At 35.3% G+C, this 72,089-nt stretch overlaps 1 pseudogene; it reads left to right on the top strand.

Moving 5' to 3' along the window:
- Nucleotides 1-50,642: 50,642 nt before the first annotated feature.
- LOC124244609 (annexin A11-like) lies at nucleotides 50,643-63,445 on the top strand (annotated as a pseudogene).
- The last annotated feature ends 8,644 nt before the right edge of the window (nucleotides 63,446-72,089 follow it).

Raw genomic sequence — 72,089 nt, 5'->3', positions numbered from 1 at the left:
CTGTTTGAAGAAATAATAGCTGAAAACATTCATGACCTAAGGAAGGAAACAGACATCCAGGTACAGGAAGCACAGAGAGCCCCAAACAAAATGAACCCAAAGGGACCCCCCCCAAGACACATTATAATTAACCTGTCGAGAATTAAAGATAAAGAGGGAATCCTAAAAGCTGCAAGAGTAAGGCAACAAGTTACATATAAAGGAAATCCTGCAAAGCAATCAGTAGACTTCTCAGCAAAAACTTTACAAGCTAGAAAGGAGTGGCACAATATATTTAAAGTTCTGAAGAGAAAAAACTTACAGCCAAGAATACTCTAGCTAGTAAGCACATCATTTAGAGTGGAAGGAGAGATACAGAGTTTTCCAGACAAGAGAAAACTGAAGGAGTTTATCACAAATAAACAAGTGTTACAAAAAATGCTACTGAGACTTACTTCAGTGTGAAAGGAAAGATCATGAATAGGAATCATAAAATTATCCAAAACAAAAAGAAACAAACAAAACAATAAAATCAGTGGTAAAGGCAAATATACAGAAAAGGTAGCAATCAATCACCTATGAAGCTAATATGAAGGTCAAAAGACAAAAGTACTAAAATGATTTACTTCCATGATAAGAGGATAGCAGATACACACACACACACAAAAGAGGTTAAATATGATTTGAAAAACATAAAATGGGGGAGGAAGAGAGTAAAAGGGAGAGGTTTTAGCAAGAAGTCAAACTTGGGACCATCAAATTAATATAGACTGCTATACATGTAGGTTATTATATATGAACCTCATGGTAATCACAAACCAGAAACCAATAATAAATACTCAAAAAAATTAAAAGAAGGGAACCCAAACATAATAGTAAAGAAAGCCATCAAACTACAAGGGAATAGAGCAAGAGAAGAAGAAAGGAAAGGTAAAGAACTACTAAAACACCCAGAAAAAAGGTAACAAAATGGCCATAAGTACATACTTATCAATAGCTAGTTTAAATTTCAAGGGACTAAATGTGCCACTCAAAAGGCATAGGATGGGGCCGGCCAGGTGGTGCAGCAGTTGAGTGCACACATTCTGTTTTGGCGACATGGGGTTCACCATTTCAGATCCCAGGTGCAGGCATGGCACCACTTGGCAAATCATGCTGTGGCAGGTGTCCCACATATAAAGTGGAGGAAGATGGGCATGGATGTTAGCTCAGGGCCAGTCTTCCTCAGCAAAAAGAGGAGGATTGGCAACAGATGTTAGCTCAGGGATAATTTTCCTCAGGAAAAAAAAAAGTCTTAAAAAAAGGCATAGCATGGGGGCCAGCCTGGTGGTGCAGTAGTTAAGTTCACATGTTCTGCTTTGGTAGCCCAGAGTTTGCCATTTCAGATGCCAGGTGTGGACCTATGCATTGCTTATCAAGCCATGCTGTGGCAGGTGTCCCACATATAAAGTAGAGCCAGATGTACACAGATGTTAGCTCAGGGCCAATCTTCCTCAGAAAAAAGAGGAGGATTGGCAGCAGATGTTAGCTTAGGGAAACTCTTCCTGAAATAATAAAAAAGAAAAAAAAGCATAGGATGACCAATTGGTTAAAAAAATAACACCTTTATATATGCTGCATACAAGAGACACACTTCAGAACTAAAGACGCTCACAAACTGAAAGTGAAGGGATGGAAAAAGATACTCCATGCAAATGGAAATGAAAAGAAAGCTGGGGTAGCAATACTTACATAAAACAAAATAGACTTTAAAACAACAATTGTAGCCTGAGATAAAGAAAGGTGCTACATAATGATAAATGGAACAATCCAACAAGAAGATACAACACTTGTAAATACCTAACCACCAACATAGGAGCATGTAAGTATATAAAGCAATTATTAATGTACATAAAAGGAGAAATAGACAGTTACACAATAATCGTGGGGGACTTTAACACTCCACTTACACCAATGGATAGATAATCCAAACAGAAAATTAATAAAGAAACATTGGCCTTAAATGACACATTAGACCAGATGGACTTAGTAGATATATACAGAACATTCCATTCAAAAACCACAGAATTCACATTGTTCTCAAATGCACATGGAATATGCCCCAGGATAGATCACATATTAAGCCACAAAACAAGGCTCAATCAATTTAAGAAGACTGAAATAATACCAAGCATCTTTTCTGACCACAAGGGTATGAAAACAGAAGTGAACTACAGGAAGAAAATTGGAAAAGCCACAAATATGTGGGGATTAAACAAAATGATACTGAACAATGATTGAGTCAATGAAGAAATCAAAGGAGAAATTAAAAAATACTTGCAGACAAATGAAAATGAAAATATGGCATTCCAAAATTTATGAGCTATAGCAACAGCAGTTCTAAAAGGGAAGTTTATAGCAATACAGACCAACCACAACAAACAAGGAGAATCTCAAATAAAGAATCTTACAGTGCACCTAAGGGAACTGGAATAAGAAGAAAAATCAAAGCTCAAAATCAGTAGAAGGAAGGAAACAATAAAAAAAGAGCAGAAATAAATGAAATAGAGAATACAAAAACAATAGGAAAAAATCAATGAAACTAAGAGCTGGTTCTTTGAAAAGATAAACAAAATTGACCAACTTTTAGCCAGATTCACCAAGAAAAAAGGAGAGAGGACTTGAATAATTAAAATCAGGAATGAAAGAGGAGAATTCACAATGGAAACCTCAGAAATACAAAAGATTATAAGAGAATACTATGATAAGCTATATGTGAAAAAATTGGATATTCTAGAAAAAAATGTATAAATTCTTAGAATCATACAACCTCCCAAAACTTAATCCAGAAGAAACAGAGAATTTGAATAGACCAATCACCAGTAAGGAGATCGAAACATTAATCAAAACCTCCCAAAACATCCAAGTCCTGGATCAGATAGCTTCCCTTGTGAATTCTACCATAAATTCAAAGAAGACTTAATATCTATTCTTCTCAAACTGTCCCAGAAAATTGAAGAGGAAGGGAAGCTTCCTAACTCAGTCTACAAGGCCAACATTACCCTGACACCAAAACCAGACAAGAACACAACAAAAAGAGAAAATTACAGGCCAACATCGATTCAAAAATCCTCAACAGAATACTTGCAAATCAAATACAACAATACATTAAAGAGATCAGACATCATGATCAAGTGGGATTTATTCCAGGGATGCAGGGATGGTTCAACATCTGCAAACCGATAACATGATACACTACATTAACAAAATGAAGAATAAAAATCACATGATAATCTCAATAGATGCAGAGAAAGTATGTGACAAGATACAGGATCCATTTATGATTAAAAACTCTGAATAAAATGGGTACAGAAGGAAGGAGCCTCAACATAACTTAGGCCATATATGACAAACCCATAGCTAATATCACTCTCAATGGAGGAAAACTGTAAGCTATCCCTCTAAGAACAGGAACTGACACTGAGCAAAGGTCTCGCTCTGCTCACCACGATCTGAGCCAACCAATCACTATGAGTTAGGAATCAAGAAAGGAAGTTTTAATTCAATTAGCTGAGATAATCCTGGAAGATGGCTGACTAATGTCTCAAAAAAACCATCTTCACAAATTACAGACTATTAAGGTAGTCATATAGGGAAAATGGGCAGTAGGGAGGGGGTTTAGAAATGTAGGGCTTCAGGCTTGATGGACTCCAGGTTGTTTCACTGCTCTTTTCTTCTTCAGCGATGATGAATATCTTGCAAGTGTGTTTCCTGCCTGTGGTCAGCCTGTTCCTGGAGAGGAACTCATAGAAAAAAGTTTTCATTTATCAAGCTATAGGGGAGTACATATGCAAGCAGAGGCCATAAATCAGGAGAGAATGTGAACTTTTTAGAGTACATGCAGAACAGCGAGTAGTCACAGAGGAGGGGCTGGGGTCACATAGTGTAACAAAATGGCCTCACTTATGTCAACTTACAGAACTAGACAAGGACGCCCGCTTTTGTCACTCTTATTTAACATAGTATTGGATGTCCTAGCCAGGGCAATTAGGCAAGAAAAAGAAATAAAAGAGATCCAAAGTGGAAAGGAAGAAGTGAAACTATTTGCAGATGACATGATTTTATATATAGAAAAGAAGCCACCAAAAATCTTTTAGAAATAATAAATGAACACGGTAAAGTTGCAGGATACAAAATCAACATATGAAAATCACTTGCACTTCTATATACTAACAATGAAGTGGCAGAAAGAGAAATTAAAAACACATTCCCATTTACAATTGCATCAAAAAGAATAAAATACTTAGGAATAAATTTAACCAAAGATGTGAAAGATCTATACACTGAAAACTATAAAACATTTTTGAAAGAAATTGAAGAAGACACAAAGAAATGGAAAGATATTCTGTGCTCTTGGATTGGAAGAATTAACATAATTAAAATGTCCGTACTTCCTAAAGCAATCTACAGATTCAATGCAATCCCTCTCAAAGTTCAATGACATTTTTCATAGAAATAGGACAAAGAATCCTAAAATTATATAGAAGAACAAAAGATCCTGAATAGCCAAAGTAATCCTGAGAAAAAAGAACAAAGCTGAAGTTGTCACACTCCCTGATTTCAAAATATACTACAAAGATACAGCAAACAAAACGGCATGGTACTGGTACAAAAATAGGCACATAGATCAATGGAACAGAATTGAGAGCCCAGAAATAAACCCACACATCTATGGATGGCTAATTTTTGACAAAGGGCCAAGAACATGCAATGGAGGAAGGAAAGTCTCTTCAGTAAATGTTGCTGGGAAAACTAGACAGCCACATGCAAAAGAATGAAAGTAGACATTATCTTACACCATACACAAAAATTAACTCAAAACGGATTAAAGACTTGAATGTAAGACTGAAACCATAAAACTTCTAGAAGAAAACATGGGCAGTATGCTCTTCGACATTGGTCTTAACAGCATATTTTCAAATACCATGTCTGACCAGGCAAGGGAAACAACAGAAACAATAAACAAATCGGACTATGTCAAACTAAAAAGCTGCTGCATAGCAAAGGAAACCATCAACAAAAGGAAGAGACAACCTAATATTTGGGGGAAATATTTGCAAACCATCTATCAGATAAGCGGTTAACATCCAAAATATATAAAGAACTCATACATCTCAACAACAAAAAACAAACAACCCAATTAAAAAATGGGCAAAGGATCTTAACAGGTATTTTTCCAAAGAAGATATACAGATGGCCACCAGGCACGTGAAAAGATGTTCAACATCAATCATTAACAGGGAAATGCAAATCAAAACTACAATGAGATATCACCTCATGCCCATCAGAATGACTACAATTAACAAGGCAAAAGGCAAAAAGTGTTCAAGAGGATGTGGAGAAAAGGGAACTCTCATACACTGCTGGTGGGAGTGCAAACTGGTATAGTCACTATGGAAAACAGTACGGAGATTTCTAAAAAATTAAGAATAGAACAACCATATGATCCAGCTATTCCACTGCTGGGTAGTTATCCAAAGAACATGAAAACATGAATGCTTAAACATATATGCACCCCTATGTTCATTGCAGCATTATGTACAATAGTCAAATCTTGGAAACAACCTAGGTGCCCATCAAGGGACAAATGGATAAAGAAGATGTTGTACATATACAGAATGGAATAGTCCTCAGCCATAAATAAAGATTAAATCTTTTCATTTGTGACAACGTAGATGGACTTTGAGGCTATTATGCTAAGTGAAATAAATCAGAGGGAGAAAGTCAAATATCTATGATCCCACTCACAAATAGAAGATAACAGCAACAACAAACACCCACACACAGACAGAGATTGGATTGGTGGTTACCAGAGGGAAAGCAGGGAAGGAGGAGGAAAAAAGGGGTGATTAGGCACATGTGTGTGGTGATGGATGGTGATTAGTCCTTTGTTGGTGAACATGATGTAATCTACACAGAAATGAAAAGATACTAGTGTACACCTGAAATTTACATAATGTTATAAACCACTGTTACCTCAATAAAAAAATCTAAAAAGTGAAAAAAGAAAGGACTGAAAAAAATTTAATGAAATAGGGAGATATTCAGTTTGCAATAGTGAATAGTCCGCATTTTCATTTCAGTATCACTCTACAGTCCTAAAATATAATACTAAAGAATATATATACACACACACAGCTACATACATTATACATATGAGTTAATAATAGTTTTCTATCAATTTCAAATGTTTACAACTTCCTTGTATTATCTCATAATGAATAGAAACATTTTTAAAAGGCAAAATTAAGAATTACACAATATAAAGCAAAATGTAAAATAGCCTGGAGGGAGTACTATGTGGCATTACAAAGTAAGATATGATCATTCCTATTCTATTTTTCTGCCTTTAAGATTTTAGGAGGACAAAAACCAATTCGCACTTGGTCAGCCACAGATCTAAGTAAAATAAAGTGATGAATAATACATTTATGGACTCTACTCTGGAAGCATACACTAAAATATGATAGGGTTTAGTATGTAACATTTTAAAATAAAAATTTCAGAAAATATTCTCTATGTTTTTGAATTAAGTGGTAAGTTAAAATTAAATGTTTCTGTAGCAATTAAAGTATTTTTCCTGTGATATAAGAAGCTGATGCTAGCACCTATAGACCTGAAAGCATTTGCGTTACGCTTTGTCGAGGATGCTCTTTGAGGGTTTCCACATTATAAGACATGTTCCCGCACTGCTGAAAAGGCTGCGTGGACCAGGTTCAGTTCCTCCTGAATAAAGTCACCCTAGCAGACTGCTTCATGACACATGAAATGCTCCATTCTAACATCACAGATATAAGGACAGGATGAGGGTGAGAAACAATGATTCTTTATCAGAGCAGACATTGGTTTGATTTATGTAGAGAAGTAAGAACTAGTGAAGAGGAAAAGTTTTTCTCCCTCTTACAGATTCAAAGAGGAAGCAATCGGTAAAAAATAATTTTTGCCTCTATAGGAATAAAATACGACATCATGCATTTCATAAAAGTAATAACCTATGAGTAATTAAATCTTCTAACAATGTTATTATCTAGATTCTTAATTGTATCTGTGAATGATATCTTTTGTACAGATGAGGTAAAACTTTGCTTCAGTAATGTGAGCATTTTATAATCAAGATCTAAATGACAGTGGTATTTGATGTAGTGATAATTGTGGGGAGATGTTGGAGTAATACTTCAAAAAGGAGATAAAACCTTACTCATGTTACACACCCTTTAGATGCAACCTTTGCCCAGATTCTATTTTAAAGGGCCAAAATTACTTTTTTTTTTTCACCCATAGTAGAAGTGTCTTTGTTTATAGGTCTAAAATCAATTACTCTTGGCACAGAGTAATTAAATGAACAAATTAGATGTTGACTCAAATTAGGACCGCACTTCCTTTGAAACATTCTTGCAGTAAACTTTGACTATCAACTCTCTATTGTTAGCATCTTTCTGCCTCTGTACTGCTTGTTGTCTAGAAAATAACACTTGCTAGAGGAGAAAAGAAATACTAAATATTTTAAATATTTTAATTATTCTTTACTCCTGGAAGCTGAGAGGTTTTTCTCCAAATTTGAATTCACAAAGGAATATACATGGTTGCCTGTGTCTGCTGATAACTCTTGCACTCAGGTTAATTTCATTTCAATGGTTTTGTTCATATCATACTGTAAATTGATTTAAATTTCTCTCTCACATAGCTCTGAATTACTTTGTTGTTCTCTGTCTTATTGTATAAGATATATTTTTGCCTAATATTTTTGCATTAGTTTATGCTTTTCTTAAATCCTTATCTGAATTGATAATGCAGGTGTGTTCCTCTAAGATTTTGAAATCTAATGCTGTCAAGTAGAAAGCCAAATCAAATCAAATCACAATAAAGAATAAGGCCAAGGCCATTTCCTTAGAGTAAATATGCATTGATGTACGACTAAAGGAATTACAGGGGTTTATTATGTTTTGCAATTTCACTATATTTAAATGCATGTGGATATATCTGTCACTTAAAGTAAATTTATCTTTCTCCTTCTTTCAAAGATAAATTATCTTTTCATCTAAAAGCAAAGATTAAAAAAGGCAAATTCATACAGCATGACACTCTTCCTTCACGCCATCAATTTACAATGTGACCCATACAAGCAATCCTTAGTTTAAAACTACTCTGTGCTGACCTGAGGGAACATTGTTCCCTGACCTCACCTGTGTGTGCATGTGTGCGTGCATGTATTTCAAATGTAGGAAACCGTGATCATAGATGTTCTGAAAATGTTATGTGAGCATAAGATTATTCCACTGCTCAATGCTGCAGTCCTTCGGTGCAAACCTCTTGAGCCCCTATCTATTTGTGACAATTCAATAGCCTTGGAACATTCTCTGGATTATTGCCCAGAATGAGCAAGATCTATTGTCTCCTATCCACTTCAATGTGTGAAATATTATCGCTCACATCTTCAAGTGTGTATCATTATTTCTTATCATTATATCACTCTAGTCCTTCTCAGCTTACCTATCCAATTTTTCTTCTTCTTCGACTTCACTTATTTCATCTTGGCCACGAAGTGTATAAAAACAGAATCTTATACATTATAGCAAATAAACAACTGAAATCAAAACATAGGAAAATAGAAGTCAGTGGAAGCATCTGAACACCAGGAGTCAAACAGAGTCTAGATCAGGCCAGTGAGAGAATCTTAAGCAGTAGGGGTTCAATAACCTCTTTCCAGAGCGCTAAAATTAACGTTAGTCAGTTCCAGGATATCACTATTTTGGGGTCTCACTGCACCCAATTTTAAACACTGGGCAGAAAGAAACCGCTGAGTTTCGATCAAGTGTTTAACTTCTTGATAGGCAGGAGTGTGTGGGTCACACAGCACATGTGTGGCCACAGGTTTGCTGCAAGACTCTGGGACTGACGTGAGCCAAACCCCTCAAGAAGTGTTTTTCTCTAATAGCATAGACAAATGATGACAGGTTGCAAATAGCTATCATTTAAGGGATTAGTGATATATTACTGATATGGTTAGAGGTAAATACTATGAAAGTAGCCAATATGACTATATAGAGAAAAAATATGTAGTTTACATATTCTAAATGAGGACCTTTAATGTATATCTCACGAGGGGCTGGCCCAGTGGCATAGCAGTTAAGTTTGCATGTTCCACTTCGGTGGCCCGGGGTTCGTCAGTTCAGACCCTGGGTGCAGACCTATGTACCATTTGTCAAACCATGTTGTGGCAGGTGTCAGACTTAAAAAGTAGAGGAAGCTGGGCACAGATATTAGCTCAGGGCCAGTCTTCCTCTGCAAAAAAGAGGAGGATTGGTGGCAGATCTTAGCTCATGGCTAATCTTCCTTAAAAAAATATATATATGTGTGTGTATATATATATATATATATATATATATATATCTCACGAAGTCCTTCCTCTTTGAGAAATTTTCTAATAGCATTAGAACCTCAGAGGTCTCTTGTTGCACCAACACTCTCTCCACCTTGATGTTCAACCTAGGGCAAAGTCTTGATTTAGTTTCCAGTGCTCCTTATTTAAAAATGCATTTGTTGTGACATTTCTCCTATTCTCTAATAAATAAACATTCTCTAGTTGGGACATAATAAATCATGTCTCCAACCCAGGTAAGAATTAATGCAACAGATTATAGTGTACAAATATTGAGGAAGCAGAAACTAAAAGGGATTTTTAGCACAACTGGAAGCTATCTTGTAGAATGTGTCTAATTTTGTTGGATCAAAATGACCTTGGAAGAGTTTAAATACTATCAATGCCTAGAGCAGGGGATTCATAGGTGGAGCTGAAACTAGAGCATGAATTTGAGAGGAAGAAAACCAAAGAAAGAGGAAGGGGAAAGTGGTGGTTTTTTTCTCAGCAACCGTTAGCAGGATCAAGCAACGTGGTGAGACAGGGTCTCCAGTTAGTGATAGATTTGGTACACGGTACTCATTCTCGACAAAAGACCTGAGAACTCAGCTTCTTATAAGACAAAATAGAATACTAACCTGGAGAAAGGCATATTTTAACCATATAGGACTGGCCCAGACGTGGTAGTCTATGGGAGTTTTTTGCTAGCTCACTCATGCCTCTGAATCCTTCACTGACTTCTGGAAGCCTAGGTTTCTTCCTGTTATACTCTGCAGTGATGTTGATTAAATGCCCAAAGGCAAGCTATGATTTTATCAAGATTGTCATGCACTTAGACGCTTACATTGCAACATAACGTGAGTGCGAGTGATATGCTGAGTTTTTATACATGTGTGTTGTCCTACATTAATATAATTTAGTTTTCTCAATGTATCGCTTATTTACAGATAAGGGTCAGGTTTTAAATATGCGTTATAATGCACTAGGAAAACTAAATCCATATTATGTCCTAATAAATGGACTAATTCTCATTGGAAGAAGGATTCCTACAATGATACCATGCTGTGTCCTTGTAAGTAAGACGTTATAATATTGCCAAAAGACATGGCATATTAAATTAATATATTTAATCAATGTAGATAATTCAAGTAAGAATAACTTTTCTCAGTGGAATTTTTAAAAATACACTACAAACTTTACCCACTAGGCTTTTACACTTAACCACTTGCTGAACCAGTCAATAAGCCCCATTCCCTCTGTAAATCATATTGATTGATGCCTCCAGTACAACAAATGCCTATAGCAGGTCAGCTCCCCTCTGGATGGCCATTAACTTCTACTTCCACCACTTGCATTTTACACTTCTGAAGAATGGAATATCTTTTTCTCAAAGCTCGTTATGCTACTTGCACTTAAAACTGTACCAATGTCACTTAAATGTTATGAAAGTTAAAATACATTTGAAATAGAAGTGACTTATTATTTTGATACAAACTATTTTGTAAGGCAATAAAAATAATGTAAGGGAAAAATACATGTGGGCCAGATAACTATGAAAGATTGGAGATGTAAAAAGAGAATAGATTTTTACATAGATTGTTTTGCAAGGGTTTTCAAATTCTCTTTGCAGAGTGCAAAAACTCAGAAATGATGAATGGTATATAATGGGTATGTTTTATGCAATAACGATAATACCACGTATTCGGACAATCTATATTTATAAAATGTCTTCCTCATAAAAAAAGTTTGTTCTGTTGTGTAATAAATTATGTAATACATATCTATAGATGTATGCCTGTGCACACACATGCTCACACGTACTCTGTGTGTGCATAGAAATTTACATATAATTTTTAGTATTTATTTTTGAACTTATTGCAAGAAACTAAACAAACAAATAAGAGTTTTACTCTAATTGATCCAAATACTTGATTCTATTTCACTGAGTCTTTGTACACATAAAAAGAGAAGGAAAAAACCCTATCTTTACCTACCAATTTCATTTTTAGGATGGCAAGTTTGCAGTTGTCAAGCTGATACCTCAGGTAAAAGATTTACTGGTGGTTTTTAAAGATTGAGAATTGAAATGTGTCCTCTGTTTTATATCTCTTATCACTAATATTATTCTGAAAAGTGAAACACAAAATTGTAGCTTAAAGAACAATAGTTCTTTATTCACTATGCCATGAAATATCGTACATTTTGAGGTAGTTTCTTTTTTTCTTCACTAGACATGGATACTCTATCACAATAAACATAAAAGCACTTAGAAAGAAGAATTCAGAATTTCTTGAGAATTCAGGGAAGACTGTGTTCTAACATCAGCCAGTTTTTAACAGAATAGTTTCCCTTTATTCACCCTTAATATAAATCGCCCCTGTGTTATACACAACTCTTTACTTTAATGATGTCAGAGCAAAAAATTGCACCAGACAACGTTAAACAGGCAAGGAAGAGTTAATTTGAGGTGAGAGAGGCCAGAACTGTCTGAACTCAGCTCCACTCAGATAAAGAGCAGGAGGATTTTAAGAGCTGAACTGAGAGGGACATCATGGACAATCTGTGGTTACTGATGGGTTTTATGCAAAGGAAAAGTAAACTTTCTCATGTCTTTAACATAGGAGTGAGGTGCCCACCAAAGTTAGGCTCCTGCATTCCCCCAAACACTGGAAAATAGGGTTGCTATCTTCTTTGACACCGGATGACTCTCAAATCCTTGAGAAAGATATCCTTGAGTTGTAAAACTGGCAAAAGGGTATTAAACAGATTTGCATACATCTCAAAGGGGCAGAGAAAGAATTTACAACAGCAAGTGCTTAAAAATAAAATGCTCTAAGAAAAGGGAGGTCAGAGCTAGAGTCAGGAAGCAGCCTGTCTAAAGTTTAGACAAGCTGAGTGGAACATTAAGACCACCTTGGTCATTGAAGACATACTTTCTCTTCATTGGGCATTACGGTATCCACCAGCCACACGTGGCTACTGAGCACTTGCGATGTGCCTATTATGACTGAGTTATTGAACACTTAATTGTATTTCAGTTTAGTTATGGTAAATTTAAATTTAATTAGCCACATGTGGCTAGTGACTACAGTACTGGGCAGCACCAATATAAATTAATGCATAATAAATCATGAATATCTTGAATAAAAATAAAATCTCAGTAAAAATTAAAAACAATTGACCATATATGAAGCATCTGCATTTCTGTTTAGGATTTTTTTTTTTTGCTTGAGGAAGATTAGCCCTGAGCTAATATCTATGCCAGTCTTCCTCTATTTTGTATGTGAGTTGTCACCACAGCATGACTGATGAGTGGTGTAGGTCCATGCCTAGGATGTGAATCCACAAACCCTGACCACCAGAGTACAGCATATCGCACTTAACCACAATGCCATGGGGCCGGCCCCTAGGGTATTTTAGGTACTCCTTTTGGTTACTGTTTTCTATTATTTTTGGTGTTTGTTATTATGTTCTTTCATTTATGATGAATCATCAAAAAAGTCACCAAGTAAACACTCACTGACTTACTCATTTTCAAACATATGAGCTCAATTATTATTTATTTGCCAAATATAGGAAAGGTATCACAGCATAATGGACTTTTTTGAGGGAGAAAAGTAAACTTCCAAATTTTGCATTTCTGCTTTGGTTACAATTTTGTTACATATTCAGTGCTTGAGATACACAACATTGTATTTCAAAACCAGAATCTCTCTTAACCTTTCTCTCAAATTGCCATCTGTTGTTTATCTCACCTTTTTTTCCTAATGACTGAAGTAGTTAAACGCCCAGGTCCACAATTAAATGATTTCCCACTGCTTATTCTGGTTTTGTTGCAGGAGATAGAAATTTTCAGCATAAATTTCTCAACATCCTCATTCCTTCTTTTCTTTCCTTTGTTTTTGAAAGGTGTACATCTTTTTCCCAAGGTCAACTTTTGTCCTCCTATCTCTTTCCCTAGGTGTCTCTCTAGTAGCTAAATTAGTCATCAATTCCTCTTCTCCTTGTAAAGTCAGTCCCTCTTCTACTGATTCCTTCTCCCGACCTGAGGCTAAAACCAAATTAAAATTTTTCCCAACCAGGAATTAAAGAACCCAGGAGCAGCCACAATGACAACAAACCCCCCCACACACACCCTTGGTGAAGTTATGATCACTTTCTCCAATTCTTAATATGTTGCAAGATATGTAAGACTGAAGACAGTCTATGCTCTCGGAATCTTCTTTTAACAATCTAGAAAAACAAACAAGTAAACAAAAACTAAGCCAATCTTACAGATATAGATGTAAAAATTATTTTAAAAAGAGAAGGAAGGTGAAAGAAAGAAAGAAACTATGAATCCAACATAATGTCAAAAGCTTAATACACTATACCCAAGTAGAATTTATAGCAAAAATGAGTGTTTCATCACTTGGTTATATGTTAATATAACACATATTTTCATTAACTCGAGGAAAATATGTGAGAGGTTGGATAGAACTCCAACTTAAAAGACAGTACAATTTAGGGAAGAAAAGCTCAAAGTAGAGAGTCAGCTAATCCAGGGTTAAGACCTGTCTTTGCCACATCCTTAATGTGTTACCTTGACCAATCCATGCAACTTCTTGGTGCCTATTTCCTTATCTGTAAAATTGAAATAACAATAAAAATTGGAATAATCTGCTTCATAAGGTTGTTTAGAGGATAAAAAATGCTAGTGTATTTAAAGCATTTTACTGAGTGTCCAGCACATGATAAACCCTCCATACATATTAGAAATTATTAATATTTATTATTATATTATATTGTATTGTATTATTTTTTTGCTTTCCACTTCATTATCAGTTTTCTCCAGGGTCCTTCATTACTTTTTCCTGCACTTCCCTTCTGGCCGACCTCATTCATTACCAAAAGATTGCTTTTCAGATTTGACTGACAAATCGTTACAACTCTGATCTCCATAAAGTTCCAGCCTCATCTGCTTCCCAGCTACCTATTATACATCACAACTAGCTAGTCCTTGGAAAGATCACTGCATCAAATCTAACATAACTACCACCACCCTCCTTCTCTCCACCTTCACCCTATGTCGGCTTCTTCCCTGGGCATTCTCTATATTGATTAAAGCAACACTGAGTCTCTGTCTCTCAAAAGGCTACTGTTAATATTGTATAAGTGGAATGGAGAAACAATCATCTTGGAAATTTTTGGCACATGGCAAGTGTTCATTCCATGATAATGACTGAAAGAGTAAAATAGGTCACCAATAAGATGTGCAGTTATTCATATGTGTTCTGTATCTGTCGCCTTTTCATTTAATTTCCTCTCCCACTATTTGAATTCGACTTTCATCTGTTCTTTTCCAGGCTATAGAATTTACCTCTGATTTTTCAGCTTCCCAATTAATCTTTCACTGCTTCAACATATCCAGTGAGCTTCATTTAATATAGCTTGTACTTTAAAATCTATTAGTAGGTTTGAGGCCCTTCACAATAATTACTTACCATGCTTCTGTGACTACGGGCCCACTAGGACCAATTCAAAGGATGCCATCTTATCAACAAAGTAATTGAGAGTTGTTTTCCAGGTTCTGTGAGTCCCTCTTTGTCCAATTCAGGCCACCAACCAATCAACTTGGCCTGCATAAGTGCCAGATAAGTGACGCTTTTGATGTCAACTCCACCCTCAGATCGTATTAACGCCACCGTTTTGTGAATATGCATCCAATGAAGAGCCATGAAGCTTGACTATGCTTGCACAGGTCATCAATTACCTCCCTTCTCCTTACCTCCAGTCATCCCTCTCCACACTTTCAAACCCCCTGCTCTTCATTCCATAAATTTTGCCCAAGCCCTGAGTCAGGGAGACAGATCTGAGAGCTTAGGCTTCTTGTATCCTTGCAGATTGATCTAGGAATAAAGCCTTTTCTTTTCGCAAAAGCCAGTGCCGTAGTAACTGGCTGTTTATGTACATCAGTCAGAAGAACCCCATCTTTGTGCAGTAACACATTTTCATTCTTGTAACTCTTCACTTTCAAGTACTCATGTTAGTTTCTGGCCACTCCCGTAACTGCTATATTTCCTAACAACCCAGGCTTTTTCTCATATTTTTGGGTTTATACACACTGATCTCCCTTGCTTGCATCACTTTCTCCCTTTCCCGTCTGGAAAAATACTGATTTAATCTTCTTTAAGACTCAACTAAACTATCTCCTCTATGAAAATCTGTCTCCTCCCCAAACCTTTGCATTATAATTACTTTCTCCCACTATACTTAGAAACCATAATTGCGATGTCTTATCAAATCATGTTATAAATATTTTCATGCTTTTATTCTTTTTCCTAGTAGAGTGTGAGCTTTCAACAATTAGGTATTTTTTTATTAATATCTCTACATCACATAATTAATAACTTGCCTCAGTTGACTTTACATACATAACAAATATTTTGAAATATGTGTATCATTCAGGAGAATACCTTACTGAAGTTTGTTACTTAGTTTTGGTAACATGTGGTCTCTGTTAGAAAGTGTCTTTTAAAAATGTACCTTACCGCCAATTGTTAAAATGAGATACAAATTGTAATAACTAAATATCAAGATATCTGTTTAATAATTAAAATTTAATTCAATATATAATGAGCTGTTTTGAATAGATTAATTTGAGATATGAAGTAATTTGTATTGGATTATTTCAACTTTTCAGACACATCTTTTTAAGCATTGAATTTTCACACTCGTTTCAAATCTTTCGAATAGGCCCTAGTATTTTAGAGGACAGCTCGCCATCTGGTGGAAATTTGAAGTCTCAACTAAAAGATCTAAGATGATTTTGTATAGCTTGCTTGTTTATGTTGTTGTTATGGACATGTTAATAAGCCTTCTGGTTGCACAGCAGAAAATATATTAAATTACTGAGTTGAAATCTAATGTAAAATAAAATCAAATAAGTTTTGAAATTAAACAAGTGAGTTTCTGCTTGCCCTAACCATCCATTTATATCACAATTAATTTAACATTGTGAATATTAAGAATGCTGTACAAACTCAACAAATGGAGAAACAATCAACTGGTGACTGTTTGACTTAAATTAAGCATTTTTAACCTGACTTGGAAAACAAGATTTACTTTTGCTGATATCATGCAGTTTAAAAAAACTCTAAATTTCTATTACTTTTGTTTTAGTAAGGCTCATACACCAACATTTCAAAACTGGTCATACTCATTTCTAAAGAGGTAAATTACTGAGAATAACTCTAGTGGTTGCTAGAGCTTCTTTCTCAGATTCTGGAGTGCTGATCCTATCCTTAGTATAATTTTTGATGTCACCTAGAAAGGCAGTGCATTTTCATCTAATGAGGGTGATGTTCTTGCTAGATACTTTTTATTTCCAAAAAATTAAAATTTAATATCAGCATAATGGAATGTTTGCCTAGACATGCTAGGCTTGACAGAGATGATTTATGGTTCTGAAAATATAACTAAATTGCACAGAACCTTTGAGGAACCTAAAAGCAGAATGTGTTAGGAGAATCAGGGCTACATTATGAAGTAGGAAAGCTCAGGAGTAGTTCCGGTTCAGTTATTAATTAACGGTGTGGTCTTAATAATAATAATAACAATGATCATCAGAATAATATAAATATTAATAAGACCTAATGCAAAGCAGTTTTCATATTATGTATTATTAAACTCTCACAGTAATCATATGATCCAGGTTCACTGGGTTGTATGAATGACAAAATAAGTTCAGAGATACAAAATAACTTTCCCAAGTTTAAGGAGCTGCCACATGCCACATGCCACATGCCACAGCTGGAAAATTCAGCCAGACTACCTGAGGTTCTGTTTGCCCATTGAAAAAATAATAATCTCTAAATTTTCCCCAAGATTTTACTTTCCTATGCACTTGAATCATAGTTACTAGGTTTGTTTTATTGCAGGACCAATTAATGTTTTAAAATTACTTTATGCATATTTGTTTTGTTAGGATTCTATCATACATAGACAGTGATTTTTTTTTTATGGTTAGCACTCCAAAAGCCCCCAGCTTTTTATGCATAATGATAATAGCCTTCTGCCACTGACCTGAATGTAAGCCTTATCTTAAAATTTGTGGTAAGGCTGTCTTTAATCTTCTTGAAAATTATATCAGTCATGTATCCACATCTACACATAATTTAGTTTTGCCTATTTTCCTTATTTAATCACACTGTCTATTTGATATCTTGTTTGCTTTAGTCAATAAGAAGTTTGTGAAAAATAACTGTTATTGTGTAGATATTCAGTTTATTTTCATGGCTTTTGGTAATTCATTGTATTGATTTGAAATAATTTAACTGTTTACCTTAATATTGATGGGTTAGGGTTTTTTTCTAACCTATTTCTTAGACCTGTTAGGAAGCAATGCAGTGGCATTTCTGTGCCATAGTTATGCACATTTTCAATATTGCTCTAAAATTTCAATGTAATTTTCAAAGTGCTTGTACAATTTTACTCTCCCACCCACAAAATAATTTTTTTTAAATTTTTTGACACTCTGGTGGTTGTTTTAATTTGCTTTTTTTCGTGTGAGGAAGATTGGCCCTGACCTCACATCTATTGCCAATCTTCCTCTTTTTGCTTGAGCAAGATTGTTGCTGAGCTAACATCTGTGCCAGTCTTCCTCCATTTTATGTGGGATGCTGCACAGTGTGGCTTGACAAGAGGTGCTGGGTCCTCACCTGGGATCCAAACCTGTGAAGCCCAGGCCGCCGAAGAGGAGCACATGAAGTTAACCACTACACTACTGGGCTGACCCCTAATTTGCTGAGTTTTGATACTACAAGGTTAAACCCTTTTCTATAGGATTATAAGCTATTTGTATATCCACTTTGATGCTCATTTTTCTATTTTGCTATCTATTTTTTATTATCCATTCATAGGGCTTCTAAATGTATTTGGAATAAAACTCCTTTCCAGATAAAGTAGGGTGCTCTGGGAAAATAAAACCTAATAGAGAGGCCAGGCAGCTGAGGGACAATGAAACAGAGGATGGAGATTGGAAAGATGGTAATTCATTGTAAGATGATCACCACGGCAGTGACAAAAATTTGGTATAACGCTCCAAAAAAAAAATGCTATTTCAAGAAGTAGCCGTAAAGGAATGGGTTGGAAACAGATTGTATTCTATTTCATTTCTGATTACCCCGTGGCGCATTTGTTTCTGAATTAATCTCTTCTTGTAATGCCTTGCTTAATGCAGAATACCTTGCTGGATGCTGAACTTAGTGAAGTATTGAATAAGAGATTAGCAAAGAAACAAACGTGCCACTGGATAATTGGAAATGCAATAGAGTGGGGCAAAAAGGTTTAGAGACTTAAGGGACCTTTCAACCACAAAAAAATGTTTAAATAATGTTAAGAAATACTTTCATAACTAGGGATGATTAAACTCTACCTTTCTACAAGGATCAAATCAAGGATGTTAACAATCATCTTATTGCTAATACCTTAGAATAAGTTATGGTCAATTAATTCATCCAGTTGGGAAAAAAGTGATTCAGGGAAGATATTAAAGGTGTACCATGTCCTCCAAAGTCTGGTAGACTCAAGATCTCTGCAAGTTGAGAAGGAAAGAGACATGCGAACAAAAGCAGCAGAGGAAGTAAAACTAAGATATTTGTCTAGAAAAGAACTATGAGTGTTTTTTGGCATGTAGACCCAAGTAGAATAGAATAAAATGCGTACCATATTTATAAGAAAGGTGAACTACTATTAAAACCAGGAGTCTGAATATAGTTTGTCTATGTATCTCCATATCTATAACAACACTTGAGCCTAAGGGTCTACCAGTAGGAAGTAGATGACTGAAACTTCTCAGCTCCTACAGAGGCCATACTGTCCACTTCAGATGTGACACAGTCAAAAGTGGAAAAATAAGACCCCATCAGAGTGTAGAAGTAAGGACCAGAGAAAACAGTGGACTTAGGAATCTCTCCCAGAGAGGTCTGGACCTCAAACAAAGAAAATACCCCAAACAGCACCATGGGATAGAGTAACTTTATAAATTCCCATTAGAATTACAGAGTTGCTATGGACCACAAACTCCCTTACTCTCCCATTTTTCCTCTTTCCAAATAGGAGCATTTATTTCCATTTTATTAACCTAACTCCTCCACTTCTTGTTGGTGTATAAGGAGATAATAACTTTCCTTTTTCCATGTATAGGTCTTTGGGTCCAAGCTGTGCTCCCATCACTGGATGAAACATTTAGATCATGTCCCTTGGGAAGGGGGGTGAGTGTATTTTGTTTGGGTTAGGAACAGTGAGCTGAATATCTGGTGAACAAACAGGTCAACTGTGATAAGCCTCGATATTGTTCACCAAATCTTTCCAGTTTTTTTCTTTGCAACAACACAGTACAATCACACATCCTTACTGATTTTTTGAAATTTTCTGCGGCAATGTAACTTCCTTTGGCTAATGGGATATGACCAGGAGTGATGTATGTCACTTAGGGACACAAAGAGCCAGTGTGTAATTTACCACATTCACTTCCCACTGCTATGGGATGCATGTGTCAAGATCAAGCCTCTGTTATCTTGTATCCCTGAGTGACACCATGAGCAGATTCATCTAACGATCTATGTAGGATACACAATGTATGTGAAATGTAAACTTTTTGTTTATTAAGAAAGTAAAATTTTGGAGTTGTGTATTACTTGCTCTGTTGTGATTGCTCCTATAACAATACAGTCATGTGCCACATAACAATGTTTTGGTCAAGAACGGAGCACGTATATAAAGGTGGTCCCATAAGATTATTACCATATACCCCAGGTGTGTAGTAGGCTATACCATCTATGTTTGTGTAAGTACTGTAGGGGAGGAAAACATTTTTCTCTATCCTTATAGGTGCTTCTGGTTGGTCTAATAATTAAATTGACATCAGATAGCTTAACAGGAGAAAAACAAAAGTTTAATAATGTGTATACATGGGAGAAACCCAGGAAAACTGAGTCACTCATCAAAATAGCTGAAGCCCTCACTTTAAATACTACCCTTAGCTAAAGACAAAAGAAGATGTTGGGGGTAATGGTTTGGGACTTTAACAGAGAGGAAGGCAATTCACAGGTAAGTGAAAAGGAGTAAATCTTTGGTAAACAAGTGTTTGGCCACACAGAAACAGAAGAACATAGAGGGGAGCCCAACAAATAGGCTTTTCTAGGTTCTTCCCTGTCTACCACCAAGTTCATGTTATGCTGAGGTGATAGCTCCCTTCCTGAGACAGATATTTTAATCTAAATTCTTTTAGGCCATTAAGGGGGAGGTAACAGGAAAACCTTTCTGAGTCCATGGTTTCTTGAAATAATAAGCCTAAAATAATCCACATGTTAAAGAGACACATTTGGGGATAGCAAATTTTATTCCCCTTCTGTACACTCTACGACGTTTGCACAATGATGAAATCGCTTAATGACACATTTCTCTCAGAGTGTATCCGTGTCATTAAGCAAGGCATGACTGTGTGTATTTATCAATTTCTACAACAATCTTGCTACTGTACCTAATCTTCTCCAAATAAAAGTATCTGTAAACACCAGGCCTCCTTTATCCTATTTCCCACTGCTATACATTGCTTCTGTATTTTTAGGTCTCTCTATTTTAAATACACTGTATGTTTTAAATAGTTAAGACTTGTTAAGATTTATCCGTATGTGTACCACTATTAGCATTCTTTATTCAGTAACTGCCTCAAAATTTTCATCTGGAATTTCTTTCCTCCTACTTGAAGTACAGGCTTTTTTTGAGTGACAGATTTTGATGTGGATGTGGTAGGTATGGCTTAAATTAGACATTCTTAATTTGAAAAGAAATTATGGCTACACAAATCTATCAAAATACCTTCACACGACTTCTATCGAATATCAAAAATAATGATTTGATTCTGTCATTTAAGAGAAAAGAAAATGTGTCAAAATCTTTTGTCTTGCCTCCAATAAACAAATAATTTGTTGGTTTACTTATTCTTTATAAAATTTGTTTTAGGAAAAGATTGACATTGGAAAGTTTACAGGAAAGATTTGAAAGGATTGAAGAGTAATTTTCACAAGGAATGTAAGACCACTTTGAATTAAGTAGGAAGATATCAAATGCATTCTGAAGGGTAGACCAATCATGTTAAGAATTTTTAATTTATGAATTAAAGATGGCTGATCTGGATCAAAGATTTAAAGTACTGTTTCTTTTGCCTTATTGTCAGTAAAAATGACCTGAAAGTTTTCCAGGAATAATTAATTACCATGTATTATGAGGAAGTAAATGAAGTTGCAGCTTAATGGTCTTTGTCCTCCAGTAGTCAGCTGTGCTGTGGGTCATCTACCTACTCAACATTAACAACAAGCTTACTGATAGTTACAAATGAACATGTTTATTTCTTGTGTATGTATTTTAAGTGAAAGGAATACAATCCAATGATCTGAGTGAAATCTGTAGCCAGTAGTTAACAGACACACACACGTACGTACAGAGAGTTACACCTGGAATGCAAATGAACTCTAAGGTCCACTTATTTCCCTAAGAATTTATTGTAAGGAAGATTATCCTAGTGGTTGAGGCAAGGTTTAGTGTATTAATGAGTTATTTTTTTATTTGTTCTTACTTTTTCTTCTTATTTTTTCTCTAGAAGTAACATTGTATCTTCATAATTTTTCAAATTTATCTGGTTTGTGTTCTTGGGATAAGCCCTGAGTCTTTTTTTCTAACATTATTTTTAAACTTTCCATTACGTTTTAAAGTCCATCAATTCCAGAGTGGAAATGACTTATTACACTTCCACTTAAAACTTGTAGGCCACGCCCAATTGACAGAGGTCAAGAGGTCTAGCCTTCAATATGAGCCAGAAAGAGGGGAGGACTGGATGTTGATAAGCAGCCCTCCAGACTCTCACAGTCGTACTAAGCTCTTAATTGGAGATTCTGAGATCAAGAGGGCACAGTCGATGCCCTCAAAACCTGATAAAGGAAACTGAAAAAAAAGAAGAAAATGATGGTGATTGATTTGTTACAGGTATTCTGAAATTACCAAGGAGATTGAGAGAGAACTGCTATAAACTTACATAAGAGAGTGTTCAAAGCACTCCCTGATTTAAGGAACATTAAATAACAATAGGTCCTAGATCAAGATTTTCATCCCCGGCCACGGCTGAAGTTGAAGTGAAATGAAGGTATCCATGGACTCTTTAATAAATATGAAGATGAATAAGAATAAAGGAGTTAATGAATTTGAGGTTTATACTGATGAAAATGGGAAATCAATTAAATTCAAAGTAGAAAATAGGCACGGTTTCTCTGAGGAAAAGATTGTTTCAATAGCACTGTGAAGATAAATTAGAGGAGATACAGCAGAAGGAAAAATATTGAAGAGATTGCTAGAATTATTCTGGTAAGAAATGATAACGACCTTAAATAAGCTGATGGTAGAATTAATTGAGAGAGAACTAATAGTCGAGAGCAACTTAGAAGGCAAAATGGACAAGATCAAAGTATTAGGAAGAGAAAAGTATATGATGGTGGGTGTTCATCTTTTTTTATTGTTGTTCTTCTAGTTGCCAGAAATTATTCCCAGGAATAAAGACTTAAGATCACTTTCCCTCATTTTCACCCTTCAGATGCAAACTTCCAGAAACAATTGCCTTCTTATGCTCTTCACTGTCTTTTTGCCCAATTCTCCCATGGCCTTCAATTTGACCTCTACTAGTTTATACCACTCCATAACATGTTTTGATAAACTCATCGAGGCTTAAATTGTTGGACACTTTCTAGCCTAACTCTACTTGAGCACTCATTAACATTCACCCAAGTTGCCACTTCTACCTTCTTCACATGCTCCTTTCCATTTCTTCATCTGTTTTCAGCTTTATTTGTTTTCATACTAATTTACTGGGCTTTAGGATTTCAGTTTGCTATGGGAACATTTCCATTATCAGTATTTTCATAAAACAAATACTGCAAGATTTTTTTCTTTCCTTATTCTACTCTATACCATCTCCCTAGTTAATCCAATCTAGTCTCATTATTTTTCAAGCACTCTATCCATAACTCATTGTACAATTAATTTCCAGTGTAGACTTTCCTTCTGATTCCCAGAATTAGCAAAAAAAATCTATGATGATATTTAAGATATATTTCAATTTGAAATTGAGCAAATTTGTATTCACATTTTATGTTGTTCAAATTCTCTGGTGTTCCTGAGCTCAGTAAATGGTATGACCGTCCACCTAATTTATCATGCCATTAGTTTGGCACCATAACCCTTACATTTCCCTCCAGTGGTGTATCTAATCATTCAACATTCTTGCCTATATGACATGTTAAATATTCCTCGAATCCATCCACTTCTCTTCATCAATACAGCTACTTCCTTCACCAAGACAACATCAGATCTTACCTGCCCAACTGTACTATCTTCCTAGATAGGCTTTCCACGTTTATTCTACCTCTAAACCAATTGAATTTCTACACAGATCCGTAGTGTTCTTCAAAGTTACCCAGATCATGTCGCTTCCAAACTTAAAGCCTTGTAGCAATTTCCTATATTTTTAGAGTCAGGTTCAAGATCATTAACCTGGTCTATAAGGCCCTAACTCACTCATGTCTACTTCAGTTTTTCTGTTCCATTCATAGGATTCTGGAAAAGACTGCTCTCACTCTGGCATATTTTTATTCCCTCAAATGCACTAGCTCTTTTCTTTCTATTTAGCGGCTTCACGAATGCCCTTCTTTTTGCCAGGGACACTGCACACTAATTCAGAGTCCAGTTCAAATACTACTTTCTCTGTTTCAACCAATATATCCTTAGTACATTTCCACAGCACTGTTTACTTCTGTTTTAGAGAAAATGTCAGAATTGTATTATCTAAATAATTTTATATATTGTCAATCTCCCTGATTAGACTGTAGGGTCATAAAAGTAGGAGTCATTTCTTACTTGTTTATGACACTAATACCTGGTAGAGTACTTTGCAAAAAGTTGACTTAAAACTCATACTTCATTGAGTGAATGAATTTGTGAATAATTAAAATCATGAATGTAAGGCAGATGGTGAGATGTGTTCAACTTTTAAATACTTAGTATTCACTCTAAGAATAGTATTAATAACATTAATGTTAATAATAACATGTAACATTCTTTGTACAGTCCTTAAGAATCAGGCAATCTTCAGATAACTTGACATTTTAAAATAATTGAATATAAGGACAACTTTCTAGCTCAATTCTCTGAATTTCATCACGTTTTCACCATTTTTGCTCAAATTATATCTTAATTTTCCTCTTACCTCTATGAGACATTACTTGTTATTTTTCTCAGTAAATGTCATCCAACACAAGTCCGTAAATATAATGTGTTAAAGCTCCCTTTTCTGTGTCACACAAAAATGTATGAGGGATATTTCTTTAGTTAATATCTGGATCCAAGTGGCTTTTATGAAGTCGTAATGCAGTGGATGCTCAATAAACTTTGGACAGGTGGAAATAATGAAAAGATATGCCTTATGAAAATGACTAGAATTCAATCAGTGTGGTTTAACATCCTCAGCAATTTGTATCTTTGAAAGTTTAAATAAGAATATCTAAAAAAACAGCATAACTCTGATTACAAAAACCAAACATATTATTTTAGTTACATGCATTATTCATTTGTGAGTAGTTTAGTTTGATATCAGAGATGAAAGGTTACTGAACAGAAGATGTGGCTCAGATTATTACAGTGAAAAATCTTGATATATATAACGATGTATGATGTGGGGAAGGCTTCTATTTTGAGGCATATGGGAATGATTTTACCAAACCTGAAAGCGAGAGTAAAGGGACATTTTGAAAAGATTGAAGAAATTACGCATAGTTGGGAAACTGTACATTCTGAGAAGATTCTGTGAAGAACTGAAAGCTGGAATGAAGACTTGGAACCTGCTCTCAGTGCCACATCTCAGGAAATCTCTGACAAATTTAATGATAACAATCCTGATTATGCAGCAAGCCAAAGTTTGGCATGACTAAAGAATGCTTTAATGAAGCTATGCTAGTGTGTCAAGTGTGAAGAAGTTCAATACTCCAGCTGCCTTTTGTATAATAGAATGTACAACATAATTCCAAATGCATTGTTCCCAGACTTAATTACATAATACTACTCAGATCAGAGAAACAGGTAACATTCTTGGAAATATGAGCTAGGTTATGACTCAGTAAATAGTTTAGATGATTATACTCTGTGTTGCATGAATGAAGTCATAAAAATTCAACTCTAAATGTAATTAGGATAAAAATCATTTTGTTAATGTACTCTAGTTGACTGCCTGATGAATTACATTTATTTTAGACGAAAATACATGCTAAGCATAGGAATGTGCTCTAACTGCAGAATGACTTCTTTTTTCTGACTAAAAGAACTCAGACATGAGCAATGAAAAAACTGCACAGTTATTGACATAAAGATGGACAGAATTACAGTACGTAGTCTTATGCTATGTACATTTGGAAGTGTTTTGAAGAATTAGCAAGTTGGTTGTTTTTTATGTTTCATGTTTCCCTAGATGATCTATTTCAGATTAGTGGAAGTCTAACCTTTAAAGATTCTTAAAAATATCCCATATTTGAATGAAAGTAAATTCCAAATGTTTATTTTATACCATATTCATAAGTAAATAATCTTTTCAATATGTGTACTTATCAATGTGGGAAAAGTAAAAACACATATGATTACTTAACTTATATATTTCCAATACGATTTATTTCATTAAATTGTTGTATATCTTGTATAGTGGACAATAAACAAATTTGCATGCACAGGTTGGCTTAAAAATGATCAAATTTAAAATAATAATGATTTTTGTTTTTAACATTCAGGCACCTGATTTAGATACAAACAACACTAACAAAATCTATTTGTGTCATGTAAGGTGGCTATAAAAAAGGTCATGCCATTTAGAGGATGGCCGTCAGTCTCTCCAATGCTCTGGATATTCAAATTGGGAAACTTAAAATTTTCTTGGGTTCAAATGAGATGTGTTTGTTTGCTATTGCTCCATAACAAATTGCCACAAATTTAGTGGCTTAAATAAGTGTTGTAGGTTAGACCTCTTGGCAGGCTCAGGTGGGTTCTCTGTTGGGGTCTCACAAGGCTGGAATCAGGGCTTTGGTCCGGTTAAGCTCTTATCATCATCATGTGCTGGGGAAGAACCAGCTTTCAAGCTCATTAGTTTCTTGTGGTTAAAAGACCAAGGCCCTCATTTGCACTGGTCATCTCTCTCAGCTCCTAGATAATTACTCTGTGGTTCGTGTGCACTATAAAAGAAAAATTTCACCTGATCAGTTAAATATGCATAGAAAATTTTTTTCAAGACAATGGCAGTAGGAGAAAGAGATAGTTCCAAAACAGGAGAGAGAGGAACTAAACTCTTCTTTAACAAAAGGCATAGCGTTTTAAACAGGTTAGTGAGCTAGTGGAAAAGTCCTGGATGACGTTTGGCAGTGTGATTAAGCCGTCTGTATTTGCAATTGCTGCTTTTTGAAGTTAGGCTCCTACCCTCCTGCAGAAACTGGGAGGTAGAGGCGCTCTCTTCCTTCCTGACTACAGTTTAAAGGGATGACTCCCAGGTCCTTGGGAAATACATTTCTGGGTGGTGGAAGATTTACGTCTCAAAAGGGGCATAGAAAGAATTTAAAATTACAAGTTTTCTAAAATAAGCATTCTAATAAAAGGGAGGTCAGGGGCCTATAGTTGGGAAGAAATGTGTCTAAAATTTAGTCAGGCTGAGGGAAACACTGTTGCTGCCATCTAGGTCAATGTGGTCCCCTTTATCTTCAAAGTCAACAGTGTTGCCTTGAATCATTCTCATGCTCTTTGACTCCTGCCACCATCTGGAGAATGCTCTCTGCTTATAAAGAGCTCATATGATTAGATCATGTCCACCCAGATGGTCTCTCTTTGCCACATAATGTGCCTTAATCACAGGCACGATATTCATCATATTCACAGGTTTCACCCGCAATCAAAGAGGTTGGGAATTATACAAAGGTGAAGGTCACTGAAAGTCATTCTTAGAATTCTGTCTACTAAATGAGGTGTGCAGTTTCTTCTTACATTATAATTTCTGGAAACCAAGTTTAATTACTATCCAGGGCTGCAGATTTTGAAGAAGAAAGTGAAAGAAGGGCTCCACTGTACACACTTCAGTTGTTTCTTTATGAGTAGAGAAATACAGGTGCCCAGCATGTGCACAGCAGTGGTAATTGTAAAGATGTCACAGCTAGTTTCTTTTTTTTCCCCCTTTTCATCTACCTATTTTCAGATCCACATGTTCTTCAAAAGAGTAGGTGAAGAATTGTTTATTTTTGCAATCCTGAGTTCTAAATTGTGCTACTCCAAGAGTAACTTCTTCAGCAACTTCTTCAGTAAGTAATGCAACACTTCTTTTTGATACCTGAAATTATCAAAGACCTCACCCCCATCTGCATAAGTTCACAGAGATCCTTTCTCTGGTAGTTTTGATAGTCTGTCTCTGATTTAGGAGGCAGTGAATTGAGCAGGATAAGCGTATGTGACTGAGCCTGTCCCTTTTAGAGTATGTGGCATCAAAACAAAAAGAATGCATATTCAGAATACATAATTTATTCAACTTATATATTGATAGGTTTCAGAATTTTCAGTGGTTTGCCAAATGAGTTGCCATTGAAAGCATCATTTGTTTTAAAGTCAAAGTGTCTGATATGCACATGAGCGCGTTTCTGAGTAATAGTGTAAGGAACACTTTGATCAGTATTCTTAGTTGTAAGTGAAACATCTGGCAGGGCTGTTACTGCAATGATGCACTTCGGGCAGAAGGCTGCAGTATTAGATCATACTGAATGTCTCCAGAGGTTGCATTTATCTCCACTGAATCAGCAACTAGCTGCACATTGGAGTATTCTTACTTATTTCAAACATCTCATTGTTGATTTTGCTTTTTTTTCCCTTAAATCAGAGATTCTTTTGAGACCAATATGTTCCAACATGAAAAGCAGTGAGAGCAATAGCTTAGGCAGTTCAGAGCAGAGGAGAACAAATAGAAAACGTTTTGTTCAAATTACATATTATCCCTATATCAGGAGTTGGTACGTGCTCGATGGTGCGATTAAACAATATTTCACATGTATCATTGCGAAAAATTAATTTTAGAAAAATTAATTACCTGAAAGGTTAACAGATTTATAAGAAAGGATAATAAACAAGCATTTTATATAGAGGATGTGGCATGTATTAATTAGTATAATCACTTTTGAATCGTACGCATACGTTTTCAAAGAAAAAAGTAGTTTTGAGTAGAAATTTCACAATTTGGTCTTGAAGTTGTCAGAATCATTTTATTAGGTTACACTATAGTTTTTTAAAAGATAAAGAGACTGATAATAATCTCATATTTATACAGCATTTTTCTCAACATTAGAAAAAAATCTTGCCTTTGTTCCCTCAACAAATCTGTGATCTTTACAATTTCAGAGAATCAGTGAATTACTCATTACAGACTTAGAACTTGAGTCTTCTTTCTTTCTTTTTTAATTTAATTAATTAATTAATTTATTTATTTATTTAGAGGAAGATTAGCCCTGAGTTAACATCTGCAGCCAATCCTTCTCTTTTTGCTGAGGAAGACTGGCCCTGAGCTAACATCTGTGCCCATCTTCCTCTACTTTTTTAATATGTGGGACGCCTACCATGGCATGGCCAACAAGCAGTTCATAAGCCCACACTCAAGTTCTGAACTGGCAAACCCCAGGCCACCAAAGTGGAGAGTGGGAACTTAACCCCAGCACCACCAGGTCGGTCCCCTCTCTCTTTCTTTTTTTTTCCGTTTTAATATGTTTCTCATTAAAATGTAAGCTGACAAATTTTAGCTAAAGAGATACTCCAGAAAAAAAGGTGTAAAATTGATTCAACATATTCTTAGGTTTTACATAACATAAATTTTAGATGATTTCATGTTTTATAAACTGCTCTAGGTAGAAGGTAAACTAATTTAGGTAGAAGGTATGATAATATCTATGTTAAATACTTTATCCCAGAAATCTAGTGTCACATATATTGCTATTTCAGATAACACTAGAGAGAAGTATGAGCCAGAGGAATTAGGGAGGAAGGAGTAGCTACAAGTGTGTATCAAGTGGAGATGCTTCTAGACTCTTAAAAAATGGTTTAACAATTAGTGTCGTGACCAAAGAAGGGACAGGTTGCACTGACCTCAGGATGCTTCCATTCTTCCACCCCAAGTGTTGCCTCTGGTTCTTGGTCCTGGAGCAATTCTATTCTCACACCCAGGTTCCCATTCTGTTGGGTGGGGTTGGTGATATATACCATGGTAGTGATTCTTTCTGGATCATGACTTACTGCACTGAGGTTTCCTACTTCACTTGCCGATTCAAGTAAAAACACGGTGGCCAAGCAAAGTTTTAAATTTTCATTTGAAAATTTGACCACAATCTCCCTCTCTTCCCTTTGCGTCGGTCAAGACTCAGTTTCAAGTGACAAAATGTTAAACTCAAACTGGCTTATGGAGAAACACAAACTCATGGGTTCGCAGAAAAAAAGGAAATCAAAGGAAAAGTCAAGCTTTAGTAAGGCTGCTTCCAAATGCTTGAAAACGATCAGCAGGAATCTCTTTTTCTCCAACTGTAATGTCACATTTTGTCCTGAGTTTGCTTCATTTTCAGGCAGTCCTTTTCCAATTGAGGCAAAAGTGTCCATCAGCAGGTTCAGTTTTTGTTCCGTCACTGATAGTAGAATGAGTATTTCTGTTTCTCAATACTTTCATTACAAATTTCAAGACTGTCTAATAGACCAGGTTAGGACATGGACCCATTTTGAATCAATCATTTTTGGAAGAAGGAGGAAAGGCTATGAGTATTTCAATTTGGATTACGTCTATCCAGAACAAAAGGATGCCTGATCTGAAATTTGTGGACATGGAGTGGGCAGAAATAGTTCCCCACAGGGAGCTTGGTGTATTTTTAATAAAATAACGGAAAATAGAAGCTGGCAGGCACATTAGGTGATGATCTCAATACTCCCTTGTTCCAGGGAGCACATCCTGTGTCCAAAAATTGAGGTGGCTCATCACTGCTGAGGATAATTGCTTTGTCTGCTCAGCATAGTTCCCTTTTTCTGTGAACCACACTGTGTGTTTACCGGGTGCAGGAATCACACTTATGGTCATAAAATAAGCCAGTTAAAACCATCCTTGGGAATTGTTTTGAGAATGAGGAGGTAAGCTGTTTGGGTTTCTTGGGTGAGAAACCTGGCATCTATCTGTGAGCATGTCAATGTATATGACATAGAGTTTCTGAAAGCTAACTAATATAGAAAAACAGAGATGAAAATTAGTAAGGAGTTCTAAAGTCATTTGAGACACTTTCTTCCAGTTTCTGCTGAAGCCCTTATTCTATAGAAATTTGATTATACACTCCTTTCTTTTTTTGTTGTCCTAATAAGTCTGTTGTATGCTTCTTAAATTGAAACTAAATGTGTTATAAAAAATGCCATGCTCTCCACAGATGCTGTTAAAAAAAGTTCCACTTCTCACATGGCTGTGGCATCTGAAATAGGGAATTATTTCTCAGAGTCCGATTACTTTTAAAACAGCCTAAAGCAATTGGGAACTTAACTCTTATTAGTTCAAACTATATCTTTCTTATTAAAGCAAAGTTTACTAACATATGAAATTAAAACATTCCTGAAGACAGCAGTTGCTGACAAGCCCACAGATGGTACCCTCACATGTCTGTCTCAGTGATCCACAGTAACTGTGGATAGCCAGTAACAATCTCCATATAAAAAAACGCATTTGGTGTAATTGATGATATTAGCGGTAGGCAATACTGGTAAGACAGAATTAAAGGATATAAATATTATATAGTCAATTCTCTCTTTTAGACTCCCTTAGATGTCTCCAGACCAACTACTTCTACCTTTATACTTTTGCTTTCTGTCCCTTGAAATTTGTCATTGTGTTAGTAATGCTGGAACAAACACCACCAATATCTTGTCAGAGCGCACAAAACATTTATTTCTCACAACATAAACTTCAGTGCAAGTTGTTAGAACTATGCATTTCTGCTCACGTAGCCCTTCTTTGACTGATGTCCCCATTCCATTGTTGATGTCCCCATTTTTGCCACACTGTTTTCAATTTAGCCATACAATGGGAAGAAATAATAAGGCATCATCTCTTAAAAAATTTAAAAGCCAAACCTGAAAAGGAGAGCATATCCCTTTCTAACATAGTTCAATGGCCAAAATTCAGATGCCTGGCCCCAAACTAACATTTTTAAATTAAGATTTTATTTTAAGAGTAGTTTCAGGCTCTCAGTAAAAGTGACAGAAAGGTGCAGATATTTCTATTAAACCCTCTCTCCAACACATGCACAGCCTTTCTCAGTATCAGCATCTATCAGCAGAGTGGTATGTTTGTTACAATTGATGAACCTGTGCTGACACATCATAATCATCCAAAGTCCATTGTTTACATTAGAGTTTATTCTTCATGTTGTACATTCCACAGATATGGACAAATATATAATGGCATGTATCAATCATTATGGAATCATTCAGAGGATATTCACTGCCCTAAAATTCCTCTGTGTTCTGCCTCTTCATCTCTTTCTCTCTTTCTCCTCCATGTGAAGACACAAGGAGAAAATGCCCATCTGCAAACCAGGAAGAGGGCCCTCACCAAGAACAAATCTGCAAGCACCTTGACCTTGGATTTCCCAGCCTCCAGAACAGTGAAAAATAATTGTTCATTATTTAAGCGCCCATTCTATGCTAACTTTTTATAGCATCCTGAGCTAAGATAGTATGTTTCTATAAGATGAAATTAAAAGGCAAAAGAAACCGAACAGACACTCTGGAAATAAAGAAGAAAGTCCTTCCTGATTCAAAAAATGTGTTACCAAGGATTTGGAACTGCTTTAAAACTTAACGATTTTAATTAAACCACCTGTTAAGGAACAAAGCAAAACAAATAAACAAACAAATGAAACACAAGCCAGACCAAGCAAAGCAAGACAAAGAAAATAGTACAGGAAATGTATTTCATGAGGCATAAAGCTAATAAGACAAAATGTTAACAATTGATGAATCTTGCTGAAAAGCATAAAAAATATTAATTGCACTATTTTTGAAACTTTTGTGAAGGTTTTTAGTTGGGGAAATTTATTTTAATTAACTAATTCATTAGAAGGAAAGCTGAAGTAGAAATGGACAAAAGACAATGTCAGAGAATGCTGCAATTCGAGATGACATGCTGAAGGCACTGCTCAGTGTTAGTGAGGACGTGTATGCCCTACTAATTTCTGAAGAGATTTGGGCTCATAATAAGCGGGTCACATAAAGGGCAGGAGTGAGAAACATCCGTGTAAACAGGGGCATTACTAGAGATGTACATACAAAAAATAAAAGATGCAATTCAGTCCATATTCTTGTTCCTCCAACCTTAGTCAGAGCACAGATAAAAAGTGCATTTCATTGAAAATACAATGTATTCTCCTTAAATAAAATGAGTTAGAAATTTGGGTGAAAATTAAGGCTTCTTTTGAGGAAGCGGATATATGGGGGAAAATGTTGTAACTTTGGTGTTATGTTTTCAGTCTGGCAACCAGCTTTCTATAAACCTGATTCACACAGAGTTTTCAAGAAGAATTTCTTACTCAGAGAAAGGTCTGGAAGTAAAGACCTAATAAGAAAGCCAACTAAGGGCCCGGCCCGTGGCCAAGTGGTTAAATTTGCATGCTCTGCTTCAGCACCCAGGGGGTCACCAGTTCAGATCCTGGGCACAGACCTACACATGGCTCATCAGGCTATACTGTGGTGGCGTCCCACATAGAAGAACTAGAATGACCCACAACTATGCACTGGGGCTTTGGGGAGGAAAAAAAAGAAAGCCAACTGATTCTTGAAACCATAAGGGCCAATCATAACTCATAGGCAACCAAAAGTCCAAGTGCACCAAATGGACAAGTACCATGACATATAGTTGAGCAAATGTCTACAAAATTCTGAGTCATAGAAATAGACCAAAAATGTTATAGACAGTCAGATTCCCTTCTATTGTAAAGTCTATTTAGATGGAAATGTTAAGCATTCAAGAATACAAAAAATGGAGACTGAGGGATCTCTGACTGGGAAAAAGGACTATTAGAAAATAAGGCTATCACCAAAACTATGAATTAAAATAAGGAAAAGTTGGAATCAGTGAAACTATTTTTTATTATTTTGTAATGGTGGATAGATGTTATTCTATATTTGTCAATACCCACAGCAAAGAGTGAACCCAAATGTGAACTTTTGTTAATAATAATAATGTATTAACATTGGCTCATTAATTGTAACAAACGTACCACACTAGTGCAAGATGTTAATGTTAAGAGAAACTGGGGCAGAGGGAGCAGGTGAGAGCACACATGAGTGCTCTCTGTATTTCCCACTCAATTTTTTTATAAACCCAAAACTTCTCAAAAAATAATTTCCACTAATTAAAAAAACAAAACAAAACAAACACAATATGAGGTATCAATACATGCTTATTATAATAACTAAAAAAAAGTTGACAATAACAAATGCTGACAAGAATGCGGAAAAACTGACTCTTATTTATTGCTAGGAGAAGTGAAAAATGGCATAGCCACTTTAAAAGAGTTTGACAATTTCTTACAAAGCTTAACAAAGTCCTAGCATAAGATCCAGCAATTGAGAAACCAGGTTTTGCCCAATGAATTGAAAACTATGTACACATAAAAACCTGTACACAAATAGAAGCTTTATTCATAATTACCAAAACTGGAAACAACCAAGACATTCTTCAATAAGGATATGGATAAACACACTATGTTAGAGCCATATATTAGAATATTTTTCAACGATAAAAAATTAATCCATTAAGCCATAAAAAGACATGGGGGAACCTTAAATGCATATTGGCAAGTGAAAGAAGCCATACTGAAAAGGACATACTGTATGATTCCAATTATGCATCATTCTGGAAAAGGCAAAACTGTAGAGATAATGAAAAGATTAGTGGTTGCCAGGAATTTGGGATTGTGGTAGGAGGTCCTAACAGGTGAGGCACAGGGGTTTTTGTTTCTGATGGTGAAATTATCCCTTATGATGTTATAATGGTGAATAGATGACATTACGCATTTTTCAAATCCCACAGAACTTTACAGCTTTTAAAGTTACAAAATAGAGCTTTACTGTATGTAAATTTTAAAATATATTTATGTGGTCAGGGGACCCCAGGATGGACTGCAGGTTTTGACATGAGCATATAAGTCTATTATAAATATATGAACCAATCACACTGAAGGTGCTGTAGGGAAAAGTTGCTGAACTTTAGAAACAATAAGAGTCTGCAAGAGTAAAAGCAAAAAGGAACTGCACAAAAGAACTGTCCTTTCACTGATAACATTGTCTCACACTAGAGCATGTGATCACAATCGACAGTGCTATACATGTACGCTGGAACTGAACAATTGGGAGAAAAAAAAAATTGACAGATTGTGGAAGCCAGGCTTCTCACTTTTGGAGTAGGGATTTCTAGATAAGCAAGAAAGGAAGCTAGAATGATTTACGTGGTAACAGATAAAGATGGAGACAGGAAGAAAGCAAGATTAGTGTAATATAAATATATATGTTTACCTACAGAAATATTTATTGATCTGTGTGTGTATGTATATGGTATACACATATATTTCTTTACTCTGCCAACTAAACGGGCTTAAAAGAAATGGCATTCTAGTAGCAGGGAGCACATTTAGTACCCAGATCTTCCTTTCTAATACCATTTCAGCAAAAGGAGCCAGACCTCTTTGGAAAAATGATTGATGCTTGGGCATGAGCAGGAAAGATGAACCTGAGCAACTTGTACTGACAGAAAACAAGAAAGTGCTAAAACACACACAGACACACACACACACATGTAAATTTAGGAAGTCATGTTAAGGGATTCTGCTGTAGATTGAATGTTGTGCTCCACAAAGACATGTTCAAGTTGTAACTCTCAGTATCTGTAAATATGACCTCATTTAGAAATAGGTTACTTGCAGATATAATCAAGTTAAGTTGAAGTCATACATGTAGAGTGGGCCCTGATCCAGTGCCTGGCGTCCTTATAATATGAAGGAAAGTTTGACACACAGGTATACACAGAGGGAAGACAGCCATGTGAAAAAAACAGAATTACAGGGGAGAATGAAATATGAGGACAGAGGTGGAAATTGGAGTGATGTATCTACAAACGCAGTAATGCCGAGGCTTGCTGACAACCAGCAGAAGCCAGGAGGGAAGCATGGGAGGGATTTTTCCCTCAGAGTCTCAAGTAGCAACCGACCTGCAGATACTTTGATTTCAGACTTCTAGCTTTCAGGACTGTGAGAGGGTAAATTCCTGCTGCTCTAAGCCACCAAGTGTGTGGTATTGATATGACAGTCCTGGGAAATGAATAAAGGTTTTGGTACCAGGAAGCGAGGTGCTGCTGTAACAAATACCTAAAAATGTCAAAGTGGCTTTGGAATTGGGTAATGTATAGAGACCGGAAGAATTTTGAAGCACTTGATAGAAAAAAACTTAGATTTCCTCTAAGAGACAGTTGGTTATTAATATAGATTTTCAGGGCAATTATGGTGAGTGTACAGATGAAACTGAGGAACATGGTAGAAAAAGCTTCTGTCATCTTATGTGTATAATCATGGACAAAAGATTCGTAGAAATATGAATGTTAAAGGTGCTTCTAGCGAGGTCTCAGGCACAAATGAGGAACATGTTACTGGACGCTGGAAGGAAGTAGCCCTTGTTATAAAGTAGTAGAGAAATTGACTGAATGATGTTCTACTGTTGGGTGGAAGGTAAAAATTGTAAGCAATGAACCTGTATATTTAGCTGAAAAGATTTCCAAACTGGTTGTTTCTTGCTGCTTACAGTAAAATGTGAGAGGAAAGAGAGAAAATGAGGAAAATATTGTTAAGCAAAAAGGAAACAACACTTGATGATTATCAAGTCTATCCAGGTAGCAACAAAAGATGAGAAAGCATGCTCTGGAAAGAACATTAAAGATGTGGCTGTAAAACGATTTGCTAAATTTACAAAAGAGATTAAGCATGTGATTTATGGATTGAATCAATATCTCAGCAAAAGCCTGAAATAAAGATGAAGTTATCTGGGAAGGATCTATGGGGAACCCTTTATGTCTAGCGGCTTGGATTCCCATGAATTGTACAGAAGACCAACAAGAGTTATGAGAATTTTATGCCAGCAAGAACACTGCCAGCAGAACTGATAGGGACGGAGATGGGATACAGCAAAGGAAAAATGACTTCAAAGACAAAGCCATGGAAACAGAGGCCAGGGAGAGCAGAACGGTGGGTCCAGAGGCTGAGCAGTCAAACGGGGCCAGCCTGTCCAGAGAGAGTAGGGCCACCAGTCTGGGGTCCCCAAGGGTGGAATATAGGGCCACAGAGAATTATTCTCAGGCCTTAGAATCTATCTAATTTGCCCTACTGAGTTTCAGACTTCTTTGGGACCAAGACCCCTATTAAGCTCCCAATTTCTCCTTTCTGGAATGAGATTGTCTACCCTCTACCTACCCTACCACACCATAAATTTTAAAAAATTTGAGTCATACAACATACGTCATCTCAGTACAATGGAACAAAGTTATAAATCAAAAACAGAAGGAAAATTGAAAAATTCATCAGTACATGAGAATTTAAATGACATTGCTAAATCATGGATCAAAGATGAAATCACAAGAGAAATAATAAATAACTTTTCTATAACTGCAAGTGAAAACAAAACATATCAAATCTTGTGGGATTTTGCTAAAGCTGTCCTCAGAAGAAAATTTAAAAGTGCAATAAGCCTATATAAAGAAAAGAAGAAAGATCTCAAATCAATAACCTAAACTTCCACCTCAAGAAATAAAAAAGAACATTAGAGCAAACTAAACATAAAACAAGCAAGACGAAGAAAATTACAAACACTAGAGATGAAATAAATGAAATATAGAATAGAAAAATAGAGACTATCAACAACCAAAAATTGTTTTCTTTTTAAAAAATCTACAGTATTGTCAAAACTTTAGCTACACTGCCAAGAAAAAAAGAGAGAATGCTCAAATTGCCAAAATTAGGACTGAAAGGGGATATAGAAATAACACGAATATTCCATCAACAGTACATCAACAAATTAGATAATACATAGAACGAACAAATTTCTAGGAACACAGCTAACAAAAGGAAATAGGAGCGCAGAGGAAATAGAAAATCTGAATAAATCTATAAGAAGCAAAAAAAGTTTCAATTAATAATTTAAAAACATTCTAGAAATGAAATGTATAAAGAAAAACCTAGATTATTTCACAAGTGAATTCTACCAAATATTAAAGAAAATCAGTACTAAACTTTCAAAAATCTTCCTAAAATGGAAGACATGGAAATACTTCCAAACAAATTTGTTGAGATCGATATTACCTTGGTGGCAAACCAGACAATGATATCACAAATAAACAGCACTATGAATTAATATCCTCTACGAACATAGATGAAAATCTTCATCAAACTCCTAGCAAACTGAAGCCAACAATATAGAAAATGGATTACACACCATGAACTAATGTGGTTTATCCTAAGAATGCAAGGTTGGTTTAACATTTGAAAATTAACCAATAGAATACAGTATTTTAATAGAAAAAAGAAAGCATAATACATGTTCATCTTAATAGATGCAGAACTTTTTTTGACAAAATCTAAAACATTTTCATTAAAAACTCAAAAACAAGCTAGGAACAGAATGAAACTTCTCAAACTAATGAAGGATATCTACCAAAAAAAAAAAAAAAACTAAACAAAAATAAAACAAAACTCACAACTAACTTAGCACTTCATGATGAAAGACTGCATTCTTCCCCACTAAGATCAGAAGCAAAGCAAAAATATCTACCTTGACAGTTCCATCCAAAATTTACTGGCATTTCTAGCCAAAGCAATTAGACATTCAAAATAAAGACATCCAGATTAAAAGGAAGAAGTAAAATGATTTCTATGAATTTTCAAATGGCATGTTCTTATACATAGAAAACAAAGAATTTGTTTAAAAACTATTGAAACTAATAAACAAGTTCAGTGAGATTAATATAAAATAATCAAACTTTAATACACTCCCAATTAAAAATTCAAATATGAAATTAAATAAAAGCATTCCATAAAATAGCACCAAAAGAATCAAATACTTAGGAATTCGCTTAACAAGTCATGCAAGACTTGTATAGTGAAAAACTTAAAATATTGTGGAAAGAAAGTAAAGAAAAACACGGGAAAACATCACATATTCATGAATCAGAAAACAATATTTAGACAGCAACACTTCTAAAATTGACATACAGATTCAAGACTAATCTTTATCAAAATCCTTATTGGATTTCTTGCAGAAGTTGTAAAAGTGATTCTAAATTTCATAAGGAAATGGAAGGAACTCAGAGTGGTCCAAACAATCTTGAAATAGAAAAACAAAGTTGGAGTACCCTTCCTGATTCCAAGATTTACTACAAAGCTACTGTAATGGAATATGTGGTATTGGCATATGGTAGATACATAGATCAATGAAATAGATTTGAGAGTCCAAAAATACTCTTACATATATGGTCAATTGATTCCAAACAAGAGTGCAGCATAATTCAATGAGAAAACAATAGTCTTTTCTACAAATATTACTGGAAAAAACTGGATGTCCAGATGCAAAATAATGAAGTTGGACACTTTCTACAAATCATACACAAAAATTCACTCAAGTGGGTGCCGGCCTGGTGGCGCAGCAGTTAAGTGCACACGTTCTGCTTTGGCGACCCGGGTTTGCCGGTTCGCATCCCAAGTGCGGACATGGAACTGCTTGGCAAGCCATGCTGTGCTAGGTGTCCCACATATACAGTTGAAGAAGATGGGCCTGGATGTTAGCTCAGAGCCAGCTTTCCTCAGCAAAAAGAGGATGATTGGCAGCAGTTAGCTCAGGGCTAATCTTCCTCAAAAAAAAAACTTAACTCAAGTGGATTATAGAAGTAAATATAATTACTATAACTATAACAGTTAGAAAAAAACATAGGAGTAAATCTTCATTATATCTGGTTAGGCTATATTTTCTTAGATATAACACCAAAAAAGCACAACTTACAAAATTCAAAACAAAGTGGCCTCCATGAAAGTTCAAAACTTTTGTGCTGCACACAATAGCATATCAGAAGAGAAAAGACACCACCCAGAACAGGAGAAATACATATTCAGTGACTTCTGGATTTATATATTCTGGAGTTTTATATTTATCAGAACATATAAATAATTATTAAACTCAATAACAAAAAGACAAGTGACCTCATTTGAAAAATGGGCAAAAGATCTCTACAGATATTTCTCCACTGAAGATATACAAATGGCCAATAAGCACATGCAAACACATTCAACATCACCAGTTATTAAGGAAATGCAAATCAAACTATGAGATATACTTCACATCCCTAGGATGACTATAATTCAAAAGACACAATTCTTTGGCAAGTTTACAAAGAATTTGAATGCTTATACTTTTCTGGTGGGAAAGCAATATGGTGTACTTTGGAAAACTGACATTTCCTGGAAATTTAAGCATAGTATTACCATATGAGCAAGTTTTTCCACTTCTAGTTGTATACCTAAGAGAAATGAAAACAAATATTCACGCAAAAAGTTGTACACAAATGTTCATAGCAGCATTATTCATTTTAGATGAAATATGTATACCAACTAATAAATGGATAAACATAATGTGGTTTATCCATACAATGGAATAATTGTCCAAATAATATGAATGAAATACTGATACATGCTAAAGACTACATATTGTATGATTCCATTCACATGAAATGTCTAGAACAGGCAAATCTGTAGAAACAGAAAAGGCCCCTGGGTCTGGGTGAGTGTGAGATAAATAGAAATGACTGCTGATGGATATAGAGTTTCTTTTGAGAGTGATGAAAATATTCTAAAATTAAATTGTGTTGAAGGCTGCACAACTCTGTGTATAGGCTGAAAAAAACGATTAAATTTTATACTTTAAATGGGGATATTTTATGGCATGTAAATTATATCTCACCAAATCTGATAAACAATTTAATTGAATTTGTATTGATTTTTTAAATTAAATTATTCTATCAATTTCCTTATAGTGTGTTCATCCTATCCTTTAGATTTGAGCTGCAGTCATCTTTCTACATGTTTACATATCAATCTCAGTTTGATTTTCATGCTTGTTAAAATCAGATCTGTCATGAAATAATCTACTGGAAAGTATTAGATAAGTTCTAGCAAGAACACTGGAAAACTGTGAAAATTTAGTGATTATGTCACCTATGCTTAGATTGTGTGAATACTGTAATTTAAAAATTCCTGATAAATCTTACTGAAGATCATATAGAGGAAAAACGTAGTCAGCAAATATTTCTCTTTTGAGAGAAATATTTTTGCATCTCTGTATCAGACATATACAACCGGATGAAAGATTTTGCTAACCACATTAGGCTGTACTAGTGCATTTTTGTTACACAATCACTCATTTATGCATCTGTGTTGTCAATACAGTAACCACAAACATCTGCAGCGGGGTAAGGGCGATATCATGAGCTTTGGAGAGAGACAGATCTGGATTGAAGCATAACCTTGACACTCACAAGACTGTGCAAGCTATCTAACCAATGAATCCTGGTGCCCTCATTTGCTAAATGGGCTAAAGAGTGCATACACTGAAGTATTATTGTGAGGATGAAATGAAATGGCAATTGCTTAGTAAATATCCCCATGCCAGATCTTTGGCATTTTTATGAACTTTGGACTCTATAAGCCTGGGTATGATTGTGAACGGATGTGTTTATATGAGTATAAAAAGTACCTACATATTTTTTACAGTATTTTCAATTTTATATCTCTTAATTCTTGAGATATCTACTACCTAAAATTTTACTACGTTTGGATTTTATTCTGAAGTCTGTTTAATTCTTGAAGTATAAATATTAGGGACTATATTTACATAGGTGGTCTTGGTTTTGTTACTCCTGCTTTTGACTATGTAGTACAGTAATTTTTCAGTTTACTCAAAGTATGAATGTTGGAGAATTTATCATGACTTTATCAAATACCGTGAGTTTATTTTTATCATAGCAATTTAGTTGAGGATAAAATAATTTACGTCTCTCTTAAGGGGTTAACTATTTGATGGCAATGGTGATTTTAAACTGAATAAAGTAAAGTGGTTTATTGACAAAGATTTCTAACATTACATTTGTCATGGTAATTAGTTAAATAGTCTTAGTTGATATCTGAAACTTCAAGAATTTTGTTAATATTCTAAAACTCATCCGTAATACACTTTCTCTGGTCAATAGATCCAAGGTTAAGAAACAAGAATTGTCTTCTCAATATGTATGGTCTCAGAACATTTCTATTTTTTCTTCTAATTAATTTACTTTGTTATTCTTAGAGCGGTTTTAGGTTTACAGAATAATTGAACCAAAGTACAGAGTTCTCGTATACTCCTCCCACCAACCACAGTTTCTTCTGTTATTAGCATATTAGCATTCTTTGAGAAGAAACCACAGTTTCTTGCACTATTAGCATAGTACATTTGTTATAATTGATGAATTTTGAAGTTTAAAAAATCCATTATCAATTGTTGATTAAGAATCATTTCACCCTGAATTTTCTAAAATCATATTTATTAGTCCAAAGTAAATCTTTTGAGAAGTGAAGCAAATCTATTTCCCGAGACAGTACCTCACACAGTGTTAAAGCAAACACACACAAAACAGTGACAGTGTATTTAATTCGCCTCAGAGGAACTGGTATTTCTGAATTTTGTGACAAAATCTAACACTTTGAAGGAAATTTGATCTTTCTGACAATTCCACTGAGTTATCATCTGAAATGCAGAAAGAATTGTGTCACTCTCAGGAAGTCAAGACAACTTATTATTAGGAGCTAAGAAAACATGATGTTGTTTTTATCCATGATATTCAACACAATGTGTCTTTGGCTCTAGAACGTTAAAAACATTCCATATTGACACTATTGTTCCATATTAAGTAGTCTAATTTTTTCAGTTGCACCTTTTACTTATTATCTGGATCTTTTCCATGATTGAGAGAAAGAAAAGAGAGACAGGGAGGGAAAGAGAGAGAGAGGGAGTGATGATTCACAATCATTTTAAAAAATGCCAAAGGTGTTACTTTTTGGGCATTTAGCATATACCAAAAATTTAACATTTTGTATATTTCAATTTTCTCCTTATGTTGTAAAATTTTTAAATAAAGGAGTGTTTATTTTTCATACAATTTTGAATAGCGTATCATTTGTCATTTCTAAAACGTAGAGTTTCTAAAACATACACATACTATTTATTAAACGTTGATTACCTTTTTTGTTTTATTAAAGAATGGCCCTGAGCTAACATCTGCTGCCAATCTCCCTGTTTCTTTTCCTTCATCTCCCCAAAACCCCCCAGTACATAGTTGTATATTCTAGCTATAGGTCTTTCTAGTTGTGCTATGTGGGACACCGCCTCAGCATGGCTTGATGAGTGGTGCTAGGTCCATGACCACCATCTGAACCAATGAAACTCTCGGCCACCAAAGTGGAGCACAAAAACTTAGCCACTCGGCCCTGGGGCTGGCCCCTGATTACCTTTTAATTGCATTAAAGTTCCCCAATTTTCTACCGATGTCCTAGAGACTAAGATAAGTTTTTTTTAAAGATTGGCACCTGAGCTAATAACTGTTGCCAATCTTCTTCTTTTTTTTTATGCTTTTTTTCCCCAAATCCCCTCAGTACATAGTTGTATATTTTAGTTGTGGCATGTGGGATGCCACCTCAGCATAGCCTGACGAGTGCTGCCATGTCTGCGCCCAGGATAGAAACCAGGGAAACTCTGGGCTGCCGAAGCACAGCATCCGAACTTAACCACTAGGCCACAGGGCTAGCCCTAAGATAACTTTTAGAAGTGGACATCCTGTGGAAAAGAAGGATTTTAAAGGTAAGTAATGGATAAAGAAGTTGTGGAAGATATATAAATGGGATACTACTCAGCCATAAAAAAGAGAAAATTGTGCAATTTGTGACAACATGGATGGACCTTGAGGTTATCATGCTAAGTGAAATAAGCCAGACAGAGAAAAGCAAATACCATATGATTTCACTCATATGTGGAAGATAAACAAACAAGAAAACACATAGATAAGGAGGACAGATTGGTGGTTACCAGAGGGGAAGGGGGTGGGAGAAGGACAAAAGGGATAAAGGGGAACATATGTATGGTGACACATAAAAACTAAATTATTGGTAGTGAGCATGATGTAGTCTATACAGAAGCTGAAATATAATGATGTACACTTGTAATTTATCTAATGTTATAAACCAATGTGACCTTGGTAGCACAATAAAAATAAAAATAAATATCAGATAAGTAGGGGAGAGAGTAGCACCTACCTAAATGGTAGACAATGTACCAGGGGAATGTAGAACAAGATAAAAGGTTGTGAGGAGCCTAAAGAGGTGACAAAACAAGGCTGCAAAATATGGCTCAAAATAAAAAAACTGGAATCTGGAATCATACATAGAATACTCTGAAATAAGATAATCTGTGTACGGCACCAGAATACAATGAACGTCTAGAAGAGACTGTTGCCTGAAAGAACAGAGGCTTGTTTACGTTAGGCATTGCATTTCCATTGAGTTCCTTGAAGAATTAGATCCCTCTTGGACAAATAATAATGATTATGATTGCACGTCATGGCATTTACTGAAGAAGGAAGTGTAGAATAACACAAAATATTTTGCCCTTCGTCTTAGATGACCTTACACGATTTACCATTTTATTTATTTATTTTTAGTTAGGTTTTATTGAAGTATGATTTTCATGTAATTATATCAATCAGTTTACAATTTGATGCTTTTTTAAATGTTTGGAGTCATTTAATTACTATCACATCATGATATATAACGTTTCTGTCACCCAAAATGCTTCCTCTTACCCCTTTGCAATCAATCATCTCCTCCCAATGTCCTCTACGTATGAGCAAACAATAGCTGCTTTCTACAACCCAGTTGAAAAGTGGACAGAAGATCTGATAGACACCCTACCGAAGAAGATATACAGATATCAAATAAATATATGAATATATACTCAATATAATATGTCATTACAGAATTGTAGATTAAAACGAGATACTACCACGCACCTATTAGAATGGTTAAAATCCAAAACCAAGACAACACCAAATGCTGGGGAGGATGTGGTGCAAAAAAGAACACATTCATTGCTAGTGGAAATGAAAAATGGTACAGTCACTTTGACAGACAGTTTGGCAGTTTCTTACAAAGCTAAACATAGTCTTAGCCATATAGTCCAGCAATTGCACTCCTAGATATTTACCAAAAGAAGTTTAAAACTTTGTCTAAACAAAAAGATGCATGTAGATATTTATAGCAACTTTATTCATAATTGCCTAAAGTTGGAAGCAACCAAGATATCCTTCAATAGGCAAATGGATAAACAAACTGTGGATCATCGTACAATGGAATATTATTCATCAATACAGAGAAATGAGCTATTAAGCCACGAAAAGAGATGGAGGAACCTTAAATGAATATTGCTAAGTGAATGAAGGCAGTCTGAAAAGACTACATACTGTGTGATTCCAACTTCGTGACATTCTGGAAAAGGCAAAATAGTCAAAACAGTAAAAGAATCAGCTGTTGCCAGGGATTGGGGGGAGGGAAGGAAAGATGAATAGATTGAGTACAGAGGATTTTTAGGGCAGGAAAATTATTCTGTATGGTACTGTGATAGTGCATACATGACATTACACATTTATCAAAACTCATAAAACTGTCTGACTCGAAGAGTTAACCTTAATGTAAACTATAGACTCTAGTTAATAATAATGTATCACTGTTGGCTCATCAATTATAACAAATGTGCTCTGCTAATAGTGCAAGAAACTGTGGTTTCTTCTCAAAGAATGCTAATATTCTAATAATAGAAGAAACTGTGGTTGGTGGGAGGAGTATATGAGAACTCTGTACTTTGGTTCAATTATTCTGTAAACCTAAAACTGCTCTAATTAACAAAGTAAATTAATTAGAAGAAAAAATAGAAATGTTCTGAGACCATACATATTGAGAAGACAATTCTTGTTTCTTAACCTTGGATCTATTGACCAGAGAAAGTGTATTATGGATGAGTTTTAGAATATTAACAAAATTTCTGGATGTGTGTGAAAACTTTATGCCCTTATAATTTAAAATTTGCATGAGATTCTCATTATAGACTTTGATCATCAAATTTTAAAACTCTTCTCTAAGAAAAAATGTTAATTTTAATGTTAATTCTAATGTTAATTCTGAACTCTATAATTATTTTCTTAAATCTTTATACCTATTTCTTAAGCTACTTTATCCATATGTAAATAAGCCAAAAAGAGAAAGACAAATACTGCCTGATTTCACTTGTATGTGGAAGATAACAAATACACGGATAAAGAGAACAGATTAGTGGTTACCAGAGGGGAAGTGAATTGGGGGGTGGGCAAAAGGGACAAAGGGGCACATATGAATGGTGATGGATAAACATTAGGCTACTGAGGGTGAGCACGATGAAGTGTATTCAGGAATTGATAAACAATTATGTACACCTGAAATTACATGATGTTATACGCCATTATAATTCCAAAAATATTACTTAAAAATTTTTAAAAAACCACTTTATTCACAGATAATTTATTTTTACAAGACTTGACACATAATTCAGTTATAGAAGACTTCTCCAAAACATTAAGCAACAAATATATAAAAAAACTTTTATCCAAATTTAGTCTTGTATTTCCCACTTTTTTTTTTAACACCATTGTCAGCTTACATGGTGGTTTTGATTTCTCCAGTGATTTTTGTTGGTCTTTCTTTCTCAGTTTAGAAACACTGACCTGTCCTAAGTGATTTTTGGTAGGTATATTTTCATCTAAACTTTGGTGTTCATGCTTTGAAGAACCCTGGCAGCAATATCATTTTGACTAAACTATAAATGGTTTTTATGCCAGTTGGATGCGCAAAAATCTTGACTTCACATTTGCTATGACTGTACCGCAATGAAGATAGATCATTCCAACTATTTTGATTAAAAGTTCTGATCAGAGTTGTATAATGGTTTGGCCACAGTAAGTGTGAAACAGGCTAAATGAATTACGGCACATGAACTTAATCAGCTTCATCTTGTTTATATCCAGGCTCCTCTCCAACTCATCAAGGTCATTTTGAATTTCAATCCAGTTTTTAAATGTGCTAATTGTCCTACCAAATTGATGTCATCAGCAAATTTAATAAAGACACTCTGGTTCATCACCCCAATCATTAATTTTAAAAATGTTTAATAGTAGCAGACTAAGTAACAACCCTTGCAAAAATATACTTAGCACTTAAAATTTCAAAAGATGATACTGTATAATCAATTTCCTGACAGCTTGATGCTCTGATGGTTAAATAAATTACATATATATATTTAATTTTATTAAAATACCAACTTGTGTTTATTTACTACCTATGTGTAAATGCTCAGGTCAGACATTTCAACCTTAGAGCTTGAAAGTAGGAAATGTGTCTACATTACTCCTTGCTGTTATTTTGAAACAATATCACTTTTGTTTGAAGTGCCTGAAGTCAAATTATACCACCCACCATGCTTCTTCCCTTCTGTCTTGTGTGACCTCACTTTTACGGCTACTCGTACTCATTGAAACGTTTAGCATGTTGTGTTTCACCACGGTACCTGGTTCAATTGCCCCAACATCCCGTTATTCTAACCTTGCAAAAACCTATGATTTTTTTACTGCATCCTTCCCAGACACTCACATGATCATCTCTCAGAACTTGTCATTAGTTATCAATTAAAAAGTATTATGGAAATATACTAATGATTTTAAAAATGAAAAGGGATATATAATTACAGATGTGATAGATATTAAAATGAAATCACAAATACATGTATGACAGTGAATTTGGAAGTGTACAAATATCTAAAAACATAATATTAAAACTGACGGAGGAAGGAATATCTATTATTACATACTTAATTATTGGCATTGAATCAATTGAAAGCTTCCTCCCATGAAAAATAAAGAAAAAAACAAGCAAACAAAAGCTGGTCTGATGATTTTATAGGTATTTTCTTTAAACTATTTGAGGAAAAGATAATTCAAATCTCATTAAATGTTTTCAGAGAATATAAAATGAAGCCTTGCTTTGAAAATTATTTATGAGGCTTTTATAACATTAATGCCGAAAGTGCCAAAAGTACTGAAGGACTGTAGATAAGGTGAAAAATTACAGGCTAATCTCACTTTTAAATATATTTTCAAAAATCCTAAACAAAATATTATTAAAGACAATCTAAAGATAGATTTTCAAAGAAGTTGTAAAACAATCAAGTTGAGTATACTGTGGGTATAGGTTGGTTCATTATTAGAAAGTATACTAATATCATTTACCATATGATTGATTGAAGGAGAAATCTTATATCATCATCTTGATAAAAAAGTATCTATATAATTCAGTAATTAAAGTTTAGAATTTAAGGGAACACAAGTTTTAGATTTAACCTCATATATTCCTCAGCTCAGAGGTATCATCATTTGAATAACAGGAGATCTGTAATGATTATTCAAGAAAATATCAAACTGCATCAACTGCACAGGCCCTTTGAGTTCTACCTTTGAACGCAAAGTAGAACTCATGATTAGGGAATATTCTGGCAGGCATATTTAACAGCTGTTGACTGTCATGCTAATAATCTCATGTGGATTGGCAGGTGGCTTTTTTCGTGCTTCTAGACTTGTTCTTAATCATATCAATAATAAGCTGAGGAAAATACAAACACAAAGACTTTATCTCTCCTCTACTTCTCTTTTAACTCTCCTCTATCTGATCAAAAGTAAATATTCGCAAACGTAAGTTTAAAGAATAGCCTCTAAGTCTAATAAATAGACCAGCTTTCTAAACTGCCCAAATGAGAAGTTCTTAAAAGCAGTAGAATGGGTAACTGCCCTGTAGATCTAAAGTGGATGCTATGATAAATGTTACTTATGAAAATGTGCAACATTCCAAAGTAAAATATTAGCAAATATCCATAATCAATGTATTCGACCTTTTTAACAGCTGTATTTTGGTCAAGGTTCCAGCTGAAAACAAATGAAACACTCAAATTGGGTAAGTTGAGGAAAATTTAATGAAGGGATTATTTACAAAGACATGAGTTGGTTGTAGAGATCCCACAAGAGAATACAACACCTTGTCTAATAACTTGGGGATATTAGCAGCTATCAACCACATCTACTATTAAGCCTGAGGAGTAAGAATATGGCACAATTGCCTAGAACAATTGCTTTGAACTCAAGACACAGAGAACTGTGAGGAGGAAACAATCTCTCCTTTGGTAGAGGAATATACATCCAGGTCTCATTGCCACACTATGACCAAGGTTGCTCTTTGTCATAGTTCATACAGGACAGCCTTATGCAGGGCACAGAGCACAGTGAAAAAAATCCGGAAGAGACTGCAAAAGATATCCACCACTGCTGGAAGACCCCATTTGATAAAATTAAATATATGTACATATAATACAATCATTTTGAAAAATAGGAATTGATGAATGCTTTCTTAATTGTATATGTGCTTGTGAGTGTATGTGTGTACATGAGTATGTGATTGTGAGTATATAAGAAGTATTAACTTTAAACAAATTCTCCTATGAAAATTTTTGTTTGTTTCTATTTTCATTTATTTTTTATTAAATTAGAAAAATTGAAAGTATTCTAGGGGTGAAGACATCTGTGTCACGACTCTCCTTTCTCTGCCACACAGATTAGTATGGATTTAAAATATTTCCCCACATCAATCTGGTGTATTGAACACTGATCCTTTCTAGTCATTGCAAAGAGTATTACTGAAAAAGTTGCTTGAGGCTGGAAAGCAAGAAAATGTCACTGTAGATGATGCACAATGAGAAAGAGAGGTAGTTGTAAGAGCTGATGACAGGGAGGAAATAGTCAAGATTACACATGGCTTTGTAGGAATAATAATAATTTTGGACTTCATTCTAAATATGAGAGAAGACATTGAATATTCTGAACTGAGAGGTGCCCAAATCTGATATATTTAAAAATGATCCCCTGGGTATGTATAGAAATTAGACTCTTGGGGCAGAGCAAAAGCGGAAACAGGAAGATTAGTTAAAGGTGACATCAATATTCTAGGAAAGACATGGTGGTGGCTTTGACCAGAATGGTTTCTGTGGATGTGGTGAACAGTGGTCAGATTTGTTCATGGGGTGGCATGGAGTTGGGAACATCAAAATATTTACCTATGGATGTATTGTATTTGATGCTATTAAACATTCATATGAAAACTGAATGTGAAAGTGGTAATTGCGTCTGGGTTTCCTGCCAAAGATTCTGGCTGAAGTTATAAACTTATCAGTCATCAGCAAATAGGTGCTATTGGAAAAGGTCACTGAAAGAATTTTAGTAGAGAATAGAAGGGGAGCTAGGACTGTGCTGAGGGAATCAACAAAATGTAAAAGTTGAGAAAATGAATAATTATTAGTGGACATTTGGTCCTGTTCAAAACATCCATCAGATATTTGGTTCATGCCAAAATGTCCTTGGTATTTGTTCCTGTCTCAAACATCCATCAGACATTTGGTCCACACCAAAATGTCCTTGAAATTTGGTGTTGTCCAAAAAGTCCATGAGCATATTTGATCCATGCCAAATGGTTTTGGAAAGGACCAGATTTCAAGGACTTTTTACCATGGACTCAACGTCTCCATGGACATTTTGACAGGACCAAATATGACTAGATATCAAGAATCTTTTGGGGTGGATCCAATGTGTGATGGGTGTTTCAGATGGGACCAAATGTTAAGGACCTTTTGGCATGGACCAAATGTCTTATGGACCAAATTTTGTGTGGCTGGTTTGGACAGAATCAAGTGTCCTGCAAGGATTTTAACAGGATCCAGCAAAGAATTCTGAGAAGTATCAACCAGTGAAATGAGCTACAAATCAAAAAAGGAACTAGTGTCCTGAAAATTAAGGGAAAGGCAGCTTTTAAGTAAGGATGAAATAATCAACTATGTCAAGTACTGGCAACAGGTTGAGTAAGACATGGACTTAGAATTGACCCTTGGATTTTTCATTATGAATGCCATGGGTGACTTTGTCAAGAGATGTTTTGAAGGAGAGTAAGGTCATAAGTTGGAATGCAAAATATTTGAGAAGGAGCGAGAGAGAAGAAGTTGAAATGCCATATGCTACTGGTGAAGCAGAGAAAACTGTCAAATAAAACTTTCAGGAGGAAGGATTTAATAAATTAAGCTATAGTTAGAAGCTGGAGAAGTTCCAGTTACAACTGGAACTGTAAGCCATGTTCAAAAGAGCAAAATATGAATATATCATCGAAATTTACAGTTATTCCATGCATTCTTAACAAGCTAATATATAAATACAGCTTCACTCTACAGAGATCCATTCTTGAAAACTATTAAATGCTACCCTCTTACAGATGGTATATTCATGCTTGTATTTTTTGAATAAGATTAATAGTGTAAACACAATTATTATTCCTGAGGAATCCTTCCATGATTTTCTCTAGAGTTGAGAAAAATCTGCCTTCATTTACACATGTTTTTTAGGTACAGGTTTAATTTTTTCTTGACTCCTAGCTTGTCACATATTAATTGATACATAAAATGCATTTAATATTTAACTACGAATGCATTAATTTAATATATTGCAATGTTAGAAAAAACATTAGTTGTATGTAATCTGATTATTTAATTGAATTTTAGTTGATTTACGATTAAAGTCTTATTTGAAAGAACTAAGAAAATACCAACAAGATAGATAGACAAGTAGATAGAGCAAGAGTGAGTCTTACAGATATTATATCTTAATACATTTAATGGAGCTATTATTTAGTCCTTAACCTTCATGATATTTCACAATTGTCATGGTATAGACAATTATTTTATAACAATGGTTCAATGTGTTTATAACTATCTTTTTCATAGAAAGACATTGAAATAAACTGACAGTCAAGATCATTTGATGATAATTTGTACCATTACCATACCAACATTTTTCATGTAATAAGCCACAAACAAACTCAAATTTTAAAATTACGTTGAATATGAATTGTATATGCTATTTCTATTTAGACTATGTAGACTATTAGTTTATCAAACTTAATATGTGAGAGTTACAGATTTATTTTTTCAGTAATTTTCAGCTAGAAATACAAAAGGGCATTTCTAGACATATTTTGTCCCACTCTATCTGCTAAAACTGTCTGAGATAGGTGGGGAATTATGCAGGCTAGTTTCTGCGGCATTTCTAAAAGGATGAGTTTTCTCATTATTTTACTAAATGGGTCTTCACCCATCAACCACTCTCTGGCTACTCATATATACATCACTGACTTCTTTTACATTTAATTGTACTCGTGGGAATATATTAGCGACTAACTCAAATAAGAAACTTCTGATCCCCAGTAGGTAATGTTTTCCCATTTTATTTGCTCCTTAATCATATTCAGCAGTTAAAATTTAAAAAAAAATTAAAATTATTTGTCTTGTATATTGGAACTAAAGCCTACCATTGTGAAGGAAATCATATTTTTGATTATTTCAATACATACTTTTACATGCATACACAGAAACATACATAAAAACATAAACACCCACAACACAAATAAGTAATGTTTTTCAGATTGAGATGTACGGTTTTATAAATTTTACCTATGTTTATTTTTTCTCTGTGTTTTAGACATATAAATATACGAGTCTAAAACCACGGCTACACAATTCTATTGAGGTGAAACGTAAAAATTATGCTTATCCTTCAAGATTTAAAAATTCATATAAAATGGGCATATAACTTCATGCAGAAAATAAAATATTACATGCAGATGAGGTATTTTGTATATAAAGAAAACTCAAGATCATCTATAGACAAACGTTGGAAATAGGAAATAAGTACATTGGACATTCAAAACTGTTCTGCAATTCCATACTGTAGTGTATTTATAATATTAAAATTAATTTACTCCATATTGTAGTGCCTAACATTAAGCTTTCTGATTGTAATGTAATTGCCTGACATTAAGCTTTTGATTGCAGAGGCATTCATTTCAAAGACATCCATCTCGAATAAATATATTGCCAGCTATATGACACAGCTACCAGCAAAAAACTCGATCAGGAGCCAGGCCTCCCCGATCCATGAAGTTCCCTTTTTAGACAACCTTGGGTGATCTGGATAACTGATCGCTTGAGGGACCCTGCTTTTCCATCCTGCTCCCTAATTCCAGTTCTTATGCTTTAAATTTGCCAGGAAAGAGTGAATCTGTGAAACCCTGGATATCCTACTCTCAACCTCAGGAAAGGCGGAGCTCCATGTCCTTGCTCCCTCCTTCTCTCTCTCTCCCCTTTGACCTCACTGTGTGACCCTCAGGAATGCTGCATGCCCTCCAGAACCTGTGAGTAATAAATCTTATTCTTCAGTTACCTGATGGTTTTGCTGAGGTGCATCCTGCAGTCATAATAACAACCGCAAGGGCTAGTCCAGCCACAACATTGGCCCTGGTGGTGGTAGAGAATGTCTGTCGGGCTCACTACAAGTAAATGCTGCCTGGGTGAGTGCCTTAGGTGTTTCTAGCAGAGAACATCACTATCAATAGGCTGGAACTGAGCCAGCACACATACATATAAGAAAATAAATTTCAAATGTATCTCTGACATCAAAAGCAGGAAAAAGACATTTTCAAATGCAAAAAATGTATGGAGGCCAAGAAGCAGATGAAAAGATGGTCACCATCACTAATCATTAGGGAAATGCAAATCAAAACCAAATGAGATATGATCTCACACCATTAGGATGGCTACTATAAAAAAACATAATGAATGTTGGTAAGGATGTGAAAAAATTAGAACCCTTGTCCACTGTTGGTGGGAATGTAAAACAGTGCAGCCACTATGCAAAACAGTATGACAGTGCCTCAAAAAATTAAAAGTAGGAGTACTACACAATCCAGCAATGCTACTTCTGGGAATTTATCCAAAAGAATTGAAAGCAGAATCTCAAAGAGATATTTACACTTCCACACTCATAGCAGCACTATTCACAACAACCAAAATGTGAAGGCAACCCAAATGTCTCTCAATGGATAAATGAATAAAAAATGTGGTATATACATATAACAGAATATTATTCAGCCTTAAAAAGGAAGGTCATTCTGACACATGCTACAACATGAATAAATTCTGAGGAAATTATGCTAAGAGAAATAAGACAATCAAAAAAAGACAAACATTGTATAGTTTCACTTATATGAAATACCGAGAGTATTCAAGTTTACAGAGATGGAAAGTAGAATGACGGTTGTCAAGGGCTGAAGGGAAGAAAAATGGGAAGTTGTTTAATGAGTATAACGTTTCAGTAGTGTAAGAAGAAAAAGTTCTAGAGATAGGTTTCAAAGAATGTGAATATTTAACGCTACTGAACTATTCAATTAAAAAGGGTTATGATAGGGGCCGGCTCTGTGGCCAAGTGGTTAAGTTCGTGCACTCCGCTGCAGAGGCCCAGGGTTCGGATCCTGGGTGCGGACATGGCACCGCTCGTCAGGCCACCTTGAGGTGGCTTCCTACATCCCACAACTAGAAGGACCTGAAACTAAGATATACAACTATGTACAGGGGGCGTTGGGGAGATAAAGCAGAAAAAAAAAAGGCTTAAGATGATCAGTTTTACACTGTGTTTATTTTACCAAAACAGAAAGAAAGAAAGAAAAAAAGAAAAAAGTACAAGGGGAACCTACAGTGGTGAGTAGATATAAAAATATTACTGTCAATTTTAGATTTCAAATTCCCAGACAGAATTTATGTCAGGACACTTGGGGCATATTGAACTGTGCTCGCTATATAAAGAACGTAATCTAGAAAAGATGACCCCTTTAGAAAAAATAAACCAAACAGAAAAATAATTAAATTAAATTAAAAATTTTAAAAATACACTATCATTTATAGGCATTCATAAGCACATACTTTCATTGGAGAGACATGGAAAATATGTGCAGAATGTAGGTTCTTTTTTAATAATTTTTATACAGAATTTACTATTTTATACAGAATACACAATGTATAAAATTGTAATATTACACAGAGAACCAAATTTTTTAAATGTTCATATATGATTGTCCTTTGTATGAGAAGGTACTCCATCAAAACATTGACTTTCATAGAGATATTAACTATTAACATACTTTTAATATTTTTAAACATCAAAGCAATAGAAAAACCAACTACATTTCTATTATTTTCTATTGTTACATACCACTGAGATAACCTGTTTAAAATAGAGGAACAAATGGTTGCTAACAAGGGCTTATATCACAGACAGTTTCTTATGTTGAAACAAGAACTGTTTCCATTGCTCCTGATCTGTTTTGATTTAATGAAAGTATATATGCTCTGAGAAAGCTTATATAAGTAAACAAAATATTGAAATCTTTGAAAATTTAAGAACTAATTTGAATGAATCATCATAATGAAGAGTCTTCTATTCTATCTTTTGTTAAGACAGATTATTCACCTTCGAGAGTTGAACGTATGTAGTGTGTGAGTATTTTACATAACGCCCTGTGCAAATACATTCCAGGCCTTGGAGATTTAAGAATATTTCTGCAGTATAATGAAACACTTCAAAGTGGTAAAAAATCACTAAAGAAAGAAAATAATCATAAAAAAGGGCTTTTTTTCTCACCCAAATATCCCCAAGTAAAGGGATCAGGTCATTAAAATGGAAAAGTTTTAGGTCATATTTTCACAAAATGTGATATATCATTTCATTGTTGTGTCAATAGCAACATCAAATTCAATTGATGCCAATCAAATTTTCCTCTCTTAATATTTTAAACAATATGCTTCTAATCTGTATAAATAATTACATTTAATTTAATAACTGCCTAGAATACTTCTCTTAGTCATTAAAATTCAAAGGACAAAAAGTCTTTTTTTGCTGTCTCATTAGAATATCTAACGCGTAAAGTTTTTTTTCATTTATACTTTTGGTTTCTATTATCAAACTTCTTTTCTCTTAGTTTCAACTAACTTTACAATATTTTTCCATTCTAGCCAATTAGAAGATTTCTTGGGATAATAGAAGAGGTAGAATTTCCCTCAGGAGTGAAAGGATGTTGAAGAAGGACTGGTCATTCCATTAGGGGACATTGTACGAAATCTACTTTAAAATATCTGAAGTGTTGAAGTATTATCTGCTAGTTATCACATGTGGTAGCTATGCAAATGCCTTTGAGCAGATGTTGAGAAAGTAGTAAAATTCTAATCAAGATGATTGTTCAGTCTGGTCTTTGTAAATATAATCCAGCACAAATGATGCATGGAGCCCCTAGCTGTGGTCCTTATGTGCTGCAGTCAGATCCAACAGCCCTTGGCACAAGACATCTGGGAGTATATGCCATTGTATTTGATTCATCTTTCTTCTAGATTCTACTGTAAAATTATATTTATTCCAAGAAATTCAGGAGAACAGAGAGAGAGAGATACACATACACACACACACACACACAGAACTGGAATGAGGACTATCTTATACTGTATAGAAATATATACATTCTACATTATATCTTATTATATATAATAAACAAACGTGTATATTTAGTGTATGGTAATGTACTTTTGTTTGGTGAAATAATTGCACACATCTGTATACTTTAGATAAGACACTAATTCTTCATTTTATATATTTCTTATTTGCATAGTGTTCATAAGTAAAGTAATATACTTATTGCAGAATTCCAAGATATGATCTATATTAGCAAATATTTAGAAAAACTATCAATAAACCTGATTAATTCACAAAATAACCAGAATTTTTGTTCCTATTTTTAGATACCTGAAATCTTTATTTTTTGCTTTTCCTTTACATTTCATAAAGGTTCACCCGTGAATCAGAAATACAGATTAGATTTATCCTTACATAGAGGTATTTTGGTAGATGTTACTGATATTCGCTAATATTATGTTCCCATTTCAACCTGGGCATATGGATGTCCACACTCCCCAGCACTTTTTCAGTTACAGGACTGTTGTGGACTGAATGTTTGTGTCCCTCTAGAATTCATATGTTGAAATCCTAACTCGCAGTGATATGGTCTTAGGAGGTGGGGCATTTGGGAAGTGGTTAGGACACAAGGGTTGAGCTCTCACGAATGAGATTAGTGTCCTTATAGGAGAGACCCCAGAGAACAGGCTCACTCCTTCCACCTTGTGGGCAAGCAGCAAAAAAAAATTATCATTGAGACTGGAGAAATGTTTCAGTGTAATGCTGTGACAAAATATTTACTAATTTTGTTGTCTGATAAATTTGCAAGAATTATACATACTTACTGAAACTACAACTTTAGGGATAAATATTGGAAAATAGAAGTTTAGGTGGAAAAAATGTTAGTTACTATTGGCTGCATCTGACAAAATATTACAAGATAAAGATGAGCTCAGGGAAAAAATTAAAGGCGGCCCATCTGCAAGCAGAAATGAAAGGGGATAACAACAGGTTAAACATTCAGAGACTTGCAAGATTAGAATAAATGACCGCTTTTAGTCTCCAAAAGGTCAGAGGTGAGGTTTAAGTGAGCTTTGAATGAAAAATCTTCCAGTCTAATATATGCCTGAATTGCAAGGATTAGTGCAAGGGCTGGTGCCAAGTAAAATTGCTTGATGAACAAAAATACTCATGGCAAGTTTAGGTCAAGGATATTGTATCAGTTTCCTATGGCCCCCGTAATAAAGAGTGGCTTACAACAACAACTTATTCTTGCACAGTTCTAGAGGCCAGAAGTCTGAAATCAACAAGGTGTTGACAAGATTAGTTCCTTCTAGAAGCTGTGAGGGATAATATGCTCCAGGCCTCTCTCCCAGTTTTGGTGTTTGATGACAATCCTTAGCAAGTAAATGCATCTCTCCAACTGGTGTCTCCATTTTTACATGTCGTTATCCTTGTGTGTCTCTGCATTATCTTTGTCTCTTCTTGCAAGGACACTAGTGATGGCGTTTAGGGCCAATCTTAAATCTTAAGATCTCTTCTTTTTTTTTTTGAGGAAGATTATCGCTGAGCTAACTGCTGCCAATCCTCCTCTTTTTGCTAGGGAAGACTGGCCCTGAGCTAACATCAATGCCCATCTTCCTCTACTTTATACGTGGAACGCCTACCACAGCATGGCTTGCCAAGCGGTGCCATGTCTGCACCCAAGATCCGAACTGGCGAACCCCGGGCCACCGAAGTGGAACATGCACGCTTAACTGCTGTGTCACTGGGCCGGCCCCTTAAGATCTCTTCTTAACTTACATCTTAATTACCTCTACAATGACTGTATTTCCAAATAAAATGACATCCCAAGGACTAAGAATGGAACATATCTCTTCTGAAGGCAAGATTCAATCCACGACAAGTATAGTCTCTCATTAAAGTCCAATAGGCTGCAAGTAATTGCCAGGAGTTAAGAAAAAGAAATACGGGTTAGAAAGATAAGTGAATTAAACTTGCAAATGAAATCTAATACAGAATTTTGAGTGTGGTGATTGTGCATGGAACTGACTGGAAGCAAACAGGTTAGAACCAAGCTAGGTTTTGTTTGTTCATTTTATATTCTTTTTGAGACAAATGTTGTGGTAAATTGAGCAGAAATATTTTTTTGCCCATGAATTTTTGTCCCTATCAATTATAAACCATGTCATCTTAGGCAGTTTAGTCTTCTGTAGTTCAGTCTTTGTGTTATTAAAGCAAAAATAATCATAGTACATAAACCCATATGAATTTTATTTTTTGAGGAAGATTAGCCCTGAGCTAACATCTATTGCCAATCCTTCTCTTTTTGCTGAGGAAGACTGGCCCTGAGCTAACATCCGTGCCCAACTTCCTATCTTCCTTTACTTTATATGTGAAATGCCTACCACAGCATGGCCTGACAAGCAGTACATAGGTCCGCAGCCAGGATCCTAACTGGTGAACCCCTGGCTGCCAAAGTGGAACATGCAAACTTAACCACTGCACTACCAGGCCAGCTCCCCATATGGATTTTGAGAGCACTAAAAGCATTTAAACATGTGGAGGAAGCCCTTAGAATAGTGCCTGACAAACAGTAAGATTTCAGTAAATGTTGGCCACCCATATCATAGTAAATTTAAATTGAATCTGTAAGTATTGTCTACAGCTTTAAAAGTGAAGGTGGGATAGGTTGTGCTGTAACAAACATCCCAGACACATCAGAGGCTTATCATACTGAAGATAACATCTTACAAGAAGTATGTTTTACATTCACTAGCACTGAGGGCCTCATTTATGGTATGCGTTAGGAATATGCCATCCTTGGAAGCTCCACTCTTTTCTCAGTCATCTTAAAATCTTGAATGTTTAAATCTCATGGTTTTCATGGCAAAACGTGTATCAGTTGGTTACTTCTGTGTAACAAACTACACTGATTATTTGTGGGTTAAAACAACAATTATTTTGCTCAGGATTCTCTGGGTTGGCAATTTAATCTCGAATTAGCTGGATCCATTCCTCTGGTCTTGACTGATCTCAGCTTAGAATCCTCATGCGTCTACAGTCCGTTGCTGGGTTGGCTGGGAGATAACAGGTCTAAGTTGGTCTCCGCTGCAATTCCTCTTCTCTGCTCCATGGCTCTATTAGGCTGACCTGAGCATATTTTCATGGTGACAACAGAGTTCTATTACATTTCTATTAGCCAAAACAGTGTTCAGTGAATAGCGAAGTAGACATTATCTGTTGATAGGAAAAACTGGAAAGCCACATTGCCAGTGCTCTCCAAAGACTAACTAGGAGCAAAAATAAACATTGCTTGAAACAGAAAATAAATGTGAAAAATCCTGACTCCCAACATAGCTAATAAAATTTCTTGATTTCACCTTTAGAATAAGAAATGATAGTTGTTTCCAGTCCTTTATATATGCCTCTAATGTTTATGCTACCTTCTTGCTCTTAAACATTCTGTTTTGTATTACTGCTTTAATAAATTATCACAAAATTAGTGGCTTAAAAATAACACACCTGTTATTTTATAGTTCTGGAATTTAGAACCTTTAAAATCAAGGTATTGACAGGGTTATGTTCTTTCTGGACCACTAGCGAAGAATCCATTTCCCTGCCTTATCCAGCTTCTAGAGGCTGTCTACATTCCTTGGCTCATGGCCCCACATCACTCTGACCTCTGCTTCTTCCCTTTCTCTAATTCTCACCCCCTTGATTTCCTTGTATAAGGACACTTGGAATTAACTCTGGGCCCACCCTGATAAATCAGGATAGTCTCCTCCAGTATTAGTTTAATCCCATCCTCAATGTCTCTTTCTCCCTTAAAGCAGTATATTCACAAGTTTTAAAGATTAGGAGTGAACACCTTATGGTAGGGAGCAGGGACAATATTCTACTTACTAAAAATACCACATCACAGAATTAGGTCTTTAGATTAATACACTACAGTAGAGATTGCTTTAAATATCTGAGCATATTTTGTCTATGGTACTAGGAACTTCTGGTGCCTTTGTGCTCTGCCATTTTTACCTATGTGCAGAAATTGGAAGAATCCTTAAATGGATATTTTTAAAAATGGTAAAGTCCGTCACTTGCCTTTGCCTTAGACTTTCTCAATTATTTTTATGGAAATACCAATTTAAACTTTTTTTCAGCTTTATTGAGATATAATTGACACACAACATTGGGTAAGTTTGAGGTATACAATGTGCTGATTTGATATGTTGCACAGTGATGTCAGCATTAGCTAACCAACATTGGGTCACATAATTACCATTTCATTTTTGTGGTGAAAATATTTAAGATCTACTTTTTCAGTGACTCTCAAGTATATCATACAGTATTATTAACTATTATCACAATGCTGTGCATTAGATTCCCAGGAAAAAATGCCAATTTTAATCATGTTACTCATCAAAATAAAAATGTATTATACAAAATTTTAAGACATAATTTAAAAATAGATATAACAATATTGAATATATTCTGAAGCATTCCCTTAACTCAATTTTAAAAGAAAATCTCATTAGCAAGAAAAATTAAAATGTGCTGCTTAACTGTGCTGTCCTCAAAAAATGCTAACATCTTTCAGAGAGAACTCTTAGGAACGTATGCTTTAAATTCGCCTTCACTATTCCAATCTTGATTATAGAAAATAAGATTATGTGATCAATAACTTCCAAAGTTAAGAAGAAATGTTTTTTATAACTTTTGATAACTCTTCCTTCATATAAATCCTCCAAGGCATTTAGAAATAAAAGATAAAATTTTAATAAGTCTTTGTCATAAGTATTATGTTTTCTATCACCTGATTATAAAATACTATTGGATTTTTAAGGTTTTCGTTTTTCTGGTTTTGTCAGACTAAGAGTTATCAATATGACACGTGATTAATCTAACAAAACTGAGTTACATTGTCTGTGATGTATTAATAAAAGTTATGCCAAAGCATGAATTGTGGAGGCTAAGGGTTTATTCAAGTAGTGATGAGAAAATAAAAGCTTTTCTTTGTTGTTTTTCTTAATTCTGAACAATGTTTTATATCAGGTAACATCTGAAGCTACAAAAGAAAACAAAATAAGTTGTTGTGCTTTATAAATACAGGGATTTTTTTATGAATGTTAGTTTCACGTATATTCAGTAAAGATTACTTATAATAATACAGCAAAACATTTCAACCAATGAATGGTTTCATCTTATTCATAGTTACTCTTTTTCTTGAACTGAGACCATTAACTCTACCCTATTGGTATAGGGCCAATTATTTATTAATGTATGTATCAAATATGGCATTAGTCATTGCCCATATTTCCTTCATTATAACTTTTCCTCAAAACTAGACATAAGCGGGGGCTGGCCCCGTGGCCGAGTGGTTAAGTTCGCGCACTCCACTACAGGCAGCCCAGTGTTTCGTTGGTTCGAATCCTGGGCGCGGACATGGCACTGCTCATCAAACCACGCTGAGGCAGCGTCCCACATGCCACAACTAAGAATATACAACTATGTAGCAGGGGGCTTTGGGGAGAAAAAGGAAAAAATAAAATCTTTAAAAAAAAAATAGACATAAGCAAATCCTAGCGTACATGCTCTATTGAATATAAAATATACTACTAATAAAATGTTTCAGTATTCCACCTATCATTCTGTTGCACATCTTACTTTCCAGAAAAGTCAAATGTAAACTTTGCTAAGAAGTGTGGGTTTTCTGAATCTTCACAGTCTATTCCATGCATCAGTGAAGGAATTAAAGCTGAGTTAGTCACTCAGGGACACACTCTGCTTTTAGTGAGGAAGATCTTTCACCCACTAAACATTTGGAAGCAAAAGATCTGGAAAAATTTAGGTGATGATTTGCAAGTAAATGTTCTGTTCCTCGTGGGGTCAAGGGTGAGCATGTAAAATGACCCCACCCTGACTACTTGACTGTCCCAAGTTCTCAGCTTCACCCCACCACCACCCCTTGCCACAGGTGGCTATCCACTAGCGGCAGTGCTGAGGGAGCTGGTGGCTACCGCAGCCCAACATGCACCCACATCGGGCTGGACAACATGGCCAACTATGAAGGTCAGTTCAACCAGGACTGCCTTTCAGGAATGGGGGCCAACATGTCTGGGAAATTCAGAGCCAATGTACCAATCCTGTACCTTGGGACCCTCTGGTCCCTCCTGGGGGTTTGGGGTGCCCCCTTTTGCCCAGCAACCTGTTCCTCCAGATAGAGTGTACCCACCCCCTGGAGGAAATCCATACCCAAGACCCCCAGTGTCAGGCCATTCATGCTTCCCCCTGGGCAGCAGCTCCTAGGGTTTTCTGTGGGCAGCCTCTTGGTCAGCAGCAGCAGCCGGTGCCAAGATGCCCAGAATAGCCAGGGTCCAGGACCATCATCCTCACCATGCCCCCAGCCCAGTTTGGAAACTGAGGCACTATCACATGTGCTCTTGGCATTGACTCTATGCAAGATGCCAAGGTCCTGTGTAAGGTTATGAAAGGCTTCAGGAGTGAGGAGCAGGCCATCATCGACTGCCTGGAGAGTCACTCCAACAGCAGTGGCAGCAGATCCTCCTTACCTTCAAGATAGCTTATGGGAAGGATTTTATCAAAGATCTGAAATCTGAACTGTCAGGAAACTTTAGACAATCTTGGCCCCGATGAAGAACCCCGTCCTCTTTGAGGTTGATGAGATAAAAGAGTCCCTCAAGGAGGCGGGCGCGGAGAAAGCCCGCCTGACGGAACTCCTCACCTCCCGCAGCAATGAGCAAGTCTGGGAACTAAGCAGAGCCTACAGAACAGAATTCAAAAGGGCTTTGGAGGTGACCGTTCGAAGGGACATGTCGGAACACATCCACCGGCTCCTCATCTCTCTCTCTCAAGGAAACCAGGATAAAAGCACAAATGTGGACATGTGAGATGTCCAGGAGCTGTGTGCGGCCAGGGAGGACCACCTGGGACCAGATGAGTCCAAGTTCAACCCAGTTCTGTGCTCCTAGAGCAGGGCCCACATAGTTCAGTTTTCAATGAGTCTCAGTGAAGGACAGGCAGAAACACTGAGAAGCGCATCTGCTGGGAGATGTCCCAGGACTTAAGAAGAGGGAATGTTGGCCAAGACAAAATGTCTCAAGAATACTCCAGCCTTCTTTGCTGAAAGGCTCAACATGGCCATGAGGGGAGCAGGAACATAGGACTGGATCCTGATTCACATTCTGGTGTCTCACAAAGAGATTGATGTCCTGGACATCAGATCAGAGCATAAGTGGCTGTATGGCAAGTCGCTGTACCATGGCATCTTGGAAGATACTTTGGGAGATTACTGGAAAATTCTACTGAAGATCTGTGATGGCAATGATTGAGCGGTGACTGAGGGCTCACTTCTGTTCACCTGCTGTCAGTGGCAATGGCAGGAAAAGGCCAAAAGAATGTCTGTCTGTTTCTAACAAATTCACAAAATAGCCCCCGAGGTGTCGCCGCGCAGACCCTCCACAAAGTCTTGTCTCTGTCCTCTCCCCGTCGCCCCCAATCCTTATATTGTGTTCGTGCTGAAGGACCTGGGTCGGTCCTATGTTTGCTCAGGATGCCTTTTCCTCCCCACCTCTCACAGCCTCTTGCTGCTAAAGTAGATGTTTTATATCCTGACGTATGCAATCAGTCCCCTTTGCATGTGGCTGAGAATCCTGCTTTCATTTTAGGCAGTAATTTTATTTGGATGCATTTTTTTTTTTTCATTGTCAGATAGATGCACACAAGTCTCTTTGCTGCACACATATTTCAGGGGAGAGAGGTTAGGTGAGGGAGCTCCATGTCCTCTCAGAGCAGTAAAAGGGAAGACCTCTTGGATCTGGTGAGAATGTGTTATGAGCTTTGCTATTGCCAAACTCACTTTTTTTTAGAAAATCTGGGGGAAAAAGGCCAGAAACTTATCCATTCCTTCTTCCATGCAAAACCACAAGAATAAAGCCAGCTCCCTGCCAGGGACAAGGCTTCTTATAATTTGGAATGTGCCTTAAACATGAATGTGATAGCCAAAAGCTGTTTCTAAACTGAAGTCAGCCAGCTCTGGAATGTGCTGGGAAAAAAGTAAAATATATAACAATATATATGAAAATTAAAAATATGTATATACAAATCAATACTCATTTTAATTAAACGTCACATAAAATAAATGGAATCATATAAAACACCTTAGAATGGTGGTCACCGTGCCCTAGGAAATTAGCAGTGAGGAATAGAGATAAAAAGGAACAAAGAGATAAATGAATGAAACAAGAGAGGTGTTGGGTGAAGCAGTCAAAAAGTACAAATTTCCAGGTATAAAATAAATAATCCATGGGTGTATAATGTATAGCATGGGGACTATAGTTAATAATACTGTATTGTATATTTGAAAGTTGCTTATTAGACTTATTGTAGTGATCATTTCACAATATATACAAATGATGAATCATTATGTCATATACCTGGACTTAGTCTAATGTTACATATCAATTATATTTCAATAAAAAAATTAAAAACAAGAAAAGTATCTTGGGGGCCGGCCTGTTGGCACAGCGGTTAAGTGCACACGTCCCACTTCTGGGCCGCCCGGGATTCGCTGGTTCAGATCCTGGGTGCGGACATGGCACTGCTTGGCATACCACACTGTGGTAGGCGTCTCACATATAAAGTAGAGGAAGATTGGCATGGATGTTAGCTCAGGGCCAGTCTTCCGCAGCAAAAAAGAGGAGGATTGGTGGCAGATGTTAGCTCAGGGCTAATCTTCCTCAAAAAAAAAGAAGAAAAGTACCTTGCATAGACCAATGCTGATGAATCACAATCTTTCCCCCTGAAGCACCCCGTGGATCTGTTTTAGTCAGTTATTGCTGTGATAATGATGTGTGACAAATAATCCCCCAAATCTATGATTCGCAACAGTAAACATTCATTTGGTTCATGGCTCAGTAGGTGAGATGGAGCAGCTCAATTTAAGGCTGTTGTTCAGGTTCACGTCTGCTTTGGGGTCTTCCCATCCTCCTTGGACCAGCAGTGACCCAAGGTGAGCTCTTCTCATAGCAAGTGGTAGGAAAATAAGAGGTGGGGCCAAACCCAGCAATCATATTTAAAGGCTTTGTTCCCATTGGCCCACAAACATTTGATTCGTCCAATCATATCACATGGCCAAACCCAATGTCAATCTGTCAAGGATGCAGATTTTACATCCTCTGCAAGAGGCAGAGCTATGTTACAGGGTATAGATATACATCCCTATTTCCTGAGGAGCGAGAAATTGAGAAGATTTAATCTGTCTCAGACACATATATCCTAAGACCACAAATGGAAAACACACACTTCTATACAAAGTTTTTTAAAAAAAGAAGAAAAAATGCTACAGAAAGTTGGTCAAGAATAAATAAGCCATGCTGTACTTCAAAATCAGGCTACTTCTATCTGAAGCCCTTTTCTGGTGTCCCTCTTATTCCTGTGGGTAAAGGCAATTGAAATACTTTTTCCTTTGATCTTTGTCCTCTAAGTGAGCACTATAGTTTCTCTCTCTTTAAATTATTTTTCCAAGTTGCACATAACACCAGGAAGTAGGGCTTCCTACTTTATGGACCACTTTTCTATGTTATGATCTGAGACGTTTGACCATTTGGTGACTTCATATGCCATTTAAAAGGAACAAGAACAAAATCTATAAAAAAGGGCCAAAGTTACACATAATGTGTTAATTACTTAGAGTGTTTATTTTTACAAATATGTGTATATGCCACATGTAGTGATGATGTTTAATGAACTTAAAACAACATATTTGACATTTTTCACATTATACATTTATTTTAGGGATCACCAGACACTTGATATCTAACCAGTGCTGTTGTAATCTATCAGGCATTGGAGAATGCACTCAAAAATTTCAGACTTGACCTAAGTTTACGTAAAATATTTACTTCTAGCCTCTCCAGGGTTCTTCCTTCTACCTTCTTATGCATTCACAGAAATACTACTTTCCTAATTTCGCCATGCTTTACATTGTTTCCCTCAAAAATGCTTCCAGTTTTTGTCATTAGAATTATGACCTTTGTTTTCCCTCTAACGCCTTTAAGTGATATATATGTATTTTTTGAGTTCATATGCTCTGCATGGTATTGTTCAAATCCTTGAGAACTGTGTGTCACACTACGCAAACACTCGCATACACTCACACATTGATGGATATTTAAAAACAATAAAATATATAATTGTGTAGGCATAGCTGGATCTCTGCTTGTCTATCTCCTTTCTGCAGCCCCAACCATGTTTGATAATGTTCCAGCTGCAATTCATGTAATTCCATCAGCGTAAACCTTTGGAAATTTTTTTAATATTATATAGGAAAGGAATAAATAACCAAAACAATCAGAAGCAATATAAAAACACATAAAATAATAGCATATATATAATGAATCCATATTTGGAAATTTTTAGTAAATACTTTTGATGGTTAATTTTATATGTTGACAGGGAGATTAACATTTAAATTGGTGAGCTTTGAGTAAAGAAGCTTATCCTTCATAAAGTGGGTGAACCTTATCCAACCAGCTGAAGGCTTGAATACAACAAAGAGAGTGGCTTTCCCAGTCAAGAGGACTTCTCCAGCAGACTGCCTTTGGACTTCAACGGCACCATCTCTGTTTTAGATCTCTGACTCCTTACCTTCCAGCTATAACTGCACTGTTGGGTTTCCTGGGTCTCCAAGCCACTGGTGTTTGGACTACAGCTGCACTATCAGCTCTCCTGAGTCTAGAACAGTCTGGGCCATATTGCAAATTTGGTCTTGACTGCCTCCATAATTACATGAGCCAATTCCTTACAATAAATCTCTTTTTCTATATATACATATCCTAATTACTCTGGAGGTCCTAAGTAGTACATTATATTCCAGTTTCATTGCAAATATCTTAACAGTTGTATAGAGTAACTATACCTCAATTGCATCTCCAATGTATCTCTATGCAATTACACATACCTACCCTAGAACTTCAGATATATTTCAAGGTAATTATAAAAGTCAAAATTCCTTTAAAACATTTCTCCAGTGAAAATACCTACCATCCAGTTTAAAATACAAATTATAAGTTACATATATTATTACATATATTATATATATATAAATTTATATTATTTTATTATAATATTATATTTTTTAAATTGTAATATAACATATATATATAATTTACCAAATTTTTTAAGAGAATACCTCCTAATTTTTTGAAATTAACCTAATTTAGTGTGGAAATTTGACTCTTACTATTATATAGGCTTTGGATTTTCTTAAGCAATTTGATGTAACTGGAAACATTAGATTGCTTAGAATGATAAAAATTCCCAAACTACTCAACTCATTGAGTCCTCAACAAAGTGGTAGCTTTACCACTTTTCACACATTTCCTTTAGTGCAGATAAATCATTACTATCCTCAAGACAAATTCTCAGGTTTTAAACTAAATAGCCATAGATCCTCTAACAACCATAGTTTACAATGGGTTACATCGTCCACATCTTATACCGTGGTTTGCACTCAATAGGAAAAATAGCAGACCAGTTTTTACTGCTACCTTTCTCATACTAAGTGATAGAAATTAGATCACAATCAATATTTCCTCCACTTTAAAATAGAGTTGAGGAGTTGAGTTCAAGTGACTTTCAGATAAAAGAAAGTCATTCCATACTAAGTGGGACAATTTTTTTTTTTACATTTTTAAGGTACGTCTCTAGATTATTCATTGCTATACTGTTAACAACTTTATATAGGAAACGATGATGAAAACTAAAACAAACATTTATCCAATGTAATAGGTCATATGTGGAAAGTTAAATAATCACCTGTCCTTAGGAAATCAAGTTATCCCGTTTGAGCCTCTCATTGAAATGATTTGTTCCACTTCATCATGCAGTGTGTGGAAATACAACTGGTCGTCAGAAACTGCTGCTGAACACACGAATCAGTGAATTATATTAGCTAATAATGGATGATGACATATTATATGAGAATAACTTCTGTGACGTTTGTGTACTTTAAAATGGAAGTATGTGCACACATGAATAGATTGCGCTTCCATCGACCAGTCCTTGAAGATGTGACCATGGGGGCTGACGATCAATGAAGTTAAGGTGCGATGGAGAGAGAGAATTTTGTTTCTTTTGACTTTTGCTACTGCTCTAATTTCATGGCTCTTTACTGTTTCTCATTTATAAACCAAAAAAAATAACTGGCTCCCATTTGTAATAACTACCTAAGTGATTAGACATTGATGATGAGTTAGGTAGAAATTTTTATAAATATATTTCTCACTTTATGTATATAATTTATTAGTAAGGACAATTAAAGCAGACTTGTTATCACCCTCTTGTTAGCACTGAAGTTTTCATTGTTATTGACATTTTTATTTAAAAGTTTGGGTAAAAATATAAGAAAATGAACAAGTAAAAATGTTAAGAAATGATGACTATCTGCAAAATTGAATTCTATATAACCTGTGAGTGTTCTTCAGATATTTTACACCTAACTTCTTTATAATATGAACTGTGAATGTCTTATTTAATATTTAAAATATCAATAATAGACCACTTCAAAAAAAGTGTATGTCTCACTCAGTGATGCCAAAATTCTAATTGAGTTTTTGAATATCATCTACACTTGGAGTCTTAAGAATGAGAATCTATGATTTTTTGTCATTTATTTTAAAATTTATTAAGTACATACTATAAATTAATAATTATACATATAAATTTTATTCAGTATAACCTCTGTCTTTCAGATGTTATTATTCAGGGGAAGAATACAATATTTAAATAGTGTATAACAATAATTTTGAAGTTTTAAAATTCTTCTGCCTTGTGTTCCCAAGGTAAGGGAAGTAAAGGAAAAACAAACAAGAAATTCAGAAAAATGGTGAATCCTAAAACTAAAAAGAAGCTATTGACATAAAATTTTGTTTATTTAAAAAGCATAGTGTTTTTATCATGCAAAACGCATTATGTGACTCGCTGTGGGTGTAGAAATGCACGCAGTTTTGCAGGGTAGAGAGATGGTGAAAGAGACGGTGCGACACTTGCAGTTTGGTGGAGCAAGTATTCCAAGGGCACTACCTTCCAGATGCACGGGACACATTAGAAGAGGGCCACGCCAAGTTTTCAAGAGTAACAGAAGATTTCCTGATTAGAATGGCATGAAAATCTTCATCTGCTGGTTAATCAGGTACAAGAAATAAAAGACATTGGAAGGTAAATAGAATTTTCAGAGCCTGAAATTAGTTTAATGTAGTTGAATTATGTGATTAGAGATACTAGATGTTAGGAATAACAAAACATGAAGCAGGAAGGAAAAATAGTAAGAGAGCATAAGTATCTTGTAAGCTATATCAGTTCACTATGTTATGATGTAAATACTAGAAAGGTCACTTTTCTTCTGCAAAAAAGTAAGTGACTTTTAACAAATATATTCACTGGCCCTGTTCAGGAGCCCAAGATAATGCAAATCGAGAAGGATTGAGGGTTAACTTCCAAAGTGATAATAAAGAATATTACTTCATCCAGGGCCTTGGCCTAGTGGCATAGTGGTTATGTTCATGTGCTCTGCTTCACTGGCCCAGAGTTCGTGAGTTCAGATCCCAGGCACAGATCTACACATCACTCATCAAACCATGCTGTGGTGGCATCCCAGATACAAAATAGAAGAAGATTGGCAACAAATGTTAGCTCAGGGCCAATTTTCTTCACCACAAAAAAAAGAATATTGCATCGTCCATTATTCTCTCTTTCTTTTTTTTTGGTGAGGAAGATTGGCCCTGAGCTAAAATCTGTTACCAATCTTCCTCTTTTTGCTTGAGGAATATTGTCACTAAGCTAACGTCTGTGCCGACCTTCCTCCGTTTTGCCACCACAGTGAGGCTTGATGAGTGTTATGTAAGTCAGCACGTAGGATCCAAACCTGAGAACCCCTGATCACTGAAGCAGAGCATGTGAACTTAACCACTACACCACCAGTCTGGCCCCCATAATATTATTCTTAAAATGTGGTCCATGAAACTCATGAATCCATAATCACCTGGGTTCTTAAACAAAAATGCAGATTTTGGGGATCCAGCCCAGTGGCCCCCAAAAAAAGTGAGAGATGCTAACTTACATGGGAGTTTCAGTTTACTACAAACTAATAAAACATATTCATGCACTAAATAAGATATTTTATACTTTGAGTACCAACAAATATATCATTGCTAAATAATTTATATAATTTAATATTTTGAAATATTCAAATACATTTGAATTCTGATTGCTTTGCCAACAAAGTGGTCTTTGTAGTTAGAGTGGTTTGTCTTTGTATTACTCTTCCTTTCCTTCTTCTGTAGAGAGGAATAGAGTACTTGCTCTTAGAAGATTCCTGTGAGAATTAAAGTACAAAGGTTGGCTGAGCTCCTGGCAAATCATGAATGCGCAATCAGTTTTATAGTGCATATTATCTAGTACATGAAAGACATACAGACACATTAGTTATGATGGTGAGAAAACGGACTCTCTCAGATCATTACAGTTCACCTTAGTTTTAAAAATTTGTTGACAAGCAGAAAATAACACGTACTGTTAATGGCCACAAGGATTTTAAATGCTAATTAGCAAGGAAAATAATAAATAGATCAAGTTACACATATATCTATTTGGAACAAATTAGGTAACCTACAGTTAACCTATTTTTATCTAAGCTAGGTAATATGTATTGATATTCTGCAGCTATGTATGTACATCTGCACATATATATATACACAACTTATAGAATTATTGGTTATAATGTAGAATATTATAGTATCATTGCATATCAATAGTGACACAGGACCCAGATTTTATATTTATTTTCTTTGTGGTAAAGATTTATCTATACTTATTCATTATTTATAATAATTATTTGGTGTTATCCAAATTTAATAAAATGTATTCATTCAATGAAAATATTTTATTATGTAAATTACATAGATGATTCCGAGATAGTAAATACACAAGCCTCGGTTTTTGAAAATCATAATTCTAACCAAACATATTTCTTATAATATCTCAAGATCATTTGTTGGAATTATATGTATATATAAAATTTATGAATATACATATTTATTTATCATATTATTTATATATCTATTCCAAGGCAGTCCACAGTGATTGACACTTATTTCAATTGAAGGACTGCTTATTTATACAAACAATGTCTCTCTATAAAACAACATTGACTTATTTTAAATAAACTGTGTGAACAACAGTAGCTTAAAGACAGAAATAAAAGTTAGAATTAGACAAAATATTTTAAAAATGCAATGATTTTGGCAATTTGAAAGCAGTCCCAACAATACTAATTTACGAAGTAATATTTGTTAAGCTGGGTTCCAAGAGTATATTTAATATCAAATAGGTTAGTCAGGGATAAATTGTAGTACTTCAATTTCATTTACAGGAGCTAGGAAAATGAGTATGGAAATTGGTTTCCAAAAGTGCTGAAATCAAAGGCTTATGAAAGATTGACTAGCTCTGTATTTCTTACATATTAATTTAGTGATGCATCTGGAGTATGTGATATAATAGAAAAGACCATTACCATTAGCTCAACTAATATTAGAATGTAATCCATGTGTATTAACTTCCTGCCACACCACTCATCTTTGCTTCTTTCCAAACTTCTACCACCATGTCAATCTTTCAAGAAGGAAATGGAGAAAAATGACATTCACCACTACAGTCTTGATTGGAAATCAGAGAATAAGTGCCTGCATGATAATAACAGCCAGCATTAGAAGATAATTGGCAGGTCTCCAGAATATTGTTGTACAGTTTGAGCTTCATTAAAAAAAAACTCTATTAAGATACTCATCAAATATATACATTTATTCCTTTAAAGTTTCCTTTCAGGTGACTCATTGCCTAAATCCTGACTTTAGTGTTTACCATGCTTTATCCAAAAGTTTATTCAAACAGCCTCATTTTGTTTTAAATAGGCAGTGA

This window comes from Equus quagga, chromosome 9 (genome assembly GCF_021613505.1).
Source record: "Equus quagga isolate Etosha38 chromosome 9, UCLA_HA_Equagga_1.0, whole genome shotgun sequence".
Taxonomy (NCBI): Eukaryota; Metazoa; Chordata; class Mammalia; order Perissodactyla; family Equidae; genus Equus; species Equus quagga.
This window is presented reverse-complemented; position numbering and strand designations above follow the sequence as displayed.